Genomic DNA, 70,521 nt, shown 5'->3' on the forward strand with positions numbered 1-70,521 from the left:
AAAATATAAATCAAAGAAACGTCCTTTGGCCTAGCCTTGCCTTGCCTTGCCTTATTTCCTTCTCATCCTGTTCTCTGTCCCAGCCTCTCTCACTAAGCCGTCGTCTGGCTGCATGTCTCTTCTTTCCTCTCTCCTTTTCTCAAACTCTCCTGCTTCCTGGCTTTCGTCTTTCAATTCCTCCATTTCAGTCCTGCAGCCTGGCACTACTTTTACCTCTTGCCTCCCTTTGGCCTGCTCCCTTGGCTTTCTCCCTCTCTTCCAGATTCTTCTTCCCGACTTGTCTCTTGGAAACTTTTGGCCACTTTGGAGCCAAGTCTGGGGATGTTTTGGAAACTTTTCAGAGGCCTCGCTGGTGACAGGGGTGACAGCAGGCAGTGACAGGCCCGGGGCTGACAGGCTTCCCCTCCCCTAGCAGGCGCTCGGCTGCCACACCCAGCTGACATAGAACCTTTGTCACAATGCCCGCTACCGTGGTGAGGATGCGGGCACTCTGCAGGTGACAGGGACCCAGCAGGACTTGCTGTCAGCTCAGCAATTGCTCAGTTCCCCAAAGAAGCTGAATTCTGCAAATTGCTGCTTTTGCTCTTGAAATGATGTCATCAGGTGGGTGTTTTGGTACAATACACAGAAAACCAGAGCAGAAATGCTGAAATAGTCCCATGATATGCATGGTCTCTGCACCAAACCACCATGACTCAGCCTAATTACATCTGCCGCTTGTTCTTTTGTACTGCCAGCTGATTGTGGAAGTACAGTATAAAAACCATCTTTATGGAGAGATCTTTGTGGTTTAGGCTTATTCTAAGTGTCTCAAGTAGCCGGGGCTTTTGTTTGGGCCTAGTCCATAAGGTCTGATGGCTTTCCTCTCATCTCAAGATGAATGTGGTAGAAAATATAAATCAAAGAAAAGTCCTTTGGCCTAGCCTTGCCTTGCCTTGCCTTGCCTTATTTCCTTCTCATCCTGTTCTCTGTCCCAGCCTCTCTCACTAACCCCTCGTCTGGCTGCATGTCTCTTCTTTCCTCTCTCCTTTTCTCAAACTCTCCTGCTTCCTGGCTTTCGTCTTTCAATTCCTCCATTTCAGTCCTGCTGCCCGGAACTATATTTTCCTCTTGCCTCCCTTTGGCCTGCTCCCTTGGCTTTCTCCCTCTGTTCCATATCCTTCTTCCCGACTTGTCTGTTGGAGACTTTTGGCCACTTTGGACTCAAGTCTGGGCATGTTTTGGAAACTTTTCAGAGGCCTCGCTGGTGACACGGGGGACAGCAGGCAGTGACAGGCCCGGGGCTGACAGGCTCCCCCTCCCCTAGCGGGCGCTCGGCTGCCACACCCAGCTGACAAAGAACCTTTGTCACAATGCCCGCTACTGTGGTGAGGATGCGGGCACTCTGCAGGTGGCAGGGACCCAGCAGGACTTGCTGTCAGCTCAGCAATTGCTCAGTTCCACAAAGAAGCTGAATTCTGCAAATTGCTGCTTTTGCTCTTGAAATGATGTCATCAGGTGGGTGTTTTGGTGTAATACACTGAAAACCAGAGCAGAAATGCTGAAATATTCCCATGATATGCATGGTCTCTGCACCAAACCACCATGACTCAGGCTAAGTACATCTGCCGCTTGTTCTTTTGTACTGCCAGCTGATTGTGAAAGTACAGTATAAAAACCATCTTTATGGAGAGATCTTTGTGGTTTAGACTTATTCTAAGTGTCTCAAGTAGCCGGGGCTTTTGTTTGGGCCTAATCCATAAGGTCTGATGGCTTTCCTCTCATCTCAAGATGAATGTGGTAGAAAATATAAATCAAAGAAAAGTCCTTTGGCCTAGCCTTGCCTTGCCTTGCCTTGCCTTATTTCCTTCTCATCCTGTTCTCTGTCCCAGCCTCTCTCACTAAGCCCTCGTCTGGCTGCATGTCTCTTCTTTCCTCTCTCCTTTTCTCAAACTCTACTGCTTCCTGGCTTTCGTCTTTCAATTCCTCCATTTCAGTCCTGCAGCCCGGCACTACTTTTTCCTCTTGCCTCCCTTGGGCGTGCTCCCTTGGCTTTCTCCCTCTCTTCCATATCCTTCTTCCCGACTTGTCTCTTGGAGACTTTTGGCCACTTTGGACCCAAGTCTGGGCATGTTTTGGAAACTTTTCAGAGGCCTCGCTGGTGACACGGGGGACAGCAGGCAGTGACAGGCCCGGGGCTGACAGGCTCCCCCTCCCCTAGCGGGCGCTTGGCTGCCACACCCAGCTGACATAGAACCTTTGTCACAATGCCCGCTACCGTGGTGAGGATGCGGGCACTCTGCAGGTGACAGGGACCCAGCAGGACTTGCTGTCAGCTCAGCAATTGCTCAGTTCCCCAAAGAAGCTGAATTCTGCAAATTGCTGCTTTTGCTCTTGAAATGATGTCATCAGGTAGGTGTTTTGTTGTAATACACTGAAAACCAGAGCAGAAATGCTGAAATATTCCCATGATATGCATGGTATCTGCACCAAACCACCATGACTCAGCCTAAGTACATCTGCCGCTTGTTGTTTTGTACTGCCAGCAGATTGTGGAAGTACAGTATAAAAACCATCTTTCTGGAGAGATCTTTGTGGTTTAGGCTTAGTCTATGTGTCTCAAGTAGCCGGGGCTTTTGTTTGGGCCTAATCCATAAGGTCTGATGGCTTTCCTCCTCATCTCAAGATGAATGTGGTAGAAAATATAAATCAAGGAAACCTCGTTTGGCCTAGCCTTGTCTTGCCTTGCCTTGCCTTATTTCCTTCTCATCCTGTTCTCTGTCCCAGCCTCTCTCACTAACCCCTCGTCTGGCTGCATGTCTCTTCTTTCCTCTCTCCTTTTCTCAAACTCTCCTGCTTCCTGGCTTTCGTCTTTCAATTCCTCCATTTCCGTCCTGCAGCCCGCACTACTTTTTCCTCTTACCTCCCTTTGGCCTGCTCCCTTGACTTTCTCCCTCTGTTCCATATCCTTCTTCCCGACTTGTCTCTTGAAGACTTTTGGCCATTTTGCACCCAAGTCTGGGGATGTTTTGGAAACTTTTCAGAGGCCTCGCTGGTGACAGGGGGGACAGCAGGCAGTGACAGGCCCGGGGCTGACAGGCTTCCCCTCCCCTAGCGGGCGCTCGGCTGCCACACCCATCTGACATAGAACCTTTGTCACAATGCCCGCTACCGTGGTGAGGATGCGGGCACTCTGCAGCTGACAGGGACCCAGCAGGACTTGCTGTCAGCTCAGCAATTGCTCAGTTCCCCAAAGAAGCTGAATTCTGCAAATTGCTGCTTTTGCTCTTGAAATGATGTCATCAGGTGGGTGTTTTGGTGTAATACACTGAAAAACAGAGCAGAAATGCTGAAATAGTCCCATGATATGCATGGTCTCTGCACCAAACCACCATGACTCAGCCTAAGTACATCTGCCGCTTGTTCTTCTGTACTGACAGAAGATTGTGGAAGTACAGTATAAAAACCATCTTTATGGAGAGATCTTTGTGGTTTAGGCTTAGTCTAAGTGTCTCAAGTAGCCGGGGCTTTTGTTTGGGCCTAATCCATAACGTCTGATGGCTTTCCTCTCATCTCAAGATGAATGTGGTAGAAAATATAAATCAAAGAAACGTCCTTTGGCCTAGCCTTGCCTTGCCTTGCCTTATTTCCTTCTCATCCTGTTCTCTGTCCCAGCCTCTCTCACTAAGCCCTCGTCTGGCTGCATGTCTCTTCTTTCCTCTCTCCTTTTCTCAAACTCTCCTGCTTCCTGGCTTTCGTCTTTCAATTCCTCCATTTCAGTCCTGCAGCCCGGCACTACTTTTACCTCTTGCCTCCCTTTGGCCTGCTCCCTTGGCTTTCTCCCTATCTTCCAGATTCTTCTTCCCGACTTGTCTCTTGGAAACTTTTGGCCACTTTGGAGCCAAGTCTGGGGATGTTTTGGAAACTTTTCAGAGGCCTCGCTGGTGACAGGGGTGACAGCAGGCAGTGACAGGCGCGGGGCTGACAGGCTCCCCCTCCCCTAGCGGGCGCTCGGCTGCCACACCCAGCTGACATAGAACCTTTGTCACAATGCCCGCTACCGTGGTGAGGATGCGGGCACTCTGCAGGTGACAGGGACCCAGCAGGACTTGCTGTCAGCTCAGCAATTGCTCAGTTCCCCAAAGAAGCTGAATTCTGCAAATTGCTGCTTTTGCTCTTGAAATGATGTCATCAGGTGGGTGTTTTGGTACAATACACAGAAAACCAGAGCAGAAATGCTGAAATAGTCCCATGATATGCATGGTCTCTGCACCAAACCACCATGACTCAGCCTAATTACATCTGCCGCTTGTTCTTCTGTACTGCCAGCTGATTGTGGAAGTACAGTATAAAAACCATCTTTATGGAGAGATCTTTCTGGTTTAGGCTTAGTCTAAGTGTCTCAAGTAGCCGGGGCTTTTGTTTGGGCCTAATCCATAACGTCTGATGGCTTTCCTCTCATCTCAAGATGAATGTGGTAGAAAATATAAATCAAAGAAACGTCCTTTGGCCTAGCCTTGCCTTGCCTTGCCTTATTTCCTTCTCATCCTGTTCTCTGTCCCAGCCTCTCTCACTAAGCCCTCGTCTGGCTGCATGTCTCTTCTTTCCTCTCTCCTTTTCTCAAACTCTCCTGCTTCCTGGCTTTCGTCTTTCAATTCCTCCATTTCATTCCTGCAGCCCCTCACTAGTTTTTCCTCTTGCCTCCCTTTGGCCTGCTCCCTTGGCTTTCTCCCTCTCTTCCATATCCTTCTTCCCGACTTGTCTCTTGGAGACTTTTGGCCACTTTGGACCCAAGTCTGGGCATGTTTTGGAAACTTTTCAGAGGCCTCGCTGGTGACACGGGGGACAGCAGGCAGTGACAGGCCCGGGGCTGACAGGCTTCCCCTCCCCTAGCGGGCGCTCGGCTGCCACACCCAGCTGACGTAGAACCTTTGTCACAATGCCCGCTACCGTGGTGAGGATGCGGGCACTCTGCAGGTGACAGGGACCCAGCAGGACTTGCTGTCAGCTCAGCAATTGCTCAGTTCCCCAAAGAAGCTGAATTCTGCAAATTGCTGCTTTTGCTCTTGAAATGATGTCATCAGGTGGGTGTTTTGGTGTAATACACTGAAAACCAGAGCAGAAATGCTGAAATAGTCCCATGATATGCATGGTCTCTGCACCAAACCACCATGACTCAGCCTAAGTACATCTGCCGCTTGTTCTTCTGTACTGACAGAAGATTGTGGAAGTACAGTATAAAAACCATCTTTATGGAGAGATCTTTGTGGTTTAGGCTTAGTCTAAGTGTCTCAAGTAGCCGGGGCTTTTGTTTGGGCCTAATCCATAACGTCTCATGGCTTTCCTCTCATCTCAAGATGAATGTGGTAGAAAATATAAATCAAAGAAACGTCCTTTGGCCTAGCCTTGCCTTGCCTTGCCTTATTTCCTTCTCATCCTGTTCTCTGTCCCAGCCTCTCTCACTAAGCCGTCGTCTGGCTGCATGTCTCTTCTTTCCTCTCTCCTTTTCTCAAACTCTCCTGCTTCCTGGCTTTCGTCTTTCAATTCCTCCATTTCAGTCCTGCAGCCCGGCACTACTTTTACCTCTTGCCTCCCTTTGGCCTGCTCCCTTGGCTTTCTCCCTCTCTTCCAGATTCTTCTTCCCGACTTGTCTCTTGGAAACTTTTGGCCACTTTGGAGCCAAGTCTGGGGATGTTTTGGAAACTTTTCAGAGGCCTCGCTGGTGACAGGGGTGACAGCAGGCAGTGACAGGCGCGGGGCTGACAGGCTCCCCCTCCCCTAGCGGGCGCTCGGCTGCCACACCCAGCTGACATAGAACCTTTGTCACAATGCCCGCTACCGTGGTGAGGATGCGGGCACTCTGCAGGTGACAGGGACCCAGCAGGACTTGCTGTCAGCTCAGCAATTGCTCAGTTCCCCAAAGAAGCTGAATTCTGCAAATTGCTGCTTTTGCTCTTGAAATGATGTCATCAGGTGGGTGTTTTGGTACAATACACAGAAAACCAGAGCAGAAATGCTGAAATAGTCCCATGATATGCATGGTCTCTGCACCAAACCACCATGACTCAGCCTAATTACATCTGCCGCTTGTTCTTTTGTACTGCCAGCTGATTGTGGAAGTACAGTATAAAAACCATCTTTATGGAGAGATCTTTCTGGTTTAGGCTTAGTCTAAGTGTCTCAAGTAGCCGGGGCTTTTGTTTGGGCCTAATCCATAACGTCTGATGGCTTTCCTCTCATCTCAAGATGAATGTGGTAGAAAATATAAATCAAAGAAACGTCCTTTGGCCTAGCCTTGCCTTGCCTTGCCTTATTTCCTTCTCATCCTGTTCTCTGTCCCAGCCTCTCTCACTAAGCCCTCGTCTGGCTGCATGTCTCTTCTTTCCTCTCTCCTTTTCTCAAACTCTCCTGCTTCCTGGCTTTCGTCTTTCAATTCCTCCATTTCAGTCCTGCAGCCCGGCACTACTTTTTCCTCTTGCCTCCCTTGGGCCTGCTCCCTTGGCTTTCTCCCTCTCTTCCATATCCTTCTTCCCGACTTGTCTCTTGGAGACTTTTGGCCACTTTGGACCCAAGTCTGGGCATGTTTTGGAACCTTTTCAGAGGCCTCGCTGGTGACAGGGGGGACAGCAGGCAGTGACAGGCCCGGGGCTGACAGGCTCCCCCTCCCCTAGCGGGCGCTCGGCTGCCACACCCAGCTGACGTAGAACCTTTGTCACAATGCCCACTACCGTGGTGAGGATGCGGGCACTCTGCAGGTGACAGGGACCCAGCAGGACTTGCTGTCAGCTCAGCAATTGCTCAGTTCCCCAAAGAAGCTGAATTCTGCAAATTGCTGCTTTTGCTCTTGAAATGATGTCATCAGGTGGGTGTTTTGGTGTAATACACTGAAAACCAGAGCAGAAATGCTGAAATATTCCCATGATATGCATGGTCTCTGCACCAAACCACCATGTCTCAGCCTAAGTATGTCTGCCGCTTGTTCTTTTGTACTGCCAGCTGATTGTGGAAGTACAGTATAAAAACCATCTTTATGGAGACATCTTTCTGGTTTAGGCTTAGTCTAAGTGTCTCAAGTAGCCAGGGCTTTTGTTTGGGCCTAATCCATAACGTCTGATGGCTTTCCTCTCATCTCAAGATGAATGTGGTAGAAAATATAAATCAAAGAAACGTCCTTTGGCCTAGCCTTGCCTTGCCTTGCCTTATTTCCTTCTCATCCTGTTCTCTGTCCCAGCCTCTCTCACTAAGCCCTCGTCTGGCTGCATGTCTCTTCTTTCCTCTCTCCTTTTCTCAAACTCTCCTGCTTCCTGGCTTTCGTCTTTCAATTCCTCCATTTCATTCCTGCAGCCCCTCACTAGTTTTTCCTCTTGCCTCCCTTGGGCCTGCTACCTTGGCTTTCTCCCTCTCTTCCATATCCTTCTTCCCGACTTGTCTCTTGGAGACTTTTGGCCACTTTGGAGCCAAGTCTGGGGATGTTTTGGAAACTTTTCAGAGGCCTCGCTGGTGACAGGGGGGACAGCAGGCAGTGACAGGCCCGGGGCTGACAGGCTCCCCCTCCCCTAGCGGGCGCTCGGCTGCCACACCCAGCTGACGTAGAACCTTTGTCACAATGCCCGCTACTGTGGTGAGGATGCGGGCACTCTGCAGGTGACAGGGACCCAGCAGGACTTGCTGTCAGCTCAGCAATTGCTCAGTTCCCCAAAGAAGCTGAATTCTGCAAATTGCTGCTTTTGCTCTTGAAATGATGTCATCAGGTGGGTGTTTTGGTGTAATACACTGAAAACCAGAGCAGAAATGCTGAAATATTCCCATGATATGCATGGTCTCTGCACCAAACCACCATGTCTCAGCCTAAGTATGTCTGCCGCTTGTTCTTTTGTACTGCCAGCTGATTGTGGAAGTACAGTATAAAAACCATCTTTATGGAGAGATCTTTCTGGTTTAGGCTTAGTCTAAGTGTCTCAAGTAGCCGGGGCTTTTGTTTGGGCCTAATCCATAACGTCTGATGGCTTTCCTCTCATCTCAAGATGAATGTGGTAGAAAATATAAATCAAAGAAACGTCCTTTGGCCTAGCCTTGCCTTGCCTTGCCTTATTTCCTTCTCATCCTGTTCTCTGTCCCAGCCTCTCTCACTAAGCCCTCGTCTGGCTGCATGTCTCTTCTTTCCTCTCTCCTTTTCTCAAACTCTCCTGCTTCCTGGCTTTCGTCTTTCAATTCCTCCATTTCATTCCTGCAGCCCCTCACTAGTTTTTCCTCTTGCCTCCCTTTGGCCTGCTCCCTTGGCTTTCTCCCTCTCTTCCATATCCTTCTTCCCGACTTGTCTCTTGGAGACTTTTGGCCACTTTGGACCCAAGTCTGGGCATGTTTTGGAAACTTTTCAGAGGCCTCGCTGGTGACACGGGGGACAGCAGGCAGTGACAGGCCCGGGGCTGACAGGCTTCCCCTCCCCTAGCGGGCGCTCGGATGCCACACCCAGCTGACGTAGAACCTTTGTCACAATGCCCGCTACCGTGGTGAGGATGCGGGCACTCTGCAGGTGACAGGGACCCAGCAGGACTTGCTGTCAGCTCAGCAATTGCTCAGTTCCCCGAAGAAGCTGAATTCTGCAAATTGCTGCTTTTGCTCTTGAAATGATGTCATCAGGTGGGTGTTTTGGTGTAATACACTGAAAAACAGAGCAGAAATGCTGAAATATTCCCATGATATGCATGGTCTCTGCACCAAACCACCATGTCTCAGCCTAAGTATGTCTGCCGCTTGTTCTTTTGTACTGCCAGCTGATTGTGGAAGTACAGTATAAAAACCATCTTTATGGAGAGATCTTTGTGGTTTAGGCTTATTTTAAGTGTCTCAAGTAGCCGGGGCTTTTGTTTGGGCCTAGTCCATAAGGTCTGATGGCTTTCCTCCTCATCTCAAGATGAATGTGGTAGAAAATATAAATCAAGGAAACCTCATTTGGCCTAGCCTTGCCTTGCCTTGCCTTGCCTTATTTCCTTCTCATCCTGTTCTCTGGCCCAGCCTCTCTCACTAAGCCCTCGTCTGGCTGCATGTCTCTTCTTTCCTCTCTCCTTTTCTCAAACTCTCCTGCTTCCTGGCTTTCGTCTTTCAATTCCTCCATTTCAGTCCTTCAGCACCGCACTACTTTTTCCTCTTGCCTCCCTTGGGCCTTCTCCCTTGGCTTTCTCCCTCTCTTCCATATCCTTCTTCCCGACTTGTCTCTTGGAGACTTTTGGCCACTTTGGAGCCAAGTCTGGGGATGTTTTGGAAACTTTTCAGAGGCCTCGCTGGTGACAGGGGGGACAGCAGGCAGTGACAGGCCCGGGGCTGACAGGCTCCCCCTCCCCTAGCGGGCGCTCGGCTGCCACACCCAGCTGACATAGAACCTTTGTCACAATGCCCGCTACCGTGGTGAGGATGCGGGCACTCTGCAGGTGACAGGGACCCAGCAGGACTTGCTGTCAGCTCAGCAATTGCTCAGTTCCCCAAAGAAGCTGAATTCTGCAAATTGCTGCTTTTGCTCTTGAAATGATGTCATCAGGTGGGTGTTTTGGTGTAATACACTGAAAACCAGAGCAGAAATGCTGAAATATTCCCATGATATGCATGGTATCTGCACCAAACCACCATGACTCAGCCTAAGTACATCTGCCGCTTGTTGTTTTGTACTGCCAGCAGATTGTGGAAGTACAGTATAAAAACCATCTTTATGGAGAGATCTTTGTGGTTTAGGCTTAGTCTATGTGTCTCAAGTAGCCGGGGCTTTTGTTTGGGCCTAATCCATAAGGTCTGATGGCTTTCCTCCTCATCTCAAGATGAATGTGGTAGAAAATATAAATCAAAGAAACGTCCTTTGGCCTAGCCTTGCCTTGCCTTGCCTTATTTCCTTCTCATCCTGTTCTCTGTCCCAGCCTCTCTCACTAAGCCGTCGTCTCACTGCATGTCTCTTCTTTCCTCTCTCCTTTTCTCAAACTCTCCTGCTTCCTGGCTTTCGTCTTTCAATTCCTCCATTTCAGTCCTGCAGCCCGGCACTACTTTTACCTCTTGCCTCCCTTTGGCCTGCTCCCTTGGCTTTCTCCCTCTCTTCCAGATTCTTCTTCCCGACTTGTCTCTTGGAGACTTTTGGCCACTTTGGAGCCAAGTCTGGGGATGTTTTGGAAACTTTTCAGAGGCCTCGCTGGTGACAGGGGTGACAGCAGGCAGTGACAGGCCCGGGGCTGACAGGCTCCCCCTCCCCTAGCGGGCGCTCGGCTGCCACACCCAGCTGACATAGAACCTTTCTCACAATGCCCGCTACCGTGGTGAGGATGTGGGCACTCTGCAGGTGACAGGGACCCAGCAGGACTTGCTGTCAGCTCAGCAATTGCTCAGTTCCCCAAAGAAGCTGAATTCTGCAAATTGCTGCTTTTGCTCTTGAAATGATGTCATCAGGTGGGTGTTTTGGTACAATACACAGAAAACCAGAGCAGAAATGCTGAAATAGTCCCATGATATGCATGGTCTCTGCACCATACCACCATGACACAGCCTAATTACATCTGCCGCTTGTTCTTTTGTACTGCCAGCTGATTGTGGAAGTACAGTATAAAAACCATCTTTATGGAGAGATCTTTGTGGTTTAGGCTTAGTCTAAGTGTCTCAAGTAGCCGGGGCTTTTGTTTGGGCCTAATCCATAACGTCTGATGGCTTTCCTCTCATCTCAAGATGAATGTGGTAGAAAATATAAATCAAAGAAACGTCCTTTGGCCTAGCCTTGCCTTGCCTTGCCTTATTTCCTTCTCATCCTGTTCTCTGTCCCAGCCTCTCTCACTAACCCCTCGTCTGGCTGCATGTCTCTTCTTTCCTCTCTCCTTTTCTCAAACTCTCCTGCTTCCTGGCTTTCGTCTTTCAATTCCTCAATTTCATTCCTGCAGCCCCTCACTAGTTTTTCCTCTTGCCTCCCTTTGGCCTGCTCCCTTGGCTTTCTCCCTCTCTTCCATATCCTTCTTCCCGACTTGTCTCTTGGAGACTTTTGGCCACTTTGGACCCAAGTCTGGGCATGTTTTGGAAACTTTTCAGAGGCCTCGCTGGTGACACGGGGGACAGCAGGCAGTGACAGGCCCGGGGCTGACAGGCTTCCCCTCCCCTAGCGGGCGCTCGGCTGCCACACCCAGCTGACGTAGAACCTTTGTCACAATGCCCGCTACCGTGGTGAGGATGCGGGCACTCTGCAGGTGACAGGGACCCAGCAGGACTTGCTGTCAGCTCAGCAATTGCTCAGTTCCCCAAAGAAGCTGAATTCTGCAAATTGCTGCTTTTGCTCTTGAAATGATGTCATCAGGTGGGTGTTTTGGTGTAATACACTGAAAACCAGAGCAGAAATGCTGAAATATTCCCATGATATGCATGGTCTCTGCACCAAACCACCATGTCTCAGCCTAAGTATGTCTGCCGCTTGTTCTTTTGTACTGCCAGCTGATTGTGGAAGTACAGTATAAAAACCATCTTTATGGAGACATCTTTCTGGTTTAGGCTTAGTCTAAGTGTCTCAAGTAGCCAGGGCTTTTTTTTGGGCCTAATCCATAACGTCTGATGGCTTTCCTCTCATCTCAAGATGAATGTGGTAGAAAATATAAATCAAAGAAACGTCCTTTGGCCTAGCCTTGCCTTGCCTTGCCTTATTTCCTTCTCATCCTGTTCTCTGTCCCAGCCTCTCTCACTAAGCCCTCGTCTGGCTGCATGTCTCTTCTTTCCTCTCTCCTTTTCTCAAACTCTCCTGCTTCCTGGCTTTCGTCTTTCAATTCCTCCATTTCATTCCTGCAGCCCCTCACTAGTTTTTCCTCTTGCCTCCCTTGGGCCTGCTACCTTGGCTTTCTCCCTCTCTTCCATATCCTTCTTCCCGACTTGTCTCTTTGAGACTTTTGGCCACTTTGGAGCCAAGTCTGGGGATGTTTTGGAAACTTTTCAGAGGCCTCGCTGGTGACAGGGGGGACAGCAGGCAGTGACAGGCCCGGGGCTGACAGGCTCCCCCTCCCCTAGCGGGCGCTCGGCTGCCACACCCAGCTGACGTAGAACCTTTGTCACAATGCCCGCTACTGTGGTGAGGATGCGGGCACTCTGCAGGTGACAGGGACCCAGCAGGACTTGCTGTCAGCTCAGCAATTGCTCAGTTCCCCAAAGAAGCTGAATTCTGCAAATTGCTGCTTTTGCTCTTGAAATGATGTCATCAGGTGGGTGTTTTGGTGTAATACACTGAAAAACAGAGCAGAAATGCTAAATATTCCCATGATATGCATGGTCTCTGCACCAAACCACCATGTCTCAGCCTAAGTATGTCTGCCGCTTGTTCTTTTGTACTGCCAGCTGATTGTGGAAGTACAGTATAAAAACCATCTTTATGGAGAGATCTTTCTGGTTTAGGCTTAGTCTAAGTGTCTCAAGTAGCCGGGGCTTTTGTTTGGGCCTAATCCATAACGTCTGATGGCTTTCCTCTCATCTCAAGATGAATGTGGTAGAAAATATAAATCAAAGAAACGTCCTTTGGCCTAGCCTTGCCTTGCCTTGCCTTATTTCCTTCTCATCCTGTTCTCTGTCCCAGCCTCTCTCACTAAGCCCTCGTCTGGCTGCATGTCTCTTCTTTCCTCTCTCCTTTTCTCAAACTCTCCTGCTTCCTGGCTTTCGTCTTTCAATTCCTCCATTTCATTCCTGCAGCCCCTCACTAGTTTTTCCTCTTGCCTCCCTTGGGCCTGCTACCTTGGCTTTCTCCCTCTCTTCCATATCCTTCTTCCCGACTTGTCTCTTGAAGACTTTTGGCCACTTTGGAGCCAAGTCTGGGGATGTTTTGGAAACTTTTCAGAGGCCTCGCTGGTGACACGGGGGACAGCAGGCAGTGACAGGCCCGGGGCTGACAGGCTCCCCCTCCCCTAGCGGGCGCTCGGCTGCCACACCCAGCTGACATAGAACCTTTGTCACAATGCCCGCTACCGTGGTGAGGATGCGGGCACTCTGCAGGTGACAGGGACCCAGCAGGACTTGCTGTCAGCTCAGCAATTGCTCAGTTCCCCAAAGAAGCTGAATTCTGCAAATTGCTGCTTTTGCTCTTGAAATGATGTCATCAGGTGGGTGTTTTGGTGTAATACACTGAAAACCAGAGCAGAAATGCTGAAATAGTCCCATGATATGCATGGTCTCTGCACCAAACCACCATGACTCAGCCTAAGTACATCTGCCGCTTGTTCTTCTGTACTGACAGAAGATTGTGGAAGTACAGTATAAAAACCATCTTTATGGAGAGATCTTTGTGGTTTAGGCTTAGTCTAAGTGTCTCAAGTAGCCGGGGCTTTTGTTTGGGCCTAATCCATAATGTCTGATGGCTTTCCTCTCATCTCAAGATGAATGTGGTAGAAAATATAAATCAAAGAAACGTCCTTTGGCCTAGCCTTGCCTTGCCTTGCCTTATTTCCTTCTCATCCTGTTCTCTGTCCCAGCCTCTCTCACTAAGCCGTCGTCTGGCTGCATGTCTCTTCTTTCCTCTCTCCTTTTCTCAAACTCTCCTGCTTCCTGGCTTTCGTCTTTCAATTCCTCCATTTCAGTCCTGCAGCCCGGCACTACTTTTACCTCTTGCCTCCCTTTGGCCTGCTCCCTTGGCTTTCTCCCTCTCTTCCAGATTCTTCTTCCCGACTTGTCTCTTGGAAACTTTTGGCCACTTTGGAGCCAAGTCTGGGGATGTTTTGGAAACTTTTCAGAGGCCTCGCTGGTGACAGGGGTGACAGCAGGCAGTGACAGGCGTGGGGCTGACAGGCTCCCCCTCCCCTAGCGGGCGCTCGGCTGCCACACCCAGCTGACGTAGAACCTTTGTCACAATGCCCGCTACCGTGGTGAGGATGCGGGCACTCTGCAGGTGACAGGGACCCAGCAGGACTTGCTGTCAGCTCAGCAATTGCTCAGTTCCCCAAAGAAGCTGAATTCTGCAAATTGCTGCTTTTGCTCTTGAAATGATGTCATCAGGTGGGTGTTTTGGTACAATACACAGAAAACCAGAGCAGAAATGCTGAAATAGTCCCATGATATGCATGGTCTCTGCACCAAACCACCATGACTCAGCCTAATTACATCTGCCGCTTGTTCTTTTGTACTGCCAGCTGATTGTGGAAGTACAGTATAAAAACCATCTTTATGGAGAGATCTTTGTGGTTTAGGCTTATTTTAAGTGTCTCAAGTAGCCGGGGCTTTTGTTTGGGCCTAGTCCATAAGGTCTGATGGCTTTCCTCCTCATCTCAAGATGAATGTGGTAGAAAATATAAATCAAGGAAACCTCATTTGGCCTAGCCTTGCCTTGCCTTGCCTTGCCTTATTTCCTTCTCATCCTGTTCTCTGGCCCAGCCTCTCTCACTAAGCCCTCGTCTGGCTGCATGTCTCTTCTTTCCTCTCTCCTTTTCTCAAACTCTCCTGCTTCCTGGCTTTCGTCTTTCAATTCCTCCATTTCAGTCCTTCAGCACCGCACTACTTTTTCCTCTTGCCTCCCTTGGGCCTTCTCCCTTGGCTTTCTCCCTCTCTTCCATATCCTTCTTCCCGACTTGTCTCTTGGAGACTTTTGGCCACTTTGGACCCAAGTCTGGGCATGTTTTGGAAACTTTTCAGAGGCCTCGCTGGTGACAGGGGGGACAGCAGGCAGTGACAGGCCCGGGGCTGACAGGCTCCCCCTCCCCTAGCGGGCGCTCGGCTGCCACACCCAGCTGACATAGAACCTTTGTCACAATGCCCGCTACCGTGGTGAGGATGCGGGCACTCTGCAGGTGACAGGGACCCAGCAGGACTTGCTGTCAGCTCAGCAATTGCTCAGTTCCCCAAAGAAGCTGAATTCTGCAAATTGCTGCTTTTGCTCTTGAAATGATGTCATCAGGTAGGTGTTTTGGTGTAATACACTGAAAACCAGAGCAGAAATGCTGAAATATTCCCATGATATGCATGGTATCTGCACCAAACCACCATGACTCAGCCTAAGTACATCTGTCGCTTTTTCTTTTGTACTGCCAGCTGATTGTGGAAGTACAGTATAAAAACCATCTTTATGGAGAGATCTTTGTGGTTTAGGCTTAGTCTATGTGTCTCAAGTAGCCGGGGCTTTTGTTTGGGCCTAATCCATAAGGTCTGATGGCTTTCCTCCTCATCTCAAGATGAATGTGGTAGAAAATATAAATCAAGGAAACCTCGTTTGGCCTAGCCTTGTCTTGCCTTGCCTTGCCTTATTTCCTTCTCATCCTGTTCTCTGTCCCAGCCTCTCTCACTAACCCCTCGTCTGGCTGCATGTCTCTTCTTTCCTCTCTCCTTTTCTCAAACTCTCCTGCTTCCTGGCTTTCGTCTTTCAATTCCTCCATTTCAGTCCTGCAGCCCGGCACTACTTTTACCTCTTGCCTCCCTTTGGCCTGCTCCCTTGGCTTTCTCCCTCTCTTCCAGATTCTTCTTCCCGACTTGTCTCTTGGAAACTTTTGGCCACTTTGGAGCCAAGTATGGGGATGTTTTGGAAACTTTTCAGAGGCCTCGCTGGTGACAGGGGTGACAGCAGGCAGTGACAGGCCCGGGGCTGACAGGCTCCCCCTCCCCTAGCGGGCGCTCGGCTGCCACACCCAGCTGACATAGAACCTTTGTAACAATGCCCGCTACCGTGGTGAGGATGCGGGCACTCTGCAGGTGACAGGGACCCAGCAGGACTTGCTGTCAGCTCAGCAATTGCTCAGTTCCCCAAAGAAGCTGAATTCTGCAAATTGCTGCTTTTGCTCTTGAAATGATGTCATCAGGTGGGTGTTTTGGTACAATACACAGAAAACCAGAGCAGAAATGCTGAACTATTCCCATGATATGCATGGTCTCTGCACCAAACCACCATGTCTCAGCCTAATTACATCTGCCGCTTGTTCTTTTGTACTGCCAGCTGATTGTGGAAGTACAGTATAAAAACCATCTTTATGGAGAGATCTTTGTGGTTTAGGCTTAGTCTAAGTGTCTCAAGTAGCCGGGGCTTTTGTTTGGGCCTAGTCCATAAGGTCTGATGGCTTTCCTCCTCATCTCAAGATGAATGTGGTAGAAAATATAAATCAAGGAAACCTCATTTGGCCTAGCCTTGCCTTGCCTTGCCTTGCCTTATTTCCTTCTCATCCTGTTCTCTGGCCCAGCCTCTCTCACTAAGCCCTCATCTGGCTGCATGTCTCTTCTTTCCTCTCTCCTTTTCTCAAACTCTCCTGCTTCCTGGCTTTCGTCTTTCAATTCCTCCATTTCAGTCCTTCAGCACCGCACTACTTTTTCCTCTTGCCTCCCTTGGGCCTTCTCCCTTGGCTTTCTCCCTCTCTTCCATATCCTTCTTCCCGACTTGTCTCTTGGAGACTTTTGGCCACTTTGGAGCCAAGTCTGGGCATGTTTTGGAAACTTTTCAGAGGCCTCGCTGGTGACAGGGGGGACAGCAGGCAGTGACAGGCCCGGGGCTGACAGGCTCCCCCTCCCCTAGCGGGCGCTCGGCTGCCACACCCAGCTGACATAGAACCTTTCTCACAATGCCCGCTACCGTGGTGAGGATGCGGGCACTCTGCAGGTGACAGGGACCCAGCAGGACTTGCTGTCAGCTCAGCAATTGCTCAGTTCCCCAAAGAAGCTGAATTCTGCAAATTGCTGCTTTTGCTCTTGAAATGATGTCATCAGGTGGGTGTTTTGGTGTAATACACTGAAAACCAGAGCAGAAATGCTGAAATATTCCCATGATATGCATGGTATCTGCACCAAACCACCATGACTCAGCCTAAGTACATCTGTCGCTTTTTCTTTTGTACTGCCAGCTGATTGTGGAAGTACAGTATAAAAACCATCTTTATGGAGAGATCTTTCTGGTTTAGGCTTAGTCTAAGTGTCTCAAGTAGCCGGGGCTTTTGTTTGGGCCTAATCCATAACGTCTGATGGCTTTCCTCTCATCTCAAGATGAATGTGGTAGAAAATATAAATCAAAGAAACTTCCTTTGGCCTAGCCTTGCCTTGCCTTGCCTTATTTCCTTCTCATCCTGTTCTCTGTCCCAGCCTCTCTCACTAAGCCCTCGTCTGGCTGCATGTCTCTTCTTTCCTCTCTCCTTTTCTCAAACTCTCCTGCTTCCTGGCTTTCGTCTTTCAATTCCTCCATTTCATTCCTGCAGCCCCTCACTAATATTTCCTCTTGCCTCCCTTGGGCCTGCTCCCTTGGCTTTCTCCCTCTCTTCCATATCCTTCTTCCCGACTTGTCTCTTGGAGACTTTTGGCCACTTTGGACCCAAGTCTGGGCATGTTTTGGAAACTTTTCAGAGGCCTCGCTGGTGACAGGGGGGACAGCAGGCAGTGACAGGCCCGGGGCTGACAGGCTTCCCCTCCCCTAGCGGGCGCTCGGCTGCCACACCCAGCTGACGTAGAACCTTTGTCACAATGCCCGCTACCGTGGTGAGGATGCGGGCACTCTGCAGGTGACAGGGACCCAGCAGGACTTGCTGTCAGCTCAGCAATTGCTCAGTTCCCCAAAGAAGCTGAATTCTGCAAATTGCTGCTTTTGCTCTTGAAATGATGTCATCAGGTGGGTGTTTTGGTGTAATACACTGAAAACCAGAGCAGAAATGCTGAAATATTCCCATGATATGCATGGTCTCTGCACCAAACCACCATGTCTCAGCCTAAGTATGTCTGCCGCTTGTTCTTTTGTACTGCCAGCTGATTGTGGAAGTACACTATAAAAACCATCTTTATGGAGAGATCTTTCTGGTTTAGGCTTAGTCTAAGTGTCTCAAGTAGCCGGGGCTTTTGTTTGGGCCTAGTCCATAAGGTCTGATGGCTTTCCTCTCATCTCAAGATGAATGTGGTAGAAAATATAAATCAAAGAAACGTCCTTTGGCCTAGCCTTGCCTTGCCTTGCCTTATTTCCTTCTCATCCTGTTCTCTGTCCCAGCCTCTCTCACTAAGCCCTCGTCTGGCTGCATGTCTCTTCTTTCCTCTCTCCTTTTCTCAAACTCTCCTGCTTCCTGGCTTTCGTCTTTCAATTCCTCAATTTCATTCCTGCAGCGCCTCACTAGTTTTTCCTCTTGCCTCCCTTTGGCCTGCTCCCTTGGCTTTCTCCCTCTCTTCCATATCCTTCTTCCCGACTTGTCTCTTGGAGACTTTTGGCCACTTTGGACCCAAGTCTGGGCATGTTTTGGAAACTTTTCAGAGGCCTCGCTGGTGACACGGGGGACAGCAGGCAGTGACAGGCCCGGGGCTGACAGGCTTCCCCTCCCCTAGCGGGCGCTCGGCTGCCACACCCAGCTGACGTAGAACCTTTGTCACAATGCCCGCTACCGTGGTGAGGATGCGGGCACTCTGCAGGTGACAGGGACCCAGCAGGACTTGCTGTCAGCTCAGCAATTGCTCAGTTCCCCAAAGAAGCTGAATTCTGCAAATTGCTGCTTTTGCTCTTGAAATGATGTCATCAGGTGGGTGTTTTGGTGTAATACACTGAAAACCAGAGCAGAAATGCTGAAATATTCCCATGATATGCATGGTCTCTGCACCAAACCACCATGTCTCAGCCTAAGTATGTCTGCCGCTTGTTCTTTTGTACTGCCAGCTGATTGTGGAAGTACACTATAAAAACCATCTTTATGGAGAGATCTTTCTGGTTTAGGCTTAGTCTAAGTGTCTCAAGTAGCCGGGGCTTTTGTTTGGGCCTAATCCATAACGTCTGATGGCTTTCCTCTCATCTCAAGATGAATGTGGTAGAAAATATAAATCAAAGAAACGTCCTTTGGCCTAGCCTTGCCTTGCCTTGCCTTATTTCCTTCTCATCCTGTTCTCTGTCCCAGCCTCTCTCACTAAGCCCTCGTCTGGCTGCATGTCTCTTCTTTCCTCTCTCCTTTTCTCAAACTCTCCTGCTTCCTGGCTTTCGTCTTTCAATTCCTCGTTTTCATTCCTGCAGCCCCTCACTAGTTTTTCCTCTTGCCTCCCTTGGGCCTGCTCCCTTGGCTTTCTCCCTCTCTTCCATATCCTTCTTCCCGACTTGTCTCTTGGAGACTTTTGGCCACTTTGGACCCAAGTCTGGGCATGTTTTGGAAACTTTTCAGAGGCCTCGCTGGTGACACTGGGGACAGCAGGCAGTGACAGGCCCGGTGCTGACAGGCTTCCCCTCCCCTAGCAGGCGCTCGGCTGCCACACCCAGCTGACGTAGAACCTTTGTCACAATGCCCGCTACCGTGGTGAGGATGCGGGCACTCTGCAGGTGACAGGGACCCAGCAGGACTTGCTGTCAGCTCAGCAATTGCTCAGTTCCCCAAAGAAGCTGAATTCTGCAAATTGCTGCTTTTGCTCTTGAAATGATGTCATCAGGTGGGTGTTTTGGTGTAATACACTGAAAACCAGAGCAGAAATGCTGAAATATTCCCATGATATGCATGGTCTCTGCACCAAACCACCATGACTCAGCCTAATTACATCTGCCGCTTGTTCTTTTGTACTGCCAGCTGATTGTGGAAGTACAGTATAAAAACCATCTTTATGGAGAGATCTTTGTGGTTTAGGCTTAGTCTAAGTGTCTCAAGTAGCCGGGGCTTTTGTTTGGGCCTAGTCCATAAGGTCTGATGGCTTTCCTCCTCATCTCAAGATGAATGTGGTAGAAAATATAAATCAAGGAAACCTCATTTGGCCTAGCCTTGCCTTGCCTTGCCTTGCCTTATTTCCTTCTCATCCTGTTCTCTGGCCCAGCCTCTCTCACTAAGCCCTCATCTGGCTGCATGTCTCTTCTTTCCTCTCTCCTTTTCTCAAACTCTCCTGCTTCCTGGCTTTCGTCTTTCAATTCCTCCATTTCAGTCCTGCAGCACCGCACTACTTTTTCCTCTTGCCTCCCTTGGGCCTTCTCCCTTGGCTTTCTCCCTCTCTTCCATATCCTTCTTCCCGACTTGTCTCTTGGAGACTTTTGGCCACTTTGCACCCAAGTCTGGGGATGTTTTGGAAACTTTTCAGAGGCCTCGCTGGTGACAGGGGGAAAGCAGGCAGTGACAGGCCCGGGGCTGACAGGCTCCCCCTCCCCTAGCGGGCGCTCGGCTGCCACACCCAGCTGACATAGAATCTTTCTCACAATGCCCGCTACCGTGGTGAGGATGCGGGCACTCTGCAGGTGACAGGGACCCAGCAGGACTTGCTGTCAGCTCAGCAATTGCTCAGTTCCCCAAAGAAGCTGAATTCTGCAAATTGCTGCTTTTGCTCTTGAAATGATGTCATCAGGTGGGTGTTTTGGTACAATACACAGAAAACCAGAGGAGAAATGCTGAACTAGTCCCATGATATGCATGGTCTCTGCACCAAACCACCATGACTCAGCCTAAGTATGTCTGCCGCTTGTTCTTTTGTACTGCCAGCTGATTGTCGAAGTACAGTGTAAAAATCATCTTTATGGAGAGATTTTTGTGGTTTAGGCTTAGTCTAAGTGTCTCAAGTAGCCGGGGCTTTTGTTTGGGCCTAGTCCATAAGGTCTGATGGCTTTCCTCTCATCTCAAGATGAATGTGGTAGAAAATATAAATCAAAGAAACGTCCTTTGGCCTAGCCTTGCCTTGCCTTGCCTTATTTCCTTCTCATCCTGTTCTCTGTCCCAGCCTCTCTCACTAAGCCCTCGTCTGGCTGCATGTCTCTTCTTTCCTCTCTCCTTTTCTCAAACTCTCCTGCTTCCTGGCTTTCGTCTTTCAATTCCTCCATTTCATTCCTGCAGCCCCTCACTAGTTTTTCCTCTTGCCTCCCTTGGGCCTGCTCCCTTGGCTTTCTCCCTCTCTTCCATATCCTTCTTCCCGACTTGTCTCTTGGAGACTTTTGGCCACTTTGGACCCAAGTCTGGGCATGTTTTGGAAACTTTTCAGAGGCCTCGCTGGTGACACGGGGGACAGCAGGCAGTGACAGGCCCGGGGCTGACAGGCTTCCCCTCCCCTAGCGGGCGCTCGGCTGCCACACCCAGCTGACGTAGAACCTTTGTCACAATGCCCGCTACCGTGGTGAGGATGCGGGCACTCTGCAGGTGACAGGGACCCAGCAGGACTTGCTGTCAGCTCAGCAATTGCTCAGTTCCCCAAAGAAGCTGAATTCTGCAAATTGCTGCTTTTGCTCTTGAAATGATGTCATCAGGTGGGTGTTTTGGTGTAATACACTGAAAACCAGAGCAGAAATGCTGAAATATTCCCATGATATGCATGGTCTCTGCACCAAACCACCATGTCTCAGCCTAAGTATGTCTGCCGCTTGTTCTTTTGTACTGCCAGCTGATTGTGGAAGTACAGTATAAAAACCATCTTTATGGAGAGATCTTTCTGGTTTAGGCTTAGTCTAAGTGTCTCAAGTAGCCGGGGCTTTTGTTTGGGCCTAATCCATAACGTCTGATGGCTTTCCTCTCATCTCAAGATGAATGTGGTAGAAAATATAAATCAAAGAAACGTCCTTTGGCCTAGCCTTGCCTTGCCTTGCCTTATTTCCTTCTCATCCTGTTCTCTGTCCCAGCCTCTCTCACTAAGCCCTCGTCTGGCTGCATGTCTCTTCTTTCCTCTCTCCTTTTCTCAAACTCTCCTGCTTCCTGGCTTTCGTCTTTCAATTCCTCCATTTCATTCCTGCAGCCCCTCACTAGTTTTTCCTCTTGCCTCCCTTGGGCCTGCTCCCTTGGCTTTCTCCCTCTCTTCCATATCCTTCTTCCCGACTTGTCTCTTGGAGACTTTTGGCCACTTTGGACCCAAGTCTGGGCACGTTTTGGAAACTTTTCAGAGGCCTTGCTGGTGACACGGGGGACAGCAGGCAGTGACAGGCCCGGGGCTGACAGGCTTCCCCTCCCCTAGCGGGCGCTCGGCTGCCACACCCAGCTGACGTAGAACCTTTGTCACAATGCCCGCTACCGTGGTGAGGATGCGGGCACTCTGCAGGTGACAGGGACCCAGCAGGACTTGCTGTCAGCTCAGCAATTGCTCAGTTCCCCGAAGAAGCTGAATTCTGCAAATTGCTGCTTTTGCTCTTGAAATGATGTCATCAGGTGGGTGTTTTGGTGTAATACACTGAAAACCAGAGCAGAAATGCTGAAATATTCCCATGATATGCATGGTCTCTGCACCAAACCACCATGTCTCAGCCTAAGTATGTCTGCCGCTTGTTCTTTTGTACTGCCAGCTGATTGTGGAAGTACAGTATAAAAACCATCTTTATGGAGAGATCTTTCTGGTTTAGGCTTAGTCTAAGTGTCTCAAGTAGCCGGGGCTTTTGTTTGGGCCTAATCCATAACGTCTGATGGCTTTCCTCTCATCTCAAGATGAATGTGGTAGAAAATATAAATCAAAGAAACGTCCTTTGGCCTAGCCTTGCCTTGCCTTGCCTTATTTCCTTCTCATCCTGTTCTCTGTCCCAGCCTCTCTCACTAAGCCCTCGTCTGGCTGCATGTCTCTTCTTTCCTATCTCCTTTTCTCAAACTCTCCTGCTTCCTGGCTTTCGTCTTTCAATTCCTCCATTTCAGTCCTGGAGCCCCTCACTAGTTTTTCCTCTTGCCTCCCTTTGGCCTGCTCCCTTGGCTTTCTCCCTCTCTTCCATATCCTTCTTCCCGACTTGTCTCTTGGAGACTTTTGGCCACTTTGGACCCAAGTCTGGGCATGTTTTGGAAACTTTTCAGAGGCCTCGCTGGTGACACTGGGGACAGCAGGCAGTGACAGGCCCGGTGCTGACAGGCTTCCCCTCCCCTAGCAGGCGCTCGGCTGCCACACCCAGCTGACGTAGAACCTTTGTCACAATGCCCGCTACCGTGGTGAGGATGCGGGCACTCTGCAGGTGACAGGGACCCAGCAGGACTTGCTGTCAGCTCAGCAATTGCTCAGTTCCCCAAAGAAGCTGAATTCTGCAAATTGCTGCTTTTGCTCTTGAAATGATGTCATCAGGTGGGTGTTTTGGTGTAATACACTGAAAACCAGAGCAGAAATGCTGAAATATTCCCATGATATGCATGGTCTCTGCACCAAACCACCATGACTCAGCCTAATTACATCTGCCGCTTGTTCTTTTGTACTGCCAGCTGATTGTGGAAGTACAGTATAAAAACCATCTTTATGGAGAGATCTTTGTGGTTTAGGCTTAGTCTAAGTGTCTCAAGTAGCCGGGGCTTTTGTTTGGGCCTAGTCCATAAGGTCTGATGGCTTTCCTCCTCATCTCAAGATGAATGTGGTAGAAAATATAAATCAAGGAAACCTCATTTGGCCTAGCCTTGCCTTGCCTTGCCTTGCCTTATTTCCTTCTCATCCTGTTCTCTGGCCCAGCCTCTCTCACTAAGCCCTCATCTGGCTGCATGTCTCTTCTTTCCTCTCTCCTTTTCTCAAACTCTCCTGCTTCCTGGCTTTCGTCTTTCAATTCCTCCATTTCAGTCCTGCAGCACCGCACTACTTTTTCCTCTTGCCTCCCTTGGGCCTTCTCCCTTGGCTTTCTCCCTCTCTTCCATATCCTTCTTCCCGACTTGTCTCTTGGAGACTTTTGGCCACTTTGCACCCAAGTCTGGGGATGTTTTGGAAACTTTTCAGAGGCCTCGCTGGTGACAGGGGGGACAGCAGGCAGTGACAGGCCCGGGGCTGACAGGCTCCCCCTCCCCTAGCGGGCGCTCGGCTGCCACACCCAGCTGACATAGAATCTTTCTCACAATGCCCGCTACCGTGGTGAGGATGCGGGCACTCTGCAGGTGACAGGGACCCAGCAGGACTTGCTGTCAGCTCAGCAATTGCTCAGTTCCCCAAAGAAGCTGAATTCTGCAAATTGCTGCTTTTGCTCTTGAAATGATGTCATCAGGTGGGTGTTTTGGTACAATACACAGAAAACCAGAGGAGAAATGCTGAACTAGTCCCATGATATGCATGGTCTCTGCACCAAACCACCATGACTCAGCCTAAGTATGTCTGCCGCTTGTTCTTTTGTACTGCCAGCTGATTGTCGAAGTACAGTGTAAAAATCATCTTTATGGAGAGATTTTTGTGGTTTAGGCTTAGTCTAAGTGTCTCAAGTAGCCGGGGCTTTTGTTTGGGCCTAGTCCATAAGGTCTGATGGCTTTCCTCTCATCTCAAGATGAATGTGGTAGAAAATATAAATCAAAGAAACGTCCTTTGGCCTAGCCTTGCCTTGCCTTGCCTTATTTCCTTCTCATCCTGTTCTCTGTCCCAGCCTCTCTCACTAAGCCCTCGTCTGGCTGCATGTCTCTTCTTTCCTCTCTCCTTTTCTCAAACTCTCCTGCTTCCTGGCTTTCGTCTTTCAATTCCTCCATTTCATTCCTGCAGCCCCTCACTAGTTTTTCCTCTTGCCTCCCTTGGGCCTGCTCCCTTGGCTTTCTCCCTCTCTTCCATATCCTTCTTCCCGACTTGTCTCTTGGAGACTTTTGGCCACTTTGGACCCAAGTCTGGGCATGTTTTGGAAACTTTTCAGAGGCCTCGCTGGTGACACGGGGGACAGCAGGCAGTGACAGGCCCGGGGCTGACAGGCTTCCCCTCCCCTAGCGGGCGCTCGGCTGCCACACCCAGCTGACGTAGAACCTTTGTCACAATGCCCGCTACCGTGGTGAGGATGCGGGCACTCTGCAGGTGACAGGGACCCAGCAGGACTTGCTGTCAGCTCAGCAATTGCTCAGTTCCCCAAAGAAGCTGAATTCTGCAAATTGCTGCTTTTGCTCTTGAAATGATGTCATCAGGTGGGTGTTTTGGTGTAATACACTGAAAACCAGAGCAGAAATGCTGAAATATTCCCATGATATGCATGGTCTCTGCACCAAACCACCATGTCTCAGCCTAAGTATGTCTGCCGCTTGTTCTTTTGTACTGCCAGCTGATTGTGGAAGTACAGTATAAAAACCATCTTTATGGAGAGATCTTTCTGGTTTAGGCTTAGTCTAAGTGTCTCAAGTAGCCGGGGCTTTTGTTTGGGCCTAATCCATAACGTCTGATGGCTTTCCTCTCATCTCAAGATGAATGTGGTAGAAAATATAAATCAAAGAAACGTCCTTTGGCCTAGCCTTGCCTTGCCTTGCCTTATTTCCTTCTCATCCTGTTCTCTGTCCCAGCCTCTCTCACTAAGCCCTCGTCTGGCTGCATGTCTCTTCTTTCCTCTCTCCTTTTCTCAAACTCTCCTGCTTCCTGGCTTTCGTCTTTCAATTCCTCCATTTCATTCCTGCAGCCCCTCACTAGTTTTTCCTCTTGCCTCCCTTGGGCCTGCTCCCTTGGCTTTCTCCCTCTCTTCCATATCCTTCTTCCCGACTTGTCTCTTGGAGACTTTTGGCCACTTTGGACCCAAGTCTGGGCACGTTTTGGAAACTTTTCAGAGGCCTTGCTGGTGACACGGGGGACAGCAGGCAGTGACAGGCCCGGGGCTGACAGGCTTCCCCTCCCCTAGCGGGCGCTCGGCTGCCACACCCAGCTGACGTAGAACCTTTGTCACAATGCCCGCTACCGTGGTGAGGATGCGGGCACTCTGCAGGTGACAGGGACCCAGCAGGACTTGCTGTCAGCTCAGCAATTGCTCAGTTCCCCGAAGAAGCTGAATTCTGCAAATTGCTGCTTTTGCTCTTGAAATGATGTCATCAGGTGGGTGTTTTGGTGTAATACACTGAAAACCAGAGCAGAAATGCTGAAATATTCCCATGATATGCATGGTCTCTGCACCAAACCACCATGTCTCAGCCTAAGTATGTCTGCCGCTTGTTCTTTTGTACTGCCAGCTGATTGTGGAAGTACAGTATAAAAACCATCTTTATGGAGAGATCTTTCTGGTTTAGGCTTAGTCTAAGTGTCTCAAGTAGCCGGGGCTTTTGTTTGGGCCTAATCCATAACGTCTGATGGCTTTCCTCTCATCTCAAGATGAATGTGGTAGAAAATATAAATCAAAGAAACGTCCTTTGGCCTAGCCTTGCCTTGCCTTGCCTTATTTCCTTCTCATCCTGTTCTCTGTCCCAGCCTCTCTCACTAAGCCCTCGTCTGGCTGCATGTCTCTTCTTTCCTATCTCCTTTTCTCAAACTCTCCTGCTTCCTGGCTTTCGTCTTTCAATTCCTCCATTTCAGTCCTGGAGCCCCTCACTAGTTTTTCCTCTTGCCTCCCTTTGGCCTGCTCCCTTGGCTTTCTCCCTCTCTTCCATATCCTTCTTCCCGACTTGTCTCTTGGAGACTTTTGGCCACTTTGGACCCAAGTCTGGGCATGTTTTGGAAACTTTTCAGAGGCCTCGCTGGTGACACGGGGGACAGCAGGCAGTGACAGGCCCGGTGCTGACAGGCTTCCCCTCCCCTAGCAGGCGCTCGGCTGCCACACCCAGCTGACGTAGAACCTTTGTCACAATGCCCGCTACCGTGGTGAGGATGCGGGCACTCTGCAGGTGACAGGGACCCAGCAGGACTTGCTGTCAGCTCAGCAATTGCTCAGTTCCCCAAAGAAGCTGAATTCTGCAAATTGCTGCTTTTGCTCTTGAAATGATGTCATCAGGTGGGTGTTTTGGTGTAATACACTGAAAACCAGAGCAGAAATGCTGAAATATTCCCATGATATGCATGGTCTCTGCACCAAACCACCATGACTCAGCCTAATTACATCTGCCGCTTGTTCTTTTGTACTGCCAGCTGATTGTGGAAGTACAGTATAAAAACCATCTTTATGGAGAGATCTTTGTGGTTTAGGCTTAGTCTAAGTGTCTCAAGTAGCCGGGGCTTTTGTTTGGGCCTAGTCCATAAGGTCTGATGGCTTTCCTCCTCATCTCAAGATGAATGTGGTAGAAAATATAAATCAAGGAAACCTCATTTGGCCTAGCCTTGCCTTGCCTTGCCTTGCCTTATTTCCTTCTCATCCTGTTCTCTGGCCCAGCCTCTCTCACTAAGCCCTCATCTGGCTGCATGTCTCTTCTTTCCTCTCTCCTTTTCTCAAACTCTCCTGCTTCCTGGCTTTCGTCTTTCAATTCCTCCATTTCAGTCCTGCAGCACCGCACTACTTTTTCCTCTTGCCTCCCTTGGGCCTTCTCCCTTGGCTTTCTCCCTCTCTTCCATATCCTTCTTCCCGACTTGTCTCTTGGAGACTTTTGGCCACTTTGGACCCAAGTCTGGGCATGTTTTGGAAACTTTTCAGAGGCCTCGCTGGTGACAGGGGGGACAGCAGGCAGTGACAGGCCCGGGGCTGACAGGCTCCCCCTCCCCTAGCGGGCGCTCGGCTGCCACACCCAGCTGACATAGAATCTTTCTCACAATGCCCGCTACCGTGGTGAGGATGCGGGCACTCTGCAGGTGACAGGGACCCAGCAGGACTTGCTGTCAGCTCAGCAATTGCTCAGTTCCCCAAAGAAGCTGAATTCTGCAAATTGCTGCTTTTGCTCTTGAAATGATGTCATCAGGTGGGTGTTTTGGTACAATACACAGAAAACCAGAGGAGAAATGCTGAACTAGTCCCATGATATGCATGGTCTCTGCACCAAACCACCATGACTCAGCCTAATTACATCTGACGCTTGTTCTTTTGTACTGCCAGCTGATTGTCGAAGTACAGTGTAAAAATCATCTTTATGGAGAGATCTTTGTGGTTTAGGCTTAGTCTAAGTGTCTCAAGTAGCCGGGGCTTTTGTTTGGGCCTAGTCCATAAGGTCTGATGGCTTTCCTCTCATCTCAAGATGAATGTGGTAGAAAATATAAATCAAAGAAACGTCCTTTGGCCTAGCCTTGCCTTGCCTTGCCTTATTTCCTTCTCATCCTGTTCTCTGTCCCAGCCTCTCTCACTAAGCCCTCGTCTGGCTGCATGTCTCTTCTTTCCTCTCTCCTTTTCTCAAACTCTCCTGCTTCCTGGCTTTCGTCTTTCAATTCCTCCATTTCATTCCTGCAGCCCCTCACTAGTTTTTCCTCTTGCCTCCCTTGGGCCTGCTCCCTTGGCTTTCTCCCTCTCTTCCATATCCTTCTTCCCGACTTGTCTCTTGGAGACTTTTGGCCACTTTGGACCCAAGTCTGGGCATGTTTTGGAAACTTTTCAGAGGCCTCGCTGGTGACACGGGGGACAGCAGGCAGTGACAGGCCCGGGGCTGACAGGCTTCCCCTCCCCTAGCGGGCGCTCGGCTGCCACACCCAGCTGACGTAGAACCTTTGTCACAATGCCCGCTACCGTGGTGAGGATGCGGGCACTCTGCAGGTGACAGGGACCCAGCAGGACTTGCTGTCAGCTCAGCAATTGCTCAGTTCCCCAAAGAAGCTGAATTCTGCAAATTGCTGCTTTTGCTCTTGAAATGATGTCATCAGGTGGGTGTTTTGGTGTAATACACTGAAAACCAGAGCAGAAATGCTGAAATATTCCCATGATATGCATGGTCTCTGCACCAAACCACCATGTCTCAGCCTAAGTATGTCTGCCGCTTGTTCTTTTGTACTGCCAGCTGATTGTGGAAGTACAGTATAAAAACCATCTTTATGGAGAGATCTTTCTGGTTTAGGCTTAGTCTAAGTGTCTCAAGTAGCCGGGGCTTTTGTTTGGGCCTAATCCATAACGTCTGATGGCTTTCCTCTCATCTCAAGATGAATGTGGTAGAAAATATAAATCAAAGAAACGTCCTTTGGCCTAGCCTTGCCTTGCCTTGCCTTATTTCCTTCTCATCCTGTTCTCTGTCCCAGCCTCTCTCACTAAGCCCTCGTCTGGCTGCATGTCTCTTCTTTCCTCTCTCCTTTTCTCAAACTCTCCTGCTTCCTGGCTTTCGTCTTTCAATTCCTCCATTTCATTCCTGCAGCCCCTCACTAGTTTTTCCTCTTGCCTCCCTTGGGCCTGCTCCCTTGGCTTTCTCCCTCTCTTCCATATCCTTCTTCCCGACTTGTCTCTTGGAGACTTTTGGCCACTTTGGACCCAAGTCTGGGCATGTTTTGGAAACTTTTCAGAGGCCTCGCTGGTGACACGGGGGACAGCAGGCAGTGACAGGCCCGGGGCTGACAGGCTTCCCCTCCCCTAGCGGGCGCTCGGCTGCCACACCCAGCTGACGTAGAACCTTTGTCACAATGCCCGCTACCGTGGTGAGGATGCGGGCACTCTGCAGGTGACAGGGACCCAGCAGGACTTGCTGTCAGCTCAGCAATTGCTCAGTTCCCCAAAGAAGCTGAATTCTGCAAATTGCTGCTTTTGCTCTTGAAATGATGTCATCAGGTGGGTGTTTTGGTGTAATACACTGAAAACCAGAGCAGAAATGCTGAAATATTCCCATGATATGCATGGTCTCTGCACCAAACCACCATGTCTCAGCCTAAGTATGTCTGCCGCTTGTTCTTTTGTACTGCCAGCTGATTGTGGAAGTACAGTATAAAAACCATCTTTATGGAGAGATCTTTCTGGTTTAGGCTTAGTCTAAGTGTCTCAAGTAGCCGGGGCTTTTGTTTGGGCCTAATCCATAACGTCTGATGGCTTTCCTCTCATCTCAAGATGAATGTGGTAGAAAATATAAATCAAAGAAACGTCCTTTGGCCTAGCCTTGCCTTGCCTTGCCTTATTTCCTTCTCATCCTGTTCTCTGTCCCAGCCTCTCTCACTAAGCCCTCGTCTGGCTGCATGTCTCTTCTTTCCTCTCTCCTTTTCTCAAACTCTCCTGCTTCCTGGCTTTCGTCTTTCAATTCCTCCATTTCATTCCTGCAGCCCCTCACTAGTTTTTCCTCTTGCCTCCCTTGGGCCTGCTCCCTTGGCTTTCTCCCTCTCTTCCATATCCTTCTTCCCGACTTGTCTCTTGGAGACTTTTGGCCACTTTGGACCCAAGTCTGGGCACGTTTTGGAAACTTTTCAGAGGCCTTGCTGGTGACACGGGGGACAGCAGGCAGTGACAGGCCCGGGGCTGACAGGCTTCCCCTCCCCTAGCGGGCGCTCGGCTGCCACACCCAGCTGACGTAGAACCTTTGTCACAATGCCCGCTATTGTGGTGAGGATGCGGGCACTCTGCAGGTGACAGGGACCCAGCAGGACTTGCTGTCAGCTCAGCAATTGCTCAGTTCCCCGAAGAAGCTGAATTCTGCAAATTGCTGCTTTTGCTCTTGAAATGATGTCATCAGGTGGGTGTTTTGGTGTAATACACTGAAAACCAGAGCAGAAATGCTGAAATATTCCCATGATATGCATGGTCTCTGCACCAAACCACCATGTCTCAGCCTAAGTATGTCTGCCGCTTGTTCTTTTGTACTGCCAGCTGATTGTGGAAGTACAGTATAAAAACCATCTTTATGGAGAGATCTTTCTGGTTTAGGCTTAGTCTAAGTGTCTCAAGTAGCCGGGGCTTTTGTTTGGGCCTAATCCATAACGTCTGATGGCTTTCCTCTCATCTCAAGATGAATGTGGTAGAAAATATAAATCAAAGAAACGTCCTTTGGCCTAGCCTTGCCTTGCCTTGCCTTATTTCCTTCTCATCCTGTTCTCTGTCCCAGCCTCTCTCACTAAGCCCTCGTCTGGCTGCATGTCTCTTCTTTCCTATCTCCTTTTCTCAAACTCTCCTGCTTCCTGGCTTTCGTCTTTCAATTCCTCCATTTCAGTCCTGGAGCCCCTCACTAGTTTTTCCTCTTGCCTCCCTTTGGCCTGCTCCCTTGGCTTTCTCCCTCTCTTCCATATCCTTCTTCCCGACTTGTCTCTTGGAGACTTTTGGCCACTTTGGACCCAAGTCTGGGCACGTTTTGGAAACTTTTCAGAGGCCTCGCTGGTGACACGGGGGACAGCAGGCAGTGACAGGCCCGGGGCTGACAGGCTTCCCCTCCCCTAGCGGGCGCTCGGCTGCCACACCCAGCTGACGTAGAACCTTTGTCACAATGCCCGCTACCGTGGTGAGGATGCGGGCACTCTGCAGGTGACAGGGACCCAGCAGGACTTGCTGTCAGCTCAGCAATTGCTCAGTTCCCCGAAGAAGCTGAATTCTGCAAATTGCTGCTTTTGCTCTTGAAATGATGTCATCAGGTGGGTGTTTTGGTGTAATACACTGAAAAACAGAGCAGAAATGCTGAAATATTCCCATGATATGCATGGTCTCTGCACCAAACCACCATGTCTCAGCCTAAGTATGTCTGCCGCTTGTTCTTTTGTACTGCCAGCTGATTGTGGAAGTACACTATAAAAACCATCTTTATGGAGAGATCTTTCTGGTTTAGGCTTAGTCTAAGTGTCTCAAGTAGCCGGGGCTTTTGTTTGGGCCTAGTCCATAAGGTCTGATGGCTTTCCTCTCATCTCAAGATGAATGTGGTAGAAAATATAAATCAAAGAAACGTCCTTTGGCCTAGCCTTGCCTTGCCTTGCCTTATTTCCTTCTCATCCTGTTCTCTGTCCCAGCCTCTCTCACTAAGCCCTCGTCTGGCTGCATGTCTCTTCTTTCCTCTCTCCTTTTCTCAAACTCTCCTGCTTCCTGGCTTTCGTCTTTCAATTCCTCAATTTCATTCCTGCAGCCCCTCACTAGTTTTTCCTCTTGCCTCCCTTTGGCCTGCTCCCTTGGCTTTCTCCCTCTCTTCCATATCCTTCTTCCCGACTTGTCTCTTGGAGACTTTTGGCCACTTTGGACCCAAGTCTGGGCATGTTTTGGAAACTTTTCAGAGGCCTCGCTGGTGACACGGGGGACAGCAGGCAGTGACAGGCCCGGGGCTGACAGGCTTCCCCTCCCCTAGCGGGCGCTCGGCTGCCACACCCAGCTGACGTAGAACCTTTGTCACAATGCCCGCTACCGTGGTGAGGATGCGGGCACTCTGCAGGTGACAGGGACCCAGCAGGACTTGCTGTCAGCTCAGCAATTGCTCAGTTCCCCAAAGAAGCTGAATTCTGCAAATTGCTGCTTTTGCTCTTGAAATGATGTCATCAGGTGGGTGTTTTGGTGTAATACACTGAAAACCAGAGCAGAAATGCTGAAATATTCCCATGATATGCATGGTCTCTGCACCAAACCACCATGTCTCAGCCTAAGTATGTCTGCCGCTTGTTCTTTTGTACTGCCAGCTGATTGTGGAAGTACACTATAAAAACCATCTTTATGGAGAGATCTTTCTGGTTTAGGCTTAGTCTAAGTGTCTCAAGTAGCCGGGGCTTTTGTTTGGGCCTAATCCATAACGTCTGATGGCTTTCCTCTCATCTCAAGATGAATGTGGTAGAAAATATAAATCAAAGAAACGTCCTTTGGCCTAGCCTTGCCTTGCCTTGCCTTATTTCCTTCTCATCCTGTTCTCTGTCCCAGCCTCTCTCACTAAGCCCTCGTCTGGCTGCATGTCTCTTCTTTCCTCTCTCCTTTTCTCAAACTCTCCTGCTTCCTGGCTTTCGTCTTTCAATTCCTCCATTTCATTCCTGCAGCCCCTCACTAGTTTTTCCTCTTGCCTCCCTTGGGCCTGCTACCTTGGCTTTCTCCCTCTCTTCCATATCCTTCTTCCCGACTTGTCTCTTGGAGACTTTTGGCCACTTTGGACCCAAGTCTGGGCATGTTTTGGAAACTTTTCAGAGGCCTCGCTGGTGACACGGGGGACAGCAGGCAGTGACAGGCCCGGGGCTGACAGGCTTCCCCTCCCCTAGCGGGCGCTCGGCTGCCACACCCAGCTGACGTAGAACCTTTGTCACAATGCCCGCTACTGTGGTGAGGATGCGGGCACTCTGCAGGTGACAGGGACCCAGCAGGACTTGCTGTCAGCTCAGCAATTGCTCAGTTCCCCAAAGAAGCTGAATTCTGCAAATTGCTGCTTTTGCTCTTGAAATGATGTCATCAGGTGGGTGTTTTGGTGTAATACACTGAAAACCAGAGCAGAAATGCTGAAATATTCCCATGATATGCATGGTCTCTGCACCAAACCACCATGTCTCAGCCTAAGTATGTCTGCCGCTTGTTCTTTTGTACTGCCAGCTGATTGTGGAAGTACACTATAAAAACCATCTTTATGGAGAGATCTTTCTGGTTTAGGCTTAGTCTAAGTGTCTCAAGTAGCCGGGGCTTTTGTTTGGGCCTAATCCATAACGTCTGATGGCTTTCCTCTCATCTCAAGATGAATGTGGTAGAAAATATAAATCAAAGAAACGTCCTTTGGCCTAGCCTTGCCTTGCCTTGCCTTATTTCCTTCTCATCCTGTTCTCTGTCCCAGCCTCTCTCACTAAGCCCTCGTCTGGCTGCATGTCTCTTCTTTCCTCTCTCCTTTTCTCAAACTCTCCTGCTTCCTGGCTTTCGTCTTTCAATTCCTCGTTTTCATTCCTGCAGCCCCTCACTAGTTTTTCCTCTTGCCTCCCTTGGGCCTGCTCCCTTGGCTTTCTCCCTCTCTTCCATATCCTTCTTCCCGACTTGTCTCTTGGAGACTTTTGGCCACTTTGGACCCAAGTCTGGGCATGTTTTGGAAACTTTTCAGAGGCCTCGCTGGTGACACGGGGGACAGCAGGCAGTGACAGGCCCGGTGCTGACAGGCTTCCCCTCCCCTAGCAGGCGCTCGGCTGCCACACCCAGCTGACGTAGAACCTTTGTCACAATGCCCGCTACCGTGGTGAGGATGCGGGCACTCTGCAGGTGACAGGGACCCAGCAGGACTTGCTGTCAGCTCAGCAATTGCTCAGTTCCCCAAAGAAGCTGAATTCTGCAAATTGCTGCTTTTGCTCTTGAAATGATGTCATCAGGTGGGTGTTTTGGTGTAATACACTGAAAACCAGAGCAGAAATGCTGAAATATTCCCATGATATGCATGGTCTCTGCACCAAACCACCATGACTCAGCCTAATTACATCTGCCGCTTGTTCTTTTGTACTGCCAGCTGATTGTGGAAGTACAGTATAAAAACCATCTTTATGGAGAGATCTTTGTGGTTTAGGCTTAGTCTAAGTGTCTCAAGTAGCCGGGGCTTTTGTTTGGGCCTAGTCCATAAGGTCTGATGGCTTTCCTCCTCATCTCAAGATGAATGTGGTAGAAAATATAAATCAAGGAAACCTCATTTGGCCTAGCCTTGCCTTGCCTTGCCTTGCCTTATTTCCTTCTCATCCTGTTCTCTGGCCCAGCCTCTCTCACTAAGCCCTCATCTGGCTGCATGTCTCTTCTTTCCTCTCTCCTTTTCTCAAACTCTCCTGCTTCCTGGCTTTCGTCTTTCAATTCCTCCATTTCAGTCCTGCAGCACCGCACTACTTTTTCCTCTTGCCTCCCTTGGGCCTTCTCCCTTGGCTTTCTCCCTCTCTTCCATATCCTTCTTCCCGACTTGTCTCTTGGAGACTTTTGGCCACTTTGGACCCAAGTCTGGGCATGTTTTGGAAACTTTTCAGAGGCCTCGCTGGTGACAGGGGGGACAGCAGGCAGTGACAGGCCCGGGGCTGACAGGCTCCCCCTCCCCTAGCGGGCGCTCGGCTGCCACACCCAGCTGACATAGAATCTTTCTCACAATGCCCGCTACCGTGGTGAGGATGCGGGCACTCTGCAGGTGACAGGGACCCAGCAGGACTTGCTGTCAGCTCAGCAATTGCTCAGTTCCCCAAAGAAGCTGAATTCTGCAAATTGCTGCTTTTGCTCTTGAAATGATGTCATCAGGTGGGTGTTTTGGTACAATACACAGAAAACCAGAGGAGAAATGCTGAACTAGTCCCATGATATGCATGGTCTCTGCACCAAACCACCATGACTCAGCCTAATTACATCTGACGCTTGTTCTTTTGTACTGCCAGCTGATTGTCGAAGTACAGTGTAAAAATCATCTTTATGGAGAGATCTTTGTGGTTTAGGCTTAGTCTAAGTGTCTCAAGTAGCCGGGGCTTTTGTTTGGGCCTAGTCCATAAGGTCTGATGGCTTTCCTCTCATCTCAAGATGAATGTGGTAGAAAATATAAATCAAAGAAACGTCCTTTGGCCTAGCCTTGCCTTGCCTTGCCTTATTTCCTTCTCATCCTGTTCTCTGTCCCAGCCTCTCTCACTAAGCCCTCGTCTGGCTGCATGTCTCTTCTTTCCTCTCTCCTTTTCTCAAACTCTCCTGCTTCCTGGCTTTCGTCTTTCAATTCCTCCATTTCATTCCTGCAGCCCCTCACTAGTTTTTCCTCTTGCCTCCCTTGGGCCTGCTCCCTTGGCTTTCTCCCTCTCTTCCATATCCTTCTTCCCGACTTGTCTCTTGGAGACTTTTGGCCACTTTGGACCCAAGTCTGGGCATGTTTTGGAAACTTTTCAGAGGCCTCGCTGGTGACACGGGGGACAGCAGGCAGTGACAGGCCCGGGGCTGACAGGCTTCCCCTCCCCTAGCGGGCGCTCGGCTGCCACACCCAGCTGACGTAGAACCTTTGTCACAATGCCCGCTACCGTGGTGAGGATGCGGGCACTCTGCAGGTGACAGGGACCCAGCAGGACTTGCTGTCAGCTCAGCAATTGCTCAGTTCCCCAAAGAAGCTGAATTCTGCAAATTGCTGCTTTTGCTCTTGAAATGATGTCATCAGGTGGGTGTTTTGGTGTAATACACTGAAAACCAGAGCAGAAATGCTGAAATATTCCCATGATATGCATGGTCTCTGCACCAAACCACCATGTCTCAGCCTAAGTATGTCTGCCGCTTGTTCTTTTGTACTGCCAGCTGATTGTGGAAGTACAGTATAAAAACCATCTTTATGGAGAGATCTTTCTGGTTTAGGCTTAGTCTAAGTGTCTCAAGTAGCCGGGGCTTTTGTTTGGGCCTAATCCATAACGTCTGATGGCTTTCCTCTCATCTCAAGATGAATGTGGTAGAAAATATAAATCAAAGAAACGTCCTTTGGCCTAGCCTTGCCTTGCCTTGCCTTATTTCCTTCTCATCCTGTTCTCTGTCCCAGCCTCTCTCACTAAGCCCTCGTCTGGCTGCATGTCTCTTCTTTCCTCTCTCCTTTTCTCAAACTCTCCTGCTTCCTGGCTTTCATCTTTCAATTCCTCCATTTCATTCCTGCAGCCCCTCACTAGTTTTTCCTCTTGCCTCCCTTGGGCCTGCTCCCTTGGCTTTCTCCCTCTCTTCCATATCCTTCTTCCCGACTTGTCTCTTGGAGACTTTTGGCCACTTTGGACCCAAGTCTGGGCACGTTTTGGAAACTTTTCAGAGGCCTTGCTGGTGACACGGGGGACAGCAGGCAGTGACAGGCCCGGGGCTGACAGGCTTCCCCTCCCCTAGCGGGCGCTCGGCTGCCACACCCAGCTGACGTAGAACCTTTGTCACAATGCCCGCTACCGTGGTGAGGATGCGGGCACTCTGCAGGTGACAGGGACCCAGCAGGACTTGCTGTCAGCTCAGCAATTGCTCAGTTCCCCGAAGAAGCTGAATTCTGCAAATTGCTGCTTTTGCTCTTGAAATGATGTCATCAGGTGGGTGTTTTGGTGTAATACACTGAAAACCAGAGCAGAAATGCTGAAATATTCCCATGATATGCATGGTCTCTGCACCAAACCACCATGTCTCAGCCTAAGTATGTCTGCCGCTTGTTCTTTTGTACTGCCAGCTGATTGTGGAAGTACAGTATAAAAACCATCTTTATGGAGAGATCTTTCTGGTTTAGGCTTAGTCTAAGTGTCTCAAGTAGCCGGGGCTTTTGTTTGGGCCTAATCCATAACGTCTGATGGCTTTCCTCTCATCTCAAGATGAATGTGGTAGAAAATATAAATCAAAGAAACGTCCTTTGGCCTAGCCTTGCCTTGCCTTGCCTTATTTCCTTCTCATCCTGTTCTCTGTCCCAGCCTCTCTCACTAAGCCCTCGTCTGGCTGCATGTCTCTTCTTTCCTATCTCCTTTTCTCAAACTCTCCTGCTTCCTGGCTTTCGTCTTTCAATTCCTCCATTTCAGTCCTGGAGCCCCTCACTAGTTTTTCCTCTTGCCTCCCTTTGGCCTGCTCCCTTGGCTTTCTCCCTCTCTTCCATATCCTTCTTCCCGACTTGTCTCTTGGAGACTTTTGGCCACTTTGGACCCAAGTCTGGGCACGTTTTGGAAACTTTTCAGAGGCCTCGCTGGTGACACGGGGGACAGCAGGCAGTGACAGGCCCGGGGCTGACAGGCTTCCCCTCCCCTAGCGGGCGCTCGGCTGCCACACCCAGCTGACGTAGAACCTTTGTCACAATGCCCGCTACCGTGGTGAGGATGCGGGCACTCTGCAGGTGACAGGGACCCAGCAGGACTTGCTGTCAGCTCAGCAATTGCTCAGTTCCCCGAAGAAGCTGAATTCTGCAAATTGCTGCTTTTGCTCTTGAAATGATGTCATCAGGTGGGTGTTTTGGTGTAATACACTGAAAAACAGAGCAGAAATGCTGAAATATTCCCATGATATGCATGGTCTCTGCACCAAACCACCATGTCTCAGCCTAAGTATGTCTGCCGCTTGTTCTTTTGTACTGCCAGCTGATTGTGGAAGTACACTATAAAAACCATCTTTATGGAGAGATCTTTCTGGTTTAGGCTTAGTCTAAGTGTCTCAAGTAGCCGGGGCTTTTGTTTGGGCCTAATCCATAACGTCTGATGGCTTTCCTCTCATCTCAAGATGAATGTGGTAGAAAATATAAATCAAAGAAACGTCCTTTGGCCTAGCCTTGCCTTGCCTTGCCTTATTTCCTTCTCATCCTGTTCTCTGTCCCAGCCTCTCTCACTAAGCCCTCGTCTGGCTGCATGTCTCTTCTTTCCTCTCTCCTTTTCTCAAACTCTCCTGCTTCCTGGCTTTCGTCTTTCAATTCCTCAATTTCATTCCTGCAGCCCCTCACTAGTTTTTCCTCTTGCCTCCCTTTGGCCTGCTCCCTTGGCTTTCTCCCTCTCTTCCATATCCTTCTTCCCGACTTGTCTCTTGGAGACTTTTGGCCACTTTGGACCCAAGTCTGGGCATGTTTTGGAAACTTTTCAGAGGCCTCGCTGGTGACACGGGGGACAGCAGGCAGTGACAGGCCCGGGGCTGACAGGCTTCCCCTCCCCTAGCGGGCGCTCGGCTGCCACACCCAGCTGACGTAGAACCTTTGTCACAATGCCCGCTACCGTGGTGAGGATGCGGGCACTCTGCAGGTGACAGGGACCCAGCAGGACTTGCTGTCAGCTCAGCAATTGCTCAGTTCCCCAAAGAAGCTGAATTCTGCAAATTGCTGCTTTTGCTCTTGAAATGATGTCATCAGGTGGGTGTTTTGGTGTAATACACTGAAAAACAGAGCAGAAATGCTGAAATATTCCCATGATATGCATGGTCTCTGCACCAAACCACCATGTCTCAGCCTAAGTATGTCTGCCGCTTGTTCTTTTGTACTGCCAGCTGATTGTGGAAGTACACTATAAAAACCATCTTTATGGAGAGATCTTTCTGGTTTAGGCTTAGTCTAAGTGTCTCAAGTAGCCGGGGCTTTTGTTTGGGCCTAATCCATAACATCTGATGGCTTTCCTCTCATCTCAAGATGAATGTGGTAGAAAATATAAATCAAAGAAACGTCCTTTGGCCTAGCCTTGCCTTGCCTTGCCTTATTTCCTTCTCATCCTGTTCTCTGTCCCAGCCTCTCTCACTAAGCCCTCGTCTGGCTGCATGTCTCTTCTTTCCTCTCTCCTTTTCTCAAACTCTCCTGCTTCCTGGCTTTCGTCTTTCAATTCCTCCATTTCATTCCTGCAGCCCCTCACTAGTTTTTCCTCTTGCCTCCCTTGGGCCTGCTCCCTTGGCTTTCTCCCTCTCTTCCATATCCTTCTTCCCGACTTGTCTCTTGGAGACTTTTGGCCACTTTGGACCCAAGTCTGGGCATGTTTTGGAAACTTTTCAGAGGCCTCGCTGGTGACACGGGGGACAGCAGGCAGTGACAGGCCCGGGGCTGACAGGCTTCCCCTCCCCTAGCGGGCGCTCGGCTGCCACACCCAGCTGACGTAGAACCTTTGTCACAATGCCCGCTACCGTGGTGAGGATGCGGGCACTCTGCAGGTGACAGGGACCCAGCAGGACTTGCTGTCAGCTCAGCAATTGCTCAGTTCCCCAAAGAAGCTGAATTCTGCAAATTGCTGCTTTTGCTCTTGAAATGATGTCATCAGGTGGGTGTTTTGGTGTAATACACCGAAAACCAGAGCAGAAATGCTGAAATATTCCCATGATATGCATGGTCTCTGCACCAAACCACCATGTCTCAGCCTAAGTATGTCTGCCGCTTGTTCTTTTGTACTGCCAGCTGATTGTGGAAGTACAGTATAAAAACCATCTTTATGGAGAGATCTTTCTGGTTTAGGCTTAGTCTAAGTGTCTCAAGTAGCCGGGGCTTTTGTTTGGGCCTAATCCATAACGTCTGATGGCTTTCCTCTCATCTCAAGATGAATGTGATAGAAAATATAAATCAAAGAAACGTCCTTTGGCCTAGCCTTGCCTTGCCTTGCCTTATTTCCTTCTCATCCTGTTCTCTGTCCCAGCCTCTCTCACTAAGCCCTCGTCTGGCTGCATGTCTCTTCTTTCCTCTCTCCTTTTCTCAAACTCCCCTGCTTCCTGGCTTTCGTCTTTCAATTCCTCCATTTCATTCCTGCAGCCCCTCACTAGTTTTTCCTCTTGCCTCCCTTGGGCCTGCTCCCTTGGCTTTCTCCCTCTCTTCCATATCCTTCTTCCCGACTTGTCTCTTGGAGACTTTTGGCCACTTTGGACCCAAGTCTGGGCATGTTTTGGAAACTTTTCAGAGGCCTCGCTGGTGACATGGGGGACAGCAGGCAGTGACAGGCCCGGGGCTGACAGGCTTCCCCTCCCCTAGCGGGCGCTCGGCTGCCACACCCAGCTGACGTAGAACCTTTGTCACAATGCCCGCTACCGTGGTGAGGATGCGGGCACTCTGCAGGTGACAGGGACCCAGCAGGACTTGCTGTCAGCTCAGCAATTGCTCAGTTCCCCAAAGAAGCTGAATTCTGCAAATTGCTGCTTTTGCTCTTGAAATGATGTCATCAGGTGGGTGTTTTGGTGTAATACACTGAAAACCAGAGCAGAAATGCTGAAATATTCCCATGATATGCATGGTCTCTGCACCAAACCACCATGTCTCAGCCTAAGTATGTCTGCCGCTTGTTCTTTTGTACTGCCAGCTGATTGTGGAAGTACAGTATAAAAACCATCTTTATGGAGAGATCTTTCTGGTTTAGGCTTAGTCTAAGTGTCTCAAGTAGCCGGGGCTTTTGTTTGGGCCTAATCCATAACGTCTGATGGCTTTCCTCTCATCTCAAGATGAATGTGGTAGAAAATATAAATCAAAGAAACGTCCTTTGGCCTAGCCTTGCCTTGCCTTGCCTTATTTCCTTCTCATCCTGTTCTCTGTCCCAGCCTCTCTCACTAAGCCCTCGTCTGGCTGCATGTCTCTTCTTTCCTCTCTCCTTTTCTCAAACTCTCCTGCTTCCTGGCTTTCGTCTTTCAATTCCTCCATTTCATTCCTGCAGCCCCTCACTAGTTTTTCCTCTTGCCTCCCTTTGGCCTGCTCCCTTGGCTTTCTCCCTCTCTTCCATATCCTTCTTCCCGACTTGTCTCTTGGAGACTTTTGGCCACTTTGGACCCAAGTCTGGGCACGTTTTGGAAACTTTTCAGAGGCCTCGCTGGTGACACGGGGGACAGCAGGCAGTGACAGGCCCGGGGCTGACAGGCTTCCCCTCCCCTAGCGGGCGCTCGGCTGCCACACCCAGCTGACGTAGAACCTTTGTCACAATGCCCGCTACCGTGGTGAGGATGCGGGCACTCTGCAGGTGACAGGGACCCAGCAGGACTTGCTGTCAGCTCAGCAATTGCTCAGTTCCCCGAAGAAGCTGAATTCTGCAAATTGCTGCTTTTGCTCTTGAAATGATGTCATCAGGTGGGTGTTTTGGTGTAATACACTGAAAAACAGAGCAGAAATGCTGAAATATTCCCATGATATGCATGGTCTCTGCACCAAACCACCATGTCTCAGCCTAAGTATGTCTGCCGCTTGTTCTTTTGTACTGCCAGCTGATTGTGGAAGTACAGTATAAAAACCATCTTTATGGAGAGATCTTTCTGGTTTAGGCTTAGTCTAAGTGTCTCAAGTAGCCGGGGCTTTTGTTTGGGCCTAATCCATAACGTCTGATGGCTTTCCTCTCATCTCAAGATGAATGTGGTAGAAAATATAAATCAAAGAAACGTCCTTTGGCCTAGCCTTGCCTTGCCTTGCCTTATTTCCTTCTCATCCTGTTCTCTGTCCCAGCCTCTCTCACTAAGCCCTCGTCTGGCTGCATGTCTCTTCTTTCCTCTCTCCTTTTCTCAAACTCTCCTGCTTCCTGGCTTTCGTCTTTCAATTCCTCCATTTCATTCCTGCAGCCCCTCACTAGTTTTTCCTCTTGCCTCCCTTGGGCCTGCTACCTTGGCTTTCTCCCTCTCTTCCATATCCTTCTTCCCGACTTGTCTCTTGGAGACTTTTGGCCACTTTGGACCCAAGTCTGGGCATGTTTTGGAAACTTTTCAGAGGCCTCGCTGGTGACACGGGGGACAGCAGGCAGTGACAGGCCCGGGGCTGACAGGCTTCCCCTCCCCTAGCGGGCGCTCGGCTGCCACACCCAGCTGACGTAGAACCTTTGTCACAATGCCCGCTACTGTGGTGAGGATGCGGGCACTCTGCAGGTGACAGGGACCCAGCAGGACTTGCTGTCAGCTCAGCAATTGCTCAGTTCCCTAAAGAAGCTGAATTCTGCAAATTGCTGCTTTTGCTCTTGAAATGATGTCATCAGGTGGGTGTTTTGGTGTAATACACTGAAAACCAGAGCAGAAATGCTGAAATATTCCCATGATATGCATGGTCTCTGCACCAAACCACCATGTCTCAGCCTAAGTATGTCTGCCGCTTGTTCTTTTGTACTGCCAGCTGATTGTGGAAGTACAGTATAAAAACCATCTTTATGGAGAGATCTTTCTGGTTTAGGCTTAGTCTAAGTGTCTCAAGTAGCTGGGGCTTTTGTTTGGGCCTAATCCATAACGTCTGATGGCTTTCCTCTCATCTCAAGATGAATGTGGTAGAAAATATAAATCAAAGAAACGTCCTTTGGCCTAGCCTTGCCTTGCCTTGCCTTATTTCCTTCTCATCCTGTTCTCTGTCCCAGCCTCTCTCACTAAGCCCTCGTCTGGCTGCATGTCTCTTCTTTCCTCTCTCCTTTTCTCAAACTCTCCTGCTTCCTGGCTTTCGTCTTTCAATTCCTCCATTTCATTCCTGCAGCCCCTCACTAGTTTTTCCTCTTGCCTCCCTTTGGCCTGCTCCCTTGGCTTTCTCCCTCTCTTCCATATCCTTCTTCCCGACTTGTCTCTTGGAGACTTTTGGCCACTTTGGACCCAAGTCTGGGCACGTTTTGGAAACTTTTCAGAGGCCTCGCTGGTGACACGGGGGACAGCAGGCAGTGACAGGCCCGGGGCTGACAGGCTTCCCCTCCCCTAGCGGGCGCTCGGCTGCCACACCCAGCTGACGTAGAACCTTTGTCACAATGCCCGCTACCGTGGTGAGGATGCGGGCACTCTGCAGGTGACAGGGACCCAGCAGGACTTGCTGTCAGCTCAGCAATTGCTCAGTTCCCCGAAGAAGCTGAATTCTGCAAATTGCTGCTTTTGCTCTTGAAATGATGTCATCAGGTGAGTGTTTTGGTGTAATACACTGAAAAACAGAGCAGAAATGCTGAAATATTCCCATGATATGCATGGTCTCTGCACCAAACCACCATGTCTCAGCCTAAGTATGTCTGCCGCTTGTTCTTTTGTACTGCCAGCTGATTGTGGAAGTACAGTATAAAAACCATCTTTATGGAGAGATCTTTCTGGTTTAGGCTTAGTCTAAGTGTCTCAAGTAGCTGGGGCTTTTGTTTGGGCCTAATCCATAACGTCTGATGGCTTTCCTCTCATCTCAAGATGAATGTGGTAGAAAATATAAATCAAAGAAACGTCCTTTGGCCTAGCCTTGCCTTGCCTTGCCTTATTTCCTTCTCATCCTGTTCTCTGTCCCAGCCTCTCTCACTAAGCCCTCGTCTGGCTGCATGTCTCTTCTTTCCTCTCTCCTTTTCTCAAACTCTCCTGCTTCCTGGCTTTCGTCTTTCAATTCCTCCATTTCATTCCTGCAGCCCCTCACTAGTTTTTCCTCTTGCCTCCCTTGGGCCTGCTACCTTGGCTTTCTCCCTCTCTTCCATATCCTTCTTCCCGACTTGTCTCTTGGAGACTTTTGGCCACTTTGGACCCAAGTCTGGGCATGTTTTGGAAACTTTTCAGAGGCCTCGCTGGTGACACGGGGGACAGCAGGCAGTGACAGGCCCGGGGCTGACAGGCTTCCCCTCCCCTAGCGGGCGCTCGGCTGCCACACCCAGCTGACGTAGAACCTTTGTCACAATGCCCGCTACTGTGGTGAGGATGCGGGCACTCTGCAGGTGACAGGGACCCAGCAGGACTTGCTGTCAGCTCAGCAATTGCTCAGTTCCCCAAAGAAGCTGAATTCTGCAAATTGCTGCTTTTGCTCTTGAAATGATGTCATCAGGTGGGTGTTTTGGTGTAATACACTGAAAACCAGAGCAGAAATGCTGAAATATTCCCATGATATGCATGGTCTCTGCACCAAACCACCATGTCTCAGCCTAAGTATGTCTGCCGCTTGTTCTTTTGTACTGCCAGCTGATTGTGGAAGTACAGTATAAAAACCATCTTTATGGAGAGATCTTTCTGGTTTAGGCTTAGTCTAAGTGTCTCAAGTAGCCGGGGCTTTTGTTTGGGCCTAATCCATAACGTCTGATGGCTTTCCTCTCATCTCAAGATGAATGTGGTAGAAAATATAAATCAAAGAAACGTCCTTTGGCCTAGCCTTGCCTTGCCTTGCCTTATTTCCTTCTCATCCTGTTCTCTGTCCCAGCCTCTCTCACTAAGCCCTCGTCTGGCTGCATGTCTCTTCTTTCCTCTCTCCTTTTCTCAAACTCTCCTGCTTCCTGGCTTTCGTCTTTCAATTCCTCCATTTCATTCCTGCAGCCCCTCACTAGTTTTTCCTCTTGCCTCCCTTTGGCCTGCTCCCTTGGCTTTCTCCCTCTCTTCCATATCCTTCTTCCCGACTTGTCTCTTGGAGACTTTTGGCCACTTTGGACCCAAGTCTGGGCACGTTTTGGAAACTTTTCAGAGGCCTCGCTGGTGACACGGGGGACAGCAGGCAGTGACAGGCCCGGGGCTGACAGGCTTCCCCTCCCCTAGCGGGCGCTCGGCTGCCACACCCAGCTGACGTAGAACCTTTGTCACAATGCCCGCTACCGTGGTGAGGATGCGGGCACTCTGCAGGTGACAGGGACCCAGCAGGACTTGCTGTCAGCTCAGCAATTGCTCAGTTCCCCGAAGAAGCTGAATTCTGCAAATTGCTGCTTTTGCTCTTGAAATGATGTCATCAGGTGAGTGTTTTGGTGTAATACACTGAAAAACAGAGCAGAAATGCTGAAATATTCCCATGATATGCATGGTCTCTGCACCAAACCACCATGTCTCAGCCTAAGTATGTCTGCCGCTTGTTCTTTTGTACTGCCAGCTGATTGTGGAAGTACAGTATAAAAACCATCTTTATGGAGAGATCTTTCTGGTTTAGGCTTAGTCTAAGTGTCTCAAGTAGCCGGGGCTTTTGTTTGGGCCTAATCCATAACGTCTGATGGCTTTCCTCTCATCTCAAGATGAATGTGGTAGAAAATATAAATCAAAGAAACGTCCTTTGGCCTAGCCTTGCCTTGCCTTGCCTTATTTCCTTCTCATCCTGTTCTCTGTCCCAGCCTCTCTCACTAAGCCCTCGTCTGGCTGCATGTCTCTTCTTTCCTCTCTCCTTTTCTCAAACTCTCCTGCTTCCTGGCTTTCGTCTTTCAATTCCTCCATTTCATTCCTGCAGCCCCTCACTAGTTTTTCCTCTTGCCTCCCTTGGGCCTGCTACCTTGGCTTTCTCCCTCTCTTCCATATCCTTCTTCCCGACTTGTCTCTTGGAGACTTTTGGCCACTTTGGACCCAAGTCTGGGCATGTTTTGGAAACTTTTCAGAGGCCTCGCTGGTGACACGGGGGACAGCAGGCAGTGACAGGCCCGGGGCTGACAGGCTTCCCCTCCCCTAGCGGGCGCTCGGCTGCCACACCCAGCTGACGTAGAACCTTTGTCACAATGCCCGCTACTGTGGTGAGGATGCGGGCACTCTGCAGGTGACAGGGACCCAGCAGGACTTGCTGTCAGCTCAGCAATTGCTCAGTTCCCCAAAGAAGCTGAATTCTGCAAATTGCTGCTTTTGCTCTTGAAATGATGTCATCAGGTGGGTGTTTTGGTGTAATACACTGAAAACCAGAGCAGAAATGCTGAAATATTCCCATGATATGCATGGTCTCTGCACCAAACCACCATGTCTCAGCCTAAGTATGTCTGCCGCTTGTTCTTTTGTACTGCCAGCTGATTGTGGAAGTACAGTATAAAAACCATCTTTATGGAGAGATCTTTCTGGTTTAGGCTTAGTCTAAGTGTCTCAAGTAGCCGGGGCTTTTGTTTGGGCCTAATCCATAACGTCTGATGGCTTTCCTCTCATCTCAAGATGAATGTGGTAGAAAATATAAATCAAAGAAACGTCCTTTGGCCTAGCCTTGCCTTGCCTTGCCTTATTTCCTTCTCATCCTGTTCTCTGTCCCAGCCTCTCTCACTAAGCCCTCGTCTGGCTGCATGTCTCTTCTTTCCTCTCTCCTTTTCTCAAACTCTCCTGCTTCCTGGCTTTCGTCTTTCAATTCCTCCATTTCATTCCTGCAGCCCCTCACTAGTTTTTCCTCTTGCCTCCCTTTGGCCTGCTCCCTTGGCTTTCTCCCTCTCTTCCATATCCTTCTTCCCGACTTGTCTCTTGGAGACTTTTGGCCACTTTGGACCCAAGTCTGGGCACGTTTTGGAAACTTTTCAGAGGCCTCGCTGGTGACACGGGGGACAGCAGGCAGTGACAGGCCCGGGGCTGACAGGCTTCCCCTCCCCTAGCGGGCGCTCGGCTGCCACACCCAGCTGACGTAGAACCTTTGTCACAATGCCCGCTACCGTGGTGAGGATGCGGGCACTCTGCAGGTGACAGGGACCCAGCAGGACTTGCTGTCAGCTCAGCAATTGCTCAGTTCCCCGAAGAAGCTGAATTCTGCAAATTGCTGCTTTTGCTCTTGAAATGATGTCATCAGGTGGGTGTTTTGGTGTAATACACTGAAAAACAGAGCAGAAATGCTGAAATATTCCCATGATATGCATGGTCTCTGCACCAAACCACCATGTCTCAGCCTAAGTATGTCTGCCGCTTGTTCTTTTGTACTGCCAGCTGATTGTGGAAGTACAGTATAAAAACCATCTTTATGGAGAGATCTTTCTGGTTTAGGCTTAGTCTAAGTGTCTCAAGTAGCCGGGGCTTTTGTTTGGGCCTAATCCATAACGTCTGATGGCTTTCCTCTCATCTCAAGATGAATGTGGTAGAAAATATAAATCAAAGAAACGTCCTTTGGCCTAGCCTTGCCTTGCCTTGCCTTATTTCCTTCTCATCCTGTTCTCTGTCCCAGCCTCTCTCACTAAGCCCTCGTCTGGCTGCATGTCTCTTCTTTCCTATCTCCTTTTCTCAAACTCTCCTGCTTCCTGGCTTTCGTCTTTCAATTCCTCCATTTCAGTCCTGGAGCCCCTCACTAGTTTTTCCTCTTGCCTCCCTTTGGCCTGCTCCCTTGGCTTTCTCCCTCTCTTCCATATCCTTCTTCCCGACTTGTCTCTTGGAGACTTTTGGCCACTTTGGACCCAAGTCTGGGCACGTTTTGGAAACTTTTCAGAGGCCTCGCTGGTGACACGGGGGACAGCAGGCAGTGACAGGCCCGGGGCTGACAGGCTTCCCCTCCCCTAGCGGGCGCTCGGCTGCCACACCCAGCTGACGTAGAACCTTTGTCACAATGCCCGCTACCGTGGTGAGGATGCGGGCACTCTGCAGGTGACAGGGACCCAGCAGGACTTGCTGTCAGCTCAGCAATTGCTCAGTTCCCCGAAGAAGCTGAATTCTGCAAATTGCTGCTTTTGCTCTTGAAATGATGTCATCAGGTGGGTGTTTTGGTGTAATACACTGAAAAACAGAGCAGAAATGCTGAAATATTCCCATGATATGCATGGTCTCTGCACCAAACCACCATGTCTCAGCCTAAGTATGTCTGCCGCTTGTTCTTTTGTACTGCCAGCTGATTGTGGAAGTACACTATAAAAACCATCTTTATGGAGAGATCTTTCTGGTTTAGGCTTAGTCTAAGTGTCTCAAGTAGCCGGGGCTTTTGTTTGGGCCTAATCCATAACGTCTGATGGCTTTCCTCTCATCTCAAGATGAATGTGGTAGAAAATATAAATCAAAGAAACGTCCTTTGGCCTAGCCTTGCCTTGCCTTGCCTTATTTCCTTCTCATCCTGTTCTCTGTCCCAGCCTCTCTCACTAAGCCCTCGTCTGGCTGCATGTCTCTTCTTTCCTCTCTCCTTTTCTCAAACTCTCCTGCTTCCTGGCTTTCGTCTTTCAATTCCTCCATTTCATTCCTGCAGCCCCTCACTAGTTTTTCCTCTTGCCTCCCTTTGGCCTGCTCCCTTGGCTTTCTCCCTCTCTTCCATATCCTTCTTCCCGACTTGTCTCTTGGAGACTTTTGGCCACTTTGGACCCAAGTCTGGGCATGTTTTGGAAACTTTTCAGAGGCCTCGCTGGTGACACGGGGGACAGCAGGCAGTGACAGGCCCGGGGCTGACAGGCTTCCCCTCCCCTAGCGGGCGCTCGGCTGCCACACCCAGCTGACGTAGAACCTTTGTCACAATGCCCGCTACCGTGGTGAGGATGCGGGCACTCTGCAGGTGACAGGGACCCAGCAGGACTTGCTGTCAGCTCAGCAATTGCTCAGTTCCCCAAAGAAGCTGAATTCTGCAAATTGCTGCTTTTGCTCTTGAAATGATGTCATCAGGTGGGTGTTTTGGTGTAATACACTGAAAAACAGAGCAGAAATGCTGAAATATTCCCATGATATGCATGGTCTCTGCACCAAACCACCATGTCTCAGCCTAAGTATGTCTGCCGCTTGTTCTTTTGTACTGCCAGCTGATTGTGGAAGTACACTATAAAAACCATCTTTATGGAGAGATCTTTCTGGTTTAGGCTTAGTCTAAGTGTCTCAAGTAGCCGGGGCTTTTGTTTGGGCCTAATCCATAACGTCTGATGGCTTTCCTCTCATCTCAAGATGAATGTGGTAGAAAATATAAATCAAAGAAACGTCCTTTGGCCTAGCCTTGCCTTGCCTTGCCTTATTTCCTTCTCATCCTGTTCTCTGTCCCAGCCTCTCTCACTAAGCCCTCGTCTGGCTGCATGTCTCTTCTTTCCTCTCTCCTTTTCTCAAACTCTCCTGCTTCCTGGCTTTCGTCTTTCAATTCCTCCATTTCATTCCTGCAGCCCCTCACTAGTTTTTCCTCTTGCCTCCCTTGGGCCTGCTCCCTTGGCTTTCTCCCTCTCTTCCATATCCTTCTTCCCGACTTGTCTCTTGGAGACTTTTGGCCACTTTGGACCCAAGTCTGGGCATGTTTTGGAAACTTTTCAGAGGCCTCGCTGGTGACACGGGGGACAGCAGGCAGTGACAGGCCCGGGGCTGACAGGCTTCCCCTCCCCTAGCGGGCACTCGGCTGCCACACCCAGCTGACGTAGAACCTTTGTCACAATGCCCGCTACCGTGGTGAGGATGCGGGCACTCTGCAGGTGACAGGGACCCAGCAGGACTTGCTGTCAGCTCAGCAATTGCTCAGTTCCCCAAAGAAGCTGAATTCTGCAAATTGCTGCTTTTGCTCTTGAAATGATGTCATCAGGTGGGAGTTTTGGTGTAATACACCGAAAACCAGAGCAGAAATGCTGAAATATTCCCATGATATGCATGGTCTCTGCACCAAACCACCATGTCTCAGCCTAAGTATGTCTGCCGCTTGTTCTTTTGTACTGCCAGCTGATTGTGGAAGTACAGTATAAAAACCATCTTTATGGAGAGATCTTTCTGGTTTAGGCTTAGTCTAAGTGTCTCAAGTAGCCGGGGCTTTTGTTTGGGCCTAATCCATAACGTCTGATGGCTTTCCTCTCATCTCAAGATGAATGTGATAGAAAATATAAATCAAAGAAACGTCCTTTGGCCTAGCCTTGCCTTGCCTTGCCTTATTTCCTTCTCATCCTGTTCTCTGTCCCAGCCTCTCTCACTAAGCCCTCGTCTGGCTGCATGTCTCTTCTTTCCTCTCTCCTTTTCTCAAACTCTCCTGCTTCCTGGCTTTCGTCTTTCAATTCCTCCATTTCATTCCTGCAGCCCCTCACTAGTTTTTCCTCTTGCCTCCCTTGGGCCTGCTCCCTTGGCTTTCTCCCTCTCTTCCATATCCTTCTTCCCGACTTGTCTCTTGGAGACTTTTGGCCACTTTGGACCCAAGTCTGGGCATGTTTTGGAAACTTTTCAGAGGCCTCGCTGGTGACACGGGGGACAGCAGGCAGTGACAGGCCCGGGGCTGACAGGCTTCCCCTCCCCTAGCGGGCGCTCGGCTGCCACACCCAGCTGACGTAGAACCTTTGTCACAATGCCCGCTACCGTGGTGAGGATGCGGGCACTCTGCAGGTGACAGGGACCCAGCAGGACTTGCTGTCAGCTCAGCAATTGCTCAGTTCCCCAAAGAAGCTGAATTCTGCAAATTGCTGCTTTTGCTCTTGAAATGATGTCATCAGGTGGGTGTTTTGGTGTAATACACTGAAAACCAGAGCAGAAATGCTGAAATATTCCCATGATATGCATGGTCTCTGCACCAAACCACCATGTCTCAGCCTAAGTATGTCTGCCGCTTGTTCTTTTGTACTGCCAGCTGATTGTGGAAGTACAGTATAAAAACCATCTTTATGGAGAGATCTTTCTGGTTTAGGCTTAGTCTAAGTGTCTCAAGTAGCCGGGGCTTTTGTTTGGGCCTAATCCATAACGTCTGATGGCTTTCCTCTCATCTCAAGATGAATGTGGTAGAAAATATAAATCAAAGAAACGTCCTTTGGCCTAGCCTTGCCTTGCCTTGCCTTATTTCCTTCTCATCCTGTTCTCTGTCCCAGCCTCTCTCACTAAGCCCTCGTCTGGCTGCATGTCTCTTCTTTCCTCTCTCCTTTTCTCAAACTCTCCTGCTTCCTGGCTTTCGTCTTTCAATTCCTCCATTTCAGTCCTGCAGCCCCTCACTAGTTTTTCCTCTTGCCTCCCTTTGGCCTGCTCCCTTGGCTTTCTCCCTCTCTTCCATATCCTTCTTCCCGACTTGTCTCTTGGAGACTTTTGGCCACTTTGGACCCAAGTCTGGGCACGTTTTGGAAACTTTTCAGAGGCCTCGCTGGTGACACGGGGGACAGCAGGCAGTGACAGGCCCGGGGCTGACAGGCTTCCCCTCCCCTAGCGGGCGCTCGGCTGCCACACCCAGCTGACGTAGAACCTTTGTCACAATGCCCGCTACCGTGGTGAGGATGCGGGCACTCTGCAGGTGACAGGGACCCAGCAGGACTTGCTGTCAGCTCAGCAATTGCTCAGTTCCCCGAAGAAGCTGAATTCTGCAAATTGCTGCTTTTGCTCTTGAAATGATGTCATCAGGTGGGTGTTTTGGTGTAATACACTGAAAAACAGAGCAGAAATGCTGAAATATTCCCATGATATGCATGGTCTCTGCACCAAACCACCATGTCTCAGCCTAAGTATGTCTGCCGCTTGTTCTTTTGTACTGCCAGCTGATTGTAGAAGTACAGTATAAAAACCATCTTTATGGAGAGATCTTTCTGGTTTAGGCTTAGTCTAAGTGTCTCAAGTAGCCGGGGCTTTTGTTTGGGCCTAATCCATAACGTCTGATGGCTTTCCTCTCATCTCAAGATGAATGTGGTAGAAAATATAAATCAAAGAAACGTCCTTTGGCCTAGCCTTGCCTTGCCTTGCCTTATTTCCTTCTCATCCTGTTCTCTGTCCCAGCCTCTCTCACTAAGCCCTCGTCTGGCTGCATGTCTCTTCTTTCCTCTCTCCTTTTCTCAAACTCTCCTGCTTCCTGGCTTTCGTCTTTCAATTCCTCCATTTCATTCCTGCAGCCCCTCACTAGTTTTTCCTCTTGCCTCCCTTGGGCCTGCTACCTTGGCTTTCTCCCTCTCTTCCATATCCTTCTTCCCGACTTGTCTCTTGGAGACTTTTGGCCACTTTGGACCCAAGTCTGGGCATGTTTTGGAAACTTTTCAGAGGCCTCGCTGGTGACACGGGGGACAGCAGGCAGTGACAGGCCCGGGGCTGACAGGCTTCCCCTCCCCTAGCGGGCGCTCGGCTGCCACACCCAGCTGACGTAGAACCTTTGTCACAATGCCCGCTACTGTGGTGAGGATGCGGGCACTCTGCAGGTGACAGGGACCCAGCAGGACTTGCTGTCAGCTCAGCAATTGCTCAGTTCCCCAAAGAAGCTGAATTCTGCAAATTGCTGCTTTTGCTCTTGAAATGATGTCATCAGGTGGGTGTTTTGGTGTAATACACTGAAAACCAGAGCAGAAATGCTGAAATATTCCCATGATATGCATGGTCTCTGCACCAAACCACCATGTCTCAGCCTAAGTATGTCTGCCGCTTGTTCTTTTGTACTGCCAGCTGATTGTGGAAGTACAGTATAAAAACCATCTTTATGGAGAGATCTTTCTGGTTTAGGCTTAGTCTAAGTGTCTCAAGTAGCCGGGGCTTTTGTTTGGGCCTAATCCATAACGTCTGATGGCTTTCCTCTCATCTCAAGATGAATGTGGTAGAAAATATAAATCAAAGAAACGTCCTTTGGCCTAGCCTTGCCTTGCCTTGCCTTATTTCCTTCTCATCCTGTTCTCTGTCCCAGCCTCTCTCACTAAGCCCTCGTCTGGCTGCATGTCTCTTCTTTCCTCTCTCCTTTTCTCAAACTCTCCTGCTTCCTGGCTTTCGTCTTTCAATTCCTCCATTTCATTCCTGCAGCCCCTCACTAGTTTTTCCTCTTGCCTCCCTTTGGCCTGCTCCCTTGGCTTTCTCCCTCTCTTCCATATCCTTCTTCCCGACTTGTCTCTTGGAGACTTTTGGCCACTTTGGACCCAAGTCTGGGCACGTTTTGGAAACTTTTCAGAGGCCTCGCTGGTGACACGGGGGACAGCAGGCAGTGACAGGCCCGGGGCTGACAGGCTTCCCCTCCCCTAGCGGGCGCTCGGCTGCCACACCCAGCTGACGTAGAACCTTTGTCACAATGCCCGCTACCGTGGTGAGGATGCGGGCACTCTGCAGGTGACAGGGACCCAGCAGGACTTGCTGTCAGCTCAGCAATTGCTCAGTTCCCCGAAGAAGCTGAATTCTGCAAATTGCTGCTTTTGCTCTTGAAATGATGTCATCAGGTGAGTGTTTTGGTGTAATACACTGAAAAACAGAGCAGAAATGCTGAAATATTCCCATGATATGCATGGTCTCTGCACCAAACCACCATGTCTCAGCCTAAGTATGTCTGCCGCTTGTTCTTTTGTACTGCCAGCTGATTGTGGAAGTACAGTATAAAAACCATCTTTATGGAGAGATCTTTCTGGTTTAGGCTTAGTCTAAGTGTCTCAAGTAGCCGGGGCTTTTGTTTGGGCCTAATCCATAACGTCTGATGGCTTTCCTCTCATCTCAAGATGAATGTGGTAGAAAATATAAATCAAAGAAACGTCCTTTGGCCTAGCCTTGCCTTGCCTTGCCTTATTTCCTTCTCATCCTGTTCTCTGTCCCAGCCTCTCTCACTAAGCCCTCGTCTGGCTGCATGTCTCTTCTTTCCTCTCTCCTTTTCTCAAACTCTCCTGCTTCCTGGCTTTCGTCTTTCAATTCCTCCATTTCAGTCCTGCAGCCCCTCACTAGTTTTTCCTCTTGCCTCCCTTGGGCCTGCTCCCTTGGCTTTCTCCCTCTCTTCCATATCCTTCTTCCCGACTTGTCTCTTGGAGACTTTTGGCCACTTTGGACCCAAGTCTGGGCATGTTTTGGAAACTTTTCAGAGGCCTCGCTGGTGACACGGGGGACAGCAGGCAGTGACAGGCCCGGGGCTGACAGGCTTCCCCTCCCCTAGCGGGCGCTCTGCTGCCACACCCAGCTGACGTAGAACCTTTGTCACAATGCCCGCTACTGTGGTGAGGATGCGGGCACTCTGCAGGTGACAGGGACCCAGCAGGACTTGCTGTCAGCTCAGCAATTGCTCAGTTCCCCAAAGAAGCTGAATTCTGCAAATTGCTGCTTTTGCTCTTGAAATGATGTCATCAGGTGGGTGTTTTGGTGTAATACACTGAAAACCAGAGCAGAAATGCTGAAATATTCCCATGATATGCATGGTCTCTGCACCAAACCACCATGTCTCAGCCTAAGTATGTCTGCCACTTGTTCTTTTGTACTGCCAGCTGATTGTGGAAGTACACTATAAAAACCATCTTTATGGAGAGATCTTTCTGGTTTAGGCTTAGTCTAAGTGTCTCAAGTAGCCGGGGCTTTTGTTTGGGCCTAATCCATAACGTCTGATGGCTTTCCTCTCATCTCAAGATGAATGTGGTAGAAAATATAAATCAAAGAAACGTCCTTTGGCCTAGCCTTGCCTTGCCTTGCCTTATTTCCTTCTCATCCTGTTCTCTGTCCCAGCCTCTCTCACTAAGCCCTCGTCTGGCTGCATGTCTCTTCTTTCCTCTCTCCTTTTCTCAAACTCTCCTGCTTCCTGGCTTTCGTCTTTCAATTCCTCCATTTCATTCCTGCAGCCCCTCACTAGTTTTTCCTCTTGCCTCCCTTGGGCCTGCTACCTTGGCTTTCTCCCTCTCTTCCATATCCTTCTTCCCGACTTGTCTCTTGGAGACTTTTGGCCACTTTGGACCCAAGTCTGGGCATGTTTTGGAAACTTTTCAGAGGCCTCGCTGGTGACACGGGGGACAGCAGGCAGTGACAGGCCCGGGGCTGACAGGCTTCCCCTCCCCTAGCGGGCGCTCGGCTGCCACACCCAGCTGACGTAGAACCTTTGTCACAATGCCCGCTACTGTGGTGAGGATGCGGGCACTCTGCAGGTGACAGGGACCCAGCAGGACTTGCTGTCAGCTCAGCAATTGCTCAGTTCCCCAAAGAAGCTGAATTCTGCAAATTGCTGCTTTTGCTCTTGAAATGATGTCATCAGGTGGGTGTTTTGGTGTAATACACTGAAAACCAGAGCAGAAATGCTGAAATATTCCCATGATATGCATGGTCTCTGCACCAAACCACCATGTCTCAGCCTAAGTATGTCTGCCGCTTGTTCTTTTGTACTGCCAGCTGATTGTGGAAGTACAGTATAAAAACCATCTTTATGGAGAGATCTTTCTGGTTTAGGCTTAGTCTAAGTGTCTCAAGTAGCCGGGGCTTTTGTTTGGGCCTAATCCATAACGTCTGATGGCTTTCCTCTCATCTCAAGATGAATGTGGTAGAAAATATAAATCAAAGAAACGTCCTTTGGCCTAGCCTTGCCTTGCCTTGCCTTATTTCCTTCTCATCCTGTTCTCTGTCCCAGCCTCTCTCACTAAGCCCTCGTCTGGCTGCATGTCTCTTCTTTCCTCTCTCCTTTTCTCAAACTCTCCTGCTTCCTGGCTTTCGTCTTTCAATTCCTCCATTTCATTCCTGCAGCCCCTCACTAGTTTTTCCTCTTGCCTCCCTTTGGCCTGCTCCCTTGGCTTTCTCCCTCTCTTCCATATCCTTCTTCCCGACTTGTCTCTTGGAGACTTTTGGCCACTTTGGACCCAAGTCTGGGCACGTTTTGGAAACTTTTCAGAGGCCTCGCTGGTGACACGGGGGACAGCAGGCAGTGACAGGCCCGGGGCTGACAGGCTTCCCCTCCCCTAGCGGGCGCTCGGCTGCCACACCCAGCTGACGTAGAACCTTTGTCACAATGCCCGCTACCGTGGTGAGGATGCGGGCACTCTGCAGGTGACAGGGACCCAGCAGGACTTGCTGTCAGCTCAGCAATTGCTCAGTTCCCCGAAGAAGCTGAATTCTGCAAATTGCTGCTTTTGCTCTTGAAATGATGTCATCAGGTGGGTGTTTTGGTGTAATACACTGAAAAACAGAGCAGAAATGCTGAAATATTCCCATGATATGCATGGTCTCTGCACCAAACCACCATGTCTCAGCCTAAGTATGTCTGCCGCTTGTTCTTTTGTACTGCCAGCTGATTGTGGAAGTACAGTATAAAAACCATCTTTATGGAGAGATCTTTGTGGTTTAGGCTTAGTCTAAGTGTCTCAAGTAGCCGGGGCTTTTGTTTGGGCCTAATCCATAACGTCTGATGGCTTTCCTCTCATCTCAAGATGAATGTGGTAGAAAATATAAATCAAAGAAACGTCCTTTGGCCTAGCCTTGCCTTGCCTTGCTTTATTTCCTTCTCATCCTGTTCTCTGTCCCAGCCTCTCTCACTAAGCCCTCGTCTGGCTGCATGTCTCTTCTTTCCTCTCTCCTTTTCTCAAACTCTCCTGCTTCCTGGCTTTCGTCTTTCAATTCCTCCATTTCATTCCTGCAGCCCCTCACTAGTTTTTCCTCTTGCCTCCCTTGGGCCTGCTACCTTGGCTTTCTCCCTCTCTTCCATATCCTTCTTCCCGACTTGTCTCTTGGAGACTTTTGGCCACTTTGGAGCCAAGTCTGGGCATGTTTTGGAAACTTTTCAGAGGCCTCGCTGGTGACACGGGGGACAGCAGGCAGTGACAGGCCCGGGGCTGACAGGCTTCCCCTCCCCTAGCGGGCGCTCGGCTGCCACACCCAGCTGACGTAGAACCTTTGTCACAATGCCCGCTACTGTGGTGAGGATGCGGGCACTCTGCAGGTGACAGGGACCCAGCAGGACTTGCTGTCAGCTCAGCAATTGCTCAGTTCCCCAAAGAAGCTGAATTCTGCAAATTGCTGCTTTTGCTCTTGAAATGATGTCATCAGGTGGGTGTTTTGGTGTAATACACTGAAAACCAGAGCAGAAATGCTGAAATATTCCCATGATATGCATGGTCTCTGCACCAAACCACCATGTCTCAGCCTAAGTATGTCTGTCGCTTGTTCTTTTGTACTGCCAGCTGATTGTGGAAGTACAGTATAAAAACCATCTTTATGGAGAGATCTTTCTGGTTTAGGCTTAGTCTAAGTGTCTCAAGTAGCCGGGGCTTTTGTTTGGGCCTAATCCATAACGTCTGATGGCTTTCCTCTCATCTCAAGATGAATGTGGTAGAAAATATAAATCAAAGAAACGTCCTTTGGCCTAGCCTTGCCTTGCCTTGCCTTATTTCCTTCTCATCCTGTTCTCTGTCCCAGCCTCTCTCACTAAGCCCTCGTCTGGCTGCATGTCTCTTCTTTCCTCTCTCCTTTTCTCAAACTCTCCTGCTTCCTGGCTTTCGTCTTTCAATTCCTCCATTTCAGTCCTGCAGCCCGGCACTACTTTTTTCTCTTGCCTCCCTTTGGCCTGCTCCCTTGGCTTTCTCCCTCTCTTCCATATCCTTCTTCCCGACTTGTCTCTTGGAGACTTTTGGCCACTTTGGACACAAGTCTGGGGATGTTTTGGAAACTTTTCAGAGGCCTCGCTGGTGACAGGGGGGACAGCAGGCAGTGACAGGCCCGGTGCTGACAGGCTTCCCCTCCCCTAGCAGGCGCTCGGCTGCCACACCCAGCTGACGTAGAACCTTTGTCACAATGCCCGCTACGGTGGTGAGGATGCGGGCACTCTGCAGGTGACAGGGACCCAGCAGGACTTGCTGTCAGCTCAGCAATTGCTCAGTTCCCCAAAGAAGTTGAATTTTGCAAATTGCTGCTTTGCTCTTGAAATGATGTAATCAGGTGCGTGTTTTGGTGTAATACACTGAAAACCAGAGCAGAAATGCTGAAATATTCCCATGATATGCATGGTCTCTGCACCAAACCACCATGACTCAGCCTAAGTACATCTGCCGCTTGTTCTTTTGTACTGCCAGCTTATTGTGAAAGTACAGTATAAAAACCATCTTTATGGAGAGATCTTTGTGGTTTAGGCTTAGTCTAAGTGTCTCAAGTAGCCGGGGCTTTTGTTTGGGCCTAATCCATAAGGTCTGATGGCTTTCCTCCTCATCTCAAGATGAATGTGGTAGAAAATATAAATCAAGGAAACCTCGTTTGGCCTAGCCTTGCCTTGCCTTGCCTTGCCTTATTTCCTTCTCATCCTGTTCTCTGTCCCAGCCTATCTCACTAAGCCCTCGTCTGGCTGCATGTCTCTTCTTTCCTCTCTCCTTTTCTCAAACTCTCCTGCTTCCTGGCTTTCGTCTTTCAATTCCTCCATTTCAGTCCTGCAGCCCGGCACTACTTTTTTCTCTTGCCTCCCTTTGGCCTGCTCCCTTGGCTTTCTCCCTCTCTTCCATATCCTTCTTCCCGACTTGTCTCTTGGAGACTTTTGGCCACTTTGGACACAAGTCTGGGGATGTTTTGAAACTTTTCAGAGGCCTCGCTGGTGACAGGGGGGACAGCAGGCAGTGACAGGCCCGGTGCTGACAGGCTTCCCCTCCCCTAGCAGGCGCTCGGCTGCCACACCCAGCTGACGTAGAACCTTTGTCACAATGCCCGCTACTGTGGTGAGGATGCGGGCACTCTGCAGGTGACAGGGACCCAGCAGGACTTGCTGTCAGCTCAGCAATTGCTCAGTTCCCCAAAGAAGTTGAATTTTGCAAATTGCTGCTTTGCTCTTGAAATGATGTCATCAGGTGGGTGTTTTGGTGTAATACACTGAAAACCAGAGCAGAAATGCTGAAATATTCCCATGATATGCATGGTCTCTGCACCAAACCACCATGACTCAGCCTAAGTACATCTGCCGCTTGTTCTTTTGTACTGCCAGCTGATTGTGAGAGTACAGTATAAAAACCATCTTTATGGAGAGATCTTTCTGGTTTAGGCTTAGTCTAAGTGTCTCAAGTAGCCGGGGCTTTTGTTTGGGCCTAATCCATAACGTCTGATGGCTTTCCTCCTCATCTCAAGATGAATGTGGTAGAAAATATAAATCAAGGAAACCTCGTTTGGCCTAGCCTTGCCTTGCCTTGCCTTGCCTTATTTCCTTCTCATCCTGTTCTCTGTCCCAGCCTCTCTCACTAAGCCCTCGTCTGGCTGCATGTCTCTTCTTTCCTCTCTCCTTTTCTCAAACTCTCCTGCTTCCTGGCTTTCGTCTTTCAATTCCTCCATTTCAGTCCTGCAGCCCGGCACTAGTTTTTCCTCTTGCCTCCCTTGGGCCTGCTACCTTGGCTTTCTCCCTCTCTTCCATATCCTTCTTCCGGACTTGTCTCTTGGAGACTTTTGGCCACTTTGGACCCAAGTCTGGGCATGTTTTGGAAACTTTTCAGAGGCCTCGCTGGTGACACGGGGGACAGCAGGCAGTGACAGGCCCGGGGCTGACAGGCTTCCCCTCCCCTAGCGGGCGCTCGGCTGCCACACCCAGCTGACGTAGAACCTTTGTCACAATGCCCGCTACCGTGGTGAGGATGCGGGCACTCTGCAGGTGACAGGGACCCAGCAGGACTTGCTGTCAGCTCAGCAATTGCTCAGTTCCCCAAAGAAGCTGAATTCTGCAAATTGCTGCTTTTGCTCTTGAAATGATGTCATCAGGTGGGTGTTTTGGTGTAATACACTGAAAACCAGAGCAGAAATGCTGAAATATTCCCATGATATGCATGGTCTCTGCACCAAACCACCATGTCTCAGCCTAAGTATGTCTGCCGCTTGTTCTTTTGTACTGCCAGCTGATTGTGGAAGTACACTATAAAAACCATCTTTATGGAGAGATCTTTCTGGTTTAGGCTTAGTCTAAGTGTCTCAAGTAGCCGGGGCTTTTGTTTGGGCCTAATCCATAACGTCTGATGGCTTTCCTCTCATCTCAAGATGAATGTGGTAGAAAATATAAATCAAAGAAACGTCCTTTGGCCTAGCCTTGCCTTGCCTTGCCTTATTTCCTTCTCATCCTGTTCTCTGTCCCAGCCTCTCTCACTAAGCCCTCGTCTGGCTGCATGTCTCTTCTTTCCTCTCTCCTTTTCTCAAACTCTCCTGCTTCCTGGCTTTCGTCTTTCAATTCCTCCATTTCATTCCTGCAGCCCCTCACTAGTTTTTCCTCTTGCCTCCCTTTGGCCTGCTCCCTTGGCTTTCTCCCTCTCTTCCATATCCTTCTTCCCGACTTGTCTCTTGGAGACTTTTGGCCACTTTGGACCCAAGTCTGGGCACGTTTTGGAAACTTTTCAGAGGCCTCGCTGGTGACACGGGGGACAGCAGGCAGTGACAGGCCCGGGGCTGACAGGCTTCCCCTCCCCTAGCGGGCGCTCGGCTGCCACACCCAGCTGACGTAGAACCTTTGTCACAATGCCCGCTACCGTGGTGAGGATGCGGGCACTCTGCAGGTGACAGGGACCCAGCAGGACTTGCTGTCAGCTCAGCAATTGCTCAGTTCCCCGAAGAAGCTGAATTCTGCAAATTGCTGCTTTTGCTCTTGAAATGATGTCATCAGGTGGGTGTTTTGGTGTAATACACTGAAAAACAGAGCAGAAATGCTGAAATATTCCCATGATATGCATGGTCTCTGCACCAAACCACCATGTCTCAGCCTAAGTATGTCTGCCGCTTGTTCTTTTGTACTGCCAGCTGATTGTGGAAGTACACTATAAAAACCATCTTTATGGAGAGATCTTTGTGGTTTAGGCTTAGTCTAAGTGTCTCAAGTAGCCGGGGCTTTTGTTTGGGCCTAATCCATAACATCTGATGGCTTTCCTCTCATCTCAAGATGAATGTGGTAGAAAATATAAATCAAAGAAACGTCCTTTGGCCTAGCCTTGCCTTGCCTTGCTTTATTTCCTTCTCATCCTGTTCTCTGTCCCAGCCTCTCTCACTAAGCCCTCGTCTGGCTGCATGTCTCTTCTTTCCTCTCTCCTTTTCTCAAACTCTCCTGCTTCCTGGCTTTCGTCTTTCAATTCCTCCATTTCAGTCCTGCAGCCCGGCACTACTTTTTTCTCTTGCCTCCCTTTGGCCTGCTCCCTTTGCTTTCTCCCTCTCTTCCATATCCTTCTTCCCGACTTGTCTCTTGGAGACTTTTGGCCGCTTTGGACACAAGTCTGGGGATGTTTTGGAAACTTTTCAGAGGCCTCGCTGGTGACAGGGGGGACAGCAGGCAGTGACAGGCCCGGTGCTGACAGGCTTCCCCTCCCCTAGCAGGCGCTCGGCTGCCACACCCAGCTGACGTAGAACCTTTGTCACAATGCCCACTACGGTGGTGAGGATGCGGGCACTCTGCAGGTGACAGGGACCCAGCAGGACTTGCTGTCAGCTCAGCAATTGCTCAGTTCCCCAAAGAAGTTGAATTTTGCAAATTGCTGCTTTGCTCTTGAAATGATGTCATCAGGTGCGTGTTTTGGTGTAATACACTGAAAACCAGAGCAGAAATGCTGAAATATTCCCATGATATGCATGGTCTCTGCACCAAACCACCATGACTCAGCCTAAGTATGTCTGCCGCTTGTTCTTTTGTACTACCAGCTGATTGAGAAAGTACAGTATAAAAACCATCTTTATGGAGAGATCTTTGTGGTTTAGGCTTAGTCTAAGTGTCTCAAGTAGCCGGGGCTTTTGTTTGGGCCTAATCCATAACGTCTGATGGCTTTCCTCCTCATCTCAAGATGAATGTGGTAGAAAATATAAATCAAGGAAACCTCGTTTGGCCTACCCTTGCCTTGCCTTGCCTTGCCTTATTTCCTTCTCATCCTGTTCTCTGTCCCAGCCTCTCTCACTAAGCCCTCGTCTGGCTGCATGTCTCTTCTTTCCTCTCTCCTTTTCTCAAACAGTCCTGCTTCCTGGCTTTCGTCTTTCAATTCCTCCATTTCAGTCCTGCAGCCCGGCACTAGTTTTTCCTCTTGCCTCCCTTGGGCCTGCTACCTTGGCTTTCTCCCTCTCTTCCATATCCTTCTTCCGGACTTGTCTCTTGGAGACTTTTGGCCACTTTGGACCCAAGTCTGGGCATGTTTTGGAAACTTTTCAGAGGCCTCGCTGGTGACACGGGGGACAGCAGGCAGTGACAGGCCCGGGGCTGACAGGCTTCCCCTCCCCTAGCGGGCGCTCGGCTGCCACACCCAGCTGACGTAGAACCTTTGTCACAATGCCCGCTACCGTGGTGAGGATGCGGGCACTCTGCAGGTGACAGGGACCCAGCAGGACTTGCTGTCAGCTCAGCAATTGCTCAGTTCCCCAAAGAAGCTGAATTCTGCAAATTGCTGCTTTTGCTCTTGAAATGATGTCATCAGGTGGGTGTTTTGGTGTAATACACTGAAAACCAGAGCAGAAATGCTGAAATATTCCCATGATATGCATGGTCTCTGCACCAAACCACCATGTCTCAGCCTAAGTATGTCTGCCGCTTGTTCTTTTGTACTGCCAGCTGATTGTGGAAGTACACTATAAAAACCATCTTTATGGAGAGATCTTTCTGGTTTAGGCTTAGTCTAAGTGTCTCAAGTAGCCGGGGCTTTTGTTTGGGCCTAATCCATAACGTCTGATGGCTTTCCTCTCATCTCAAGATGAATGTGGTAGAAAATATAAATCAAAGAAACGTCCTTTGGCCTAGCCTTGCCTTGCCTTGCCTTATTTCCTTCTCATCCTGTTCTCTGTCCCAGCCTCTCTCACTAAGCCCTCGTCTGGCTGCATGTCTCTTCTTTCCTCTCTCCTTTTCTCAAACTCTCCTGCTTCCTGGCTTTCGTCTTTCAATTCCTCCATTTCAGTCCTGCAGCCCGGCACTACTTTTTTCTCTTGCCTCCCTTTGGCCTGCTCCCTTGGCTTTCTCCCTCTCTTCCATATCCTTCTTCCCGACTTGTCTCTTGGAGACTTTTGGCCACTTTGGACCCAAGTCTGGGCATGTTTTGGAAACTTTTCAGAGGCCTCGCTGGTGACAGGGGGGACAGCAGGCAGTGACAGGCCCGGGGCTGACAGGCTTCCCCTCCCCTAGCGGGCGCTCGGGTGCCACACCCAGCTGACGTAGAACCTTTGTCACAATGCCCGCTACTGTGGTGAGGATGCGGGCACTCTGCAGGTGACAGGGACCCAGCAGGACTTGCTGTCAGCTCAGCAATTGCTCAGTTCCCCAAAGAAGCTGAATTCTGCAAATTGCTGCTTTGCTCTTGAAATGATGTCATCAGGTGGGTGTTTTGGTGTAATACACTGAAAACCAGAGCAGAAATGCTGAAATATTCCCATGATATGCATGGTCTCTGCACCAAACCACCATGACTCAGCCTAAGTACATCTGCCGCTTGTTCTTTTGTACTGCCAGCTGATTGTGAAAGTACAGTATAAAAACCATCTTTATGGAGAGATCTTTGTGGTTTAGGCTTAGTCTAAGTGTCTCAAGTAGCCGGGGCTTTTGTTTGGGCCTAATCCATAAGGTCTGATGGCTTTCCTCCTCGTCTCAAGATAAATGTGGTAGAAAATATAAATCAAGGAAACCTCGTTTGGCCTAGCCTTGCCTTGCCTTGCCTTGCCTTATTTCCTTCTCATCCTGTTCTCTGTCCCAGCCTCTCTCACTAACCCCTCGTCTGGCTGCATGTCTCTTCTTTCCTCTCTCCTTTTCTCAAACTCTACTGCTTCCTGGCTTTCGTCTTTCAATTCCTCCATTTCAGTCCTGCAGCCCTTCACTAGTTTTTCCTCTTGCCTCCCTTGGGCCTACTCCCTTGGCTTTCTCCCTCTCTTCCATATCCTTCTTCCCGACTTGTCTCTTGGAGACTTTTGGCCACTTTGGACCCAAGTCTGGGCATGTTTTGGAAACTTTTCAGAGGCCTCGCTGGTGACACGGGGGACAGCAGGCAGTGACAGGCCCGGGGCTGACAGGCTTCCCCTCCCCTAGCGGGCGCTCGGCTGCCACACCCAGCTGACGTAGAACCTTTGTCACAATGCCCACTACCGTGGTGAGGATGCGGGCACTCTGCAGGTGACAGGGACCCAGCAGGACTTGCTGTCAGCTCAGCAATTGCTCAGTTCCCCAAAGAAGCTGAATTCTGCAAATTGCTGCTTTTGCTCTTGAAATGATGTCATCAGCTGGGTGTTTTGGTGTAATACACTGAAAACCAGAGCAGAAATGCTGAAATATTCCCATGATATGCATGGTCTCTGCACCAAACCACCATGTCTCAGCCTAAGTATGTCTGCCGCTTGTTCTTTTGTGCTGCCAGCTGATTGTGGAAGTACAGTATAAAAACCATCTTTATGGAGAGATCTTTCTGGTTTAGGCTTAGTCTAAGTGTCTCAAGTAGCCGGGGCTTTTGTTTGGGCCTAATCCATAACGTCTGATGGCTTTCCTCTCATCTCAAGATGAATGTGGTAGAAAATATAAATCAAAGAAACGTCCTTTGGCCTAGCCTTGCCTTGCCTTGCCTTATTTCCTTCTCATCCTGTTCTCTGTCCCAGCCTCTCTCACTAAGCCCTCGTCTGGCTGCATGTCTCTTCTTTCCTCTCTCCTTTTCTCAAACTCTCCTGCTTCCTGGCTTTCGTCTTTCAATTCCTCCATTTCAGTCCTGCAGCCCGGCACTACTTTATTCTCTTGCCTCCCTTTGGCCTGCTCCCTTGGCTTTCTCCCTCTCTTCCATATCCTTCTTCCCGACTTGTCTCTTGGAGACTTTTGGCCACTTTGGACCCAAGTCTGGGCATGTTTTGGAAACTTATCAGAGGCCTCGCTGGTGACACGGGGGACAGCAGGCAGTGACAGGCCCGGGGATGACAGGCTTCCCCTCCCCTAGCAGGCGCTCGGCTGCCACACCCAGCTGACGTAGAACCTTTGTCACAATGCCCGCTACTGTGGTGAGGATGCGGACACTCTGCAGGTGACAGGGACCCAGCAGGACTTGCTGTCAGCTCAGCAATTGCTCAGTTCCCCAAAGAAGCTGAATTCTGCAAATTGCTGCTTTTGCTCTTGAAATGATGTCATCAGGTGGGTGTTTTGGTGTAATACACTGAAAACCAGAGCAGAAATGCTGAAATATTCCCATGATATGCATGGTCTCTGCACCAAACCACCATGACTCAGCCTAAGTACATCTGCCGCTTGTTCTTTTGTACTGCCAGCTGATTGTGAAAGTACAGTATAAAAACCATCTTTATGGAGAGATCTTTCTGGTTTAGGCTTAGTCTAAGTGTCTCAAGTAGCCGGGGCTTTTGTTTGGGCCTAATCCATAACGTATGATGGCTTTCCTCCTCATCTCAAGATGAATGTGGTAGAAAATATAAATCAAGGAAACCTCGTTTGGCCTAGCCTTGCCTTGCCTTGCCTTGCCTTATTTCCTTCTCATCCTGTTCTCTGTCCCAGCCTCTCTCACTAAGCCCTCGTCTGGCTGCATGTCTCTTCTTTCCTCTCTCCTTTTCTCAAACTCTCCTGCTTCCTGGCTTTCGTCTTTCAATTCCTCCATTTCAGTCCTGCAGCCCCTCACTAGTTTTTCCTCTTGCCTCCCTTGGGCCTGCTCCCTTGGCTTTCTCCCTCTCTTCCATATCCTTCTTCCGGACTTGTCTCTTGGAGACTTTTGGCCACTTTGGACCCAAGTCTGGGCATGTTTTGGAAACTTTTCAGAGGCCTCGCTGGTGACACGGGGGACAGCAGGCAGTGACAGGCCCGGGGCTGACAGGCTCCCCGTCCCCTAGCGGGTGCTCGGCTGCCACACCCAGCTGACGTAGAACCTTTGTCACAATGCCCGCTACTGTGGTGAGGATGCGGGCACTCTGCAGGTGACAGGGACCCAGCAGGACTTGCTGTCAGCTCAGCAATTGCTCAGTTCCCCAAAGAAGCTGAATTCTGCAAATTGCTGCTTTTGCTCTTGAAATGATGTCATCAGGTGGGTGTTTTGGTGTAATACACTGAAAACCAGAGCAGAAATGCTGAAATATTCCCATGATATGCATGGTCTCTGCACCAAACCACCATGACTCAGCCTAAGTACATATGCCGCTTGTTCTTTTGTACTGCCAGCTGATTGTGAAAGTACAGTATAAAAACCATCTTTATGGAGAGATCTTTGTGATTTAGGCTTAGTCTAAGTGTCTCAAGTAGCTGGGACTTTTGTTTGGGCCTAATCCATAAGGTCTGATGGCTTTCCTCCTCATCTCAAGATGAATGTGGTAGAAAATATAAATCAAGGAAACCTCGTTTGGCCTAGCCTTGCCTTGCCTTGCCTTATTTCCTTCTCATCCTGTTCTCTGTCCCAGCCTCTCTCACTAAGCCCTCGTCTGGCTGCATGTCTCTTCTTTCCTCTCTCCTTTTCTCAAACTCTCCTGCTTCCTGGCTTTCGTCTTTCAATTCCTCCATTTCAGTCCTGCAGCCCGGCACTACTTTTTTCTCTTGCCTCCCTTTGGCCTGCTCCCTTGGCTTTCTCCCTCTCTTCCATATCCTTCTTCCCGACTTGTCTCTTGGAGACTTTTGTCCACTTTGGACCCAAGTCTAGGCATGTTTTGGAAACTTTTCAGAGGCCTCGCTGGTGACACGGGGGACAGCAGGCAGTGACAGGCCCGGGGCTGACAGGCTTCCCCTCCCCTAGCGGGCGCTCGGCTGCCACACCCAGCTGACGTAGAACCTTTGTCACAATGCCCGCTACTGTGGTGAGGATGCGGGCACTCTGCAGGTGACAGGGACCCAGCAGGACTTGCTGTCAGCTCAGCAATTGCTCAGTTCCCCAAAGAAGCTGAATTCTGCAAATTGCTGCTTTGCTCTTGAAATGATGTCATCAGGTGGGTGTTTTGGTGTAATACACTGAAAACCAGAGCAGAAATGCTGAAATATTCCCATGATATGCATGGTCTCTGCACCAAACCACCATGTCTCAGCCTAAGTATGTCTGCCGCTTGTTCTTTTGTACTGCCAGCTGATTGTGGAAGTACAGTATAAAAACCATCTTTATGGAGAGATCTTTGTGGTTTAGGCTTAGTCTAAGTGTCTCAAGTAGCCGGGGCTTTTGTTTGGGCCTAATCCATAACGTCTGATGGCTTTCCTCTCATCTCAAGATGAATGTGGTAGAAAATATAAATCAAAGAAACGTCCTTTGGCCTAGCCTTGCCTTGCCTTGCCTTATTTCCTTCTCATCCTGTTCTCTGTCCCAGCCTCTCTCACTAAGCCCTCGTCTGGCTGCATGTCTCTTCTTTCCTCTCTCCTTTTCTCAAACTCTCCTGCTTCCTGGCTTTCGTCTTTCAATTCCTCCATTTCATTCCTGCAGCCCCTCACTAGTTTTTCCTCTTGCCTCCCTTTGGCCTGCTCCCTTGGCTTTCTCCCTCTCTTCCATATCCTTCTTCCCGACTTGTCTCTTGGAGACTTTTGGCCACTTTGGACCCAAGTCTGGGCATGTTTTGGAAACTTTTCAGAGGCCTCGCTGGTGACAGGGGGTACAGCAGGCAGTGACAGGCCCGGGGCTGACAGGCTTCCCCTCCCCTAGCAGGCGCTCGGCTGCCACACCCAGCTGACGTAGAACCTTTGTCACAATGCCCGCTACTGTGGTGAGGATGCGGGCACTCTGCAGGTGACAGGGACCCAGCAGGACTTGCTGTCAGCTCAGCAATTGCTCAGTTCCCCAAAGAAGCTGAATTCTGCAAATTGCTGCTTTGCTCTTGAAATGATGTCATCAGGTGGGTGTTTTGGTGTAATACACTGAAAACCAGAGCAGAAATGCTGAAATATTCCCATGATATGCATGGTCTCTGCACCAAACCACCATGTCTCAGCCTAAGTATGTCTGCCGCTTGTTCTTTTGTACTGCCAGCTGATTGTGGAAGTACAGTATAAAAACCATCTTTATGGAGAGATCTTTCTGGTTTAGGCTTAGTCTAAGTGTCTCAAGTAGCCGGGGCTTTTGTTTGGGCCTAATCCATAACGTCTGATGGCTTTCCTCTCGTCTCAAGATGAATGTGGTAGAAAATATAAATCAAAGAAACGTCCTTTGGCCTAGCCTTGCCTTGCCTTGCCTTATTTCCTTCTCATCCTGTTCTCTGTCCCAGCCTCTCTCACTAAGCCCTCGTCTGGCTGCATGTCTCTTCTTTCCTCTCTCCTTTTCTCAAACTCTCCTGCTTCCTGGCTTTCGTCTTTCAATTCCTCCATTTCAGTCCTGCAGCCCGGCACTACTTTATTCTCTTGCCTCCCTTTGGCCTGCTCCCTTGGCTTTCTCCCTCTCTTCCATATCCTTCTTCCCGACTTGTCTCTTGGAGACTTTTGGCCACTTTGGACCCAAGTCTGGGCATGTTTTGGAAACTTATCAGAGGCCTCGCTGGTGACACGGGGGACAGCAGGCAGTGACAGGCCCGGGGATGACAGGCTTCCCCTCCCCTAGCGGGCGCTCGGCTGCCACACCCAGCTGACGTAGAACCTTTGTCACAATGCCCGCTACTGTGGTGAGGATGCGGACACTCTGCAGGTGACAGGGACCCAGCAGGACTTGCTGTCAGCTCAGCAATTGCTCAGTTCCCCAAAGAAGCTGAATTCTGCAAATTGCTGCTTTTGCTCTTGAAATGATGTCATCAGGTGGGTGTTTTGGTGTAATACACTGAAAACCAGAGCAGAAATGCTGAAATATTCCCATGATATGCATGGTCTCTGCACCAAACCACCATGACTCAGCCTAAGTACATCTGCCGCTTGTTCTTTTGTACTGCCAGCTGATTGTGAAAGTACAGTATAAAAACCATCTTTATGGAGAGATCTTTCTGGTTTAGGCTTAGTCTAAGTGTCTCAAGTAGCCGGGGCTTTTGTTTGGGCCTAATCCATAACGTATGATGGCTTTCCTCCTCATCTCAAGATGAATGTGGTAGAAAATATAAATCAAGGAAACCTCGTTTGGCCTAGCCTTGCCTTGCCTTGCCTTGCCTTATTTCCTTCTCATCCTGTTCTCTGTCCCAGCCTCTCTCACTAAGCCCTCGTCTGGCTGCATGTCTCTTCTTTCCTCTCTCCTTTTCTCAAACTCTCCTGCTTCCTGGCTTTCGTCTTTCAATTCCTCCATTTCAGTCCTGCAGCCCCTCACTAGTTTTTCCTCTTGCCTCCCTTGGGCCTGCTCCCTTGGCTTTCTCCCTCTCTTCCATATCCTTCTTCCGGACTTGTCTCTTGGAGACTTTTGGCCACTTTGGACCCAAGTCTGGGCATGTTTTGGAAACTTTTCAGAGGCCTCGCTGGTGACACGGGGGACAGTAGGCAGTGACAGGCCCGGGGCTGACAGGCTTCCCCTCCCCTAGCGGGCGCTCGGCTGCCACACCCAGCTGACGTAGAACCTTTGTCACAATGCCCGCTACTGTGGTGAGGATGCGGGCACTCTGCAGGTGACAGGGACCCAGCAGGACTTGCTGTCAGCTCAGCAATTGCTCAGTTCCCCAAAGAAGCTGAATTCTGCAAATTGCTGCTTTGCTCTTGAAATGATGTCATCAGGTGGGTGTTTTGGTGTAATACACTGAAAACCAGAGCAGAAATGCTGAAATATTCCCATGATATGCATGGTCTCTGCACCAAACCACCATGACTCAGCCTAAGTACATATGCCGCTTGTTCTTTTGTACTGCCAGCTGATTGTGAAAGTACAGTATAAAAACCATCTTTATGGAGAGATCTTTGTGGTTTAGGATTAGTCTAAGTGTCTCAAGTAGCTGGGACTTTTGTTTGGGCCTAATCCATAACGTCTGATGGCTTTCCTCTCATCTCAAGATGAATGTGGTAGAAAATATAAATCAAAGAAACGTCCTTTGGCCTAGCCTTGCCTTGCCTTGGCTTATTTCCTTCTCATCCTGTTCTCTGTCCCAGCCTCTCTCACTAAGCCCTCGTCTGGCTGCATGTCTCTTCTTTCCTCTCTCCTTTTCTCAAACTCTCCTGCTTCCTGGCTTTCGTCTTTCAATTCCTCAATTTCATTCCTGCAGCCCCTCACTAGTTTTTCCTCTTGCCTCCCTTTGGCCTGCTCCCTTGGCTTTCTCCCTCTCTTCCATATCCTTCTTCCCGACTTGTCTCTTGGAGACTTTTGGCCACTTTGGACCCAAGTCTGGGCATGTTTTGGAAACTTTTCAGAGGCCTCGCTGGTGACAGGGGGTACAGCAGGCAGTGACAGGCCCGGGGCTGACAGGCTTCCCCTCCCCTAGCAGGCGCTCGGCTGCCACACCCAGCTGACGTAGAACCTTTGTCACAATGCCCGCTACTGTGGTGAGGATGCGGGCACTCTGCAGGTGACAGGGACCCAGCAGGACTTGCTGTCAGCTCAGCAATTGCTCAGTTCCCCAAAGAAGCTGAATTCTGCAAATTGCTGCTTTGCTCTTGAAATGATGTCATCAGGTGGGTGTTTTGGTGTAATACACTGAAAACCAGAGCAGAAATGCTGAAATATTCCCATGATATGCATGGTCTCTGCACCAAACCACCATGTCTCAGCCTAAGTATGTCTGCCGCTTGTTCTTTTGTACTGCCAGCTGATTGTGGAAGTACAGTATAAAAACCATCTTTATGGAGAGATCTTTCTGGTTTAGGCTTAGTCTAAGTGTCTCAAGTAGCCGGGGCTTTTGTTTGGGCCTAATCCATAACGTCTGATGGCTTTCCTCTCGTCTCAAGATGAATGTGGTAGAAAATATAAATCAAAGAAACGTCCTTTGGCCTAGCCTTGCCTTGCCTTGCCTTATTTCCTTCTCATCCTGTTCTCTGTCCCAGCCTCTCTCACTAAGCCCTCGTCTGGCTGCATGTCTCTTCTTTCCTCTCTCCTTTTCTCAAACTCTCCTGCTTCCTGGCTTTCGTCTTTCAATTCCTCCATTTCATTCCTGCAGCCCCTCACTAGTTTTTCCTCTTGCCTCCCTTTGGCCTGCTCCCTTGGCTTTCTCCCTCTCTTCCATATCCTTCTTCCCGACTTGTCTCTTGGAGACTTTTGGCCACTTTGGACCCAAGTCTGGGCATGTTTTGGAAACTTTTCAGAGGCCTCGCTGGTGACAGGGGGTACAGCAGGCAGTGACAGGCCCGGGGCTGACAGGCTTCCCCTCCCCTAGCAGGCGCTCGGCTGCCACACCCAGCTGACGTAGAACCTTTGTCACAATGCCCGCTACTGTGGTGAGGATGCGGGCACTCTGCAGGTGACAGGGACCCAGCAGGACTTGCTGTCAGCTCAGCAATTGCTCAGTTCCCCAAAGAAGCTGAATTCTGCAAATTGCTGCTTTGCTCTTGAAATGATGTCATCAGGTGGGTGTTTTGGTGTAATACACTGAAAACCAGAGCAGAAATGCTGAAATATTCCCATGATATGCATGGTCTCTGCACCAAACCACCATGTCTCAGCCTAAGTATGTCTGCCGCTTGTTCTTTTGTACTGCCAGCTGATTGTGGAAGTACAGTATAAAAACCATCTTTATGGAGAGATCTTTCTGGTTTAGGCTTAGTCTAAGTGTCTCAAGTAGCCGGGGCTTTTGTTTGGGCCTAATCCATAACGTCTGATGGCTTTCCTCTCGTCTCAAGATGAATGTGGTAGAAAATATAAATCAAAGAAACGTCCTTTGGCCTAGCCTTGCCTTGCCTTGCCTTATTTCCTTCTCATCCTGTTCTCTGTCCCAGCCTCTCTCACTAAGCCCTCGTCTGGCTGCATGTCTCTTCTTTCCTCTCTCCTTTTCTCAAACTCTCCTGCTTCCTGGCTTTCGTCTTTCAATTCCTCCATTTCAGTCCTGCAGCCCGG

This window comes from Patagioenas fasciata, chromosome 9, assembly GCF_037038585.1.
Source record: "Patagioenas fasciata isolate bPatFas1 chromosome 9, bPatFas1.hap1, whole genome shotgun sequence".
NCBI lineage: Eukaryota > Metazoa > Chordata > Aves > Columbiformes > Columbidae > Patagioenas > Patagioenas fasciata.